The sequence below is a fragment of the Hyalella azteca genome, unplaced genomic scaffold (genome assembly GCF_000764305.2).
Source record: "Hyalella azteca isolate HAZT.00-mixed unplaced genomic scaffold, Hazt_2.0.2 contig17851, whole genome shotgun sequence".
Taxonomy (NCBI): domain Eukaryota; kingdom Metazoa; phylum Arthropoda; class Malacostraca; order Amphipoda; family Hyalellidae; genus Hyalella; species Hyalella azteca.
In genome coordinates, this window is record NW_025947620.1 from 132,661 (window position 1) to 193,608 (window position 60,948).

General features: G+C 37.1%; 5 protein-coding genes across 9 annotated transcripts; 4 read left to right on the forward strand and 1 right to left on the reverse strand.

Annotated features, from left to right (window-relative positions):
- Positions 1-5,331: 5,331 nt before the first annotated feature.
- On the forward strand, positions 5,332-9,095 carry LOC108674719 (putative GPI-anchored protein pfl2). The gene is made up of 4 exons (XM_018162686.2): positions 5,332-5,632; positions 6,278-7,636; positions 7,752-7,799; positions 8,059-9,095. Exons 1-4 carry the CDS (start codon positions 5,494-5,496, stop codon positions 8,208-8,210), a joined length of 1,698 nt encoding a protein of 565 aa, XP_018018175.1. The 5' UTR covers positions 5,332-5,493; the 3' UTR covers positions 8,211-9,095.
- Positions 9,096-10,072: 977 nt separating this feature from the next.
- LOC108674708 (COP9 signalosome complex subunit 8) lies at positions 10,073-13,824 on the reverse strand. The gene is made up of 4 exons (XM_018162673.2): positions 13,705-13,824; positions 13,222-13,292; positions 11,837-12,018; positions 10,073-10,796 (listed from the first exon to the last, which is right to left on the reverse strand). Exons 1-4 carry the CDS (start codon positions 13,765-13,767, stop codon positions 10,540-10,542), a joined length of 573 nt encoding a protein of 190 aa, XP_018018162.1. The 5' UTR covers positions 13,768-13,824; the 3' UTR covers positions 10,073-10,539.
- A 4,535-nt stretch (positions 13,825-18,359) lies between these two features.
- LOC108674704 (transmembrane protein 268) lies at positions 18,360-35,498 on the forward strand. Of its 5 annotated transcripts, none has more exons than XM_047885412.1 (13): positions 18,360-18,532; positions 20,227-20,375; positions 21,111-21,214; positions 22,999-23,070; positions 24,139-24,259; positions 25,144-25,259; positions 25,640-25,876; positions 26,532-26,678; positions 27,100-27,216; positions 27,277-27,321; positions 33,592-33,703; positions 34,664-34,777; positions 35,408-35,498. In XM_047885412.1, the coding sequence occupies exons 2-13, from the start codon at positions 20,246-20,248 to the stop codon at positions 35,461-35,463; spliced, it is 1,371 nt and encodes a 456-aa protein (XP_047741368.1). In that variant the 5' UTR covers positions 18,360-18,532; positions 20,227-20,245; the 3' UTR covers positions 35,464-35,498. The 5 variants fall into 5 exon arrangements, with proteins under 5 accessions (XP_047741368.1, XP_047741367.1, XP_047741371.1 ...); XM_047885411.1 differs by lacking the exon at positions 27,277-27,321 and adding an exon at positions 27,337-27,381; XM_047885415.1 differs by lacking the exons at positions 33,592-33,703; positions 34,664-34,777; positions 35,408-35,498 and adding an exon at positions 29,288-31,450.
- An 8,900-nt stretch (positions 35,499-44,398) lies between these two features.
- Positions 44,399-52,020, forward strand: LOC108674711. Its single transcript, XM_018162677.2, has 4 exons — positions 44,399-44,448; positions 44,668-44,910; positions 50,721-50,957; positions 51,380-52,020. Exons 1-4 carry the CDS (start codon positions 44,442-44,444, stop codon positions 51,679-51,681), a joined length of 789 nt encoding a protein of 262 aa, XP_018018166.1. The 5' UTR covers positions 44,399-44,441; the 3' UTR covers positions 51,682-52,020.
- A 1,207-nt stretch (positions 52,021-53,227) lies between these two features.
- Positions 53,228-59,727, forward strand: LOC108674714. Its single transcript, XM_047885417.1, has 5 exons — positions 53,228-53,239; positions 53,493-53,552; positions 57,897-58,008; positions 58,911-59,024; positions 59,581-59,727. Exons 1-5 carry the CDS (start codon positions 53,228-53,230, stop codon positions 59,634-59,636), a joined length of 354 nt encoding a protein of 117 aa, XP_047741373.1. The 3' UTR covers positions 59,637-59,727.
- The last annotated feature ends 1,221 nt before the right edge of the window (positions 59,728-60,948 follow it).

Here is a 60,948-nt window from a genome sequence, read left to right on the forward strand (position 1 = left end):
AAAACATTGTACGAGGTAATTAACTATTCATTTATTTGCAGGCGTCCTCGAGTTTGCCCAAAACGAGCTATTTCAAAATGGTGGACGTGTGGCTCCTGTCAAGCATCCTGATAATCTTCACGATCATCGTCTTCCACACCATCATCGACAGATCAATGGAAAGCGATCCCGTAATCCCTCTATCTCCACCCAAGGAGCAGATCTCCACCATCAAACTTCCTTCCAACTCTGTAAGACCTCTGGATGAGAACCAGACCACAGAGCCCCCCAACTCGTGGACCCCGTCAGACCACACCGTTGGCCCAGACCACATAGAAGTTGCGGAGTTCAACGTCCACAAGAAGATACCGGTCGAAGAATTTGCAGTGAGCGCACATGAACGAACGCTAAGTCAGGCCTTAATCTTAAGTGCGCGCGTCATCATCTTAGTTGTGCTGGTGATCTTCAATTTGATTTATTGGAGTTTCGTCTTGTGGGGGAACTGAACAAATTTAAGTCGCCGCACACGAATTGTCAGCAGATAGGAATGACAACACAAAAAATATTCAGATTTCATTCGTAAAAATATAATAAGAGGAACGAATAGTTTTTTCCACAAAATTCGAGTATTTTGTCAGGAAATTAAAAATCTACTGATATCTAGTTATACGCAGCATATTTTCCTTACGGAAATATAAACGTTGCATAACAAAAGAAAAAAGGATAGAAAATGCTGAAGAATTTAGCTATCAAAAGCAAAATAGAATACATGAAGAATTTGCTGTACATGAATTGCTCGAGGTTCTTGTACTTGAGGGCTAAAATGTATGCAAACATCTTTGCATCTTTAGTTCTGAAACTAAGTGTATTATGTAAATGATACTGAAGGATAGATTGTGCATACTTCCAACACTTTTAAATATAGGAAATTTATGTTTTAGTTTGTGTATGCTTTAGACACTACAATATTGAGACGGCATTTGTACCTTTCTATTTCACCGGTCGTTAGGCCAATCAACTTCTGCATTATTTTAGTAAGATAATTAAGGCACTAAGGACAATGAGCCAAACTCTGCTCCAAGAATTGATAGACGAGCATTGGGTATCTAACCTTTTTGTCATTTTAGTAATTTGTGAAAGCTTCGTTTGCCATACGGTCTTGCTTTAACTCTTACTCATCGTCTATGTCAAACTCATGCTGGTTTGTATATTTTTTTATTTAATTAGATTTGTAGTTAAGTTTCAAGACTATTTTAACTTCCTGAAGGAAAATAGCAGTAATAACTTGAATAATATACGTTTAAAAATTACTTTTTAAAGACAACACTTCTAAAGAATCCAGTGTCTCCAATATTACAGATGTACCATGAATTTATCATTTTATTTTCGAATAATAAAAAAATTAATTTTTCAATTTTTTACATTTATAAAATTTTGTTTCAAAATTATTTATTCTGTCAATTGATTCATGCATTGCCTCCGACTTCATACAAGTGTGCAAAATTTCAGATCAATTTTACAGGTAAAAGTGTGTCAAATATCAGTTATAAGATTTGTAGCTGACAAATTTTTTTTTCAATTTTTTTTAATATTGAAAAAAATTAATTTTTAAAATAATTTATTTTATCATTTGATTCATGCATTGTTTCCAACCTTACGCAAGTGTGCAAATTTTCAGATGACAAACAAGAAGTGATGTTAAAGAGAAGTGTTGTAATAAAAACTGGCATTGAACGCGATCGTGTCCATTTGCAGATGTGAATCAATCAACATAAGCTTAATTGACGTATTTTCTGGTGAAAATTGAATTTTTCTAATGTTTTTACGTCTACTTAATCACATCTTTTCAATTGAAAAAAATTTACATTTGAGGCAAACCTGTTGTTATTAATCCAGAAAATGATATGCCGTTATGTGTTTCGTATATGCAGAATTTGTCACAAATTTTCATAAAACATCGAACGAGTATAAATACATTGACCAAACCATCATTACTGCATTTCTTCTAACAATAATTAATGCTCTGTGAGTCCGACTGAGGAAAGTCTAATTCTCAGCTCGGATTTTTTTTTTGTAGAAGGCCGTAGACTGATTTTCGGATAGATAAAACATAGAATAAATTTTCATCTAAAAGCATTACCTAAATATTGATCGAAAAGAGGGCTAAATAGTTTCCACGTTGATTAAAATGATTGGATGTGCTATACTGATTTTTAAAACGTGTTCTAAATTCATGTAAAGAAAAGAGCACTTTTTGCCCCCATGTGATGGTGCCCTCATTTTGATGGTGACATCGAATCTTAATTCCGCACCAAAGGATGGGCAACTGAGACGTCGTCCACCGCATGTAGATTGGGTCTCTATAAATAAAATTAGCGGAGCCTCAGATACACGACATACATACGATATTCACCAGATGCAAACGATCAATCACATGCAGGCTATATCAATCATACAGGTTATATTTTCGTCACAAGAAAACGATCACTTATTCGCCACATGCGATCAATCACTTGTTCGCCTCATGCAGCCGATCACTTATTCGCCACATTCACACGATTAATGATTCGCCATAAACATACGATTAATTATTCGTCACGGGTAAGCGATCACTTATTCGCCACGTGTGTGCGATCTCCTATTCGCCACATGCACACGATTAATTATTTGCCATACACATACGATCAATGATTCGCCACATGCGAGTGATCACTTATTCGCCACGTGCCCATGATTCGCCATATATATACGATCGACTATTCGCCTCCTGCAAACGATCAATTATTCGACGCAATCGATCAATTATTCGTCAACTATTCGCCAATCAATCAACTATTTCCCTCATACAAACGTTCACGTATAACGATCATTTATCCGTCACTCAGGAACGACCACAAAAATGCACCGGGAAAAACTGGTAACCCAGTCTGCTTTTCTTACAAGTTTAACTTTGATTACACGGGTCTGAAACAAATCTGAAAATTGTTTTTAATTCTGAAAGGGTGACTGTTTTTTTTCACTTATTTCATTTTGGGTCACGATAACTTCAATTAATGCCTAAAAAGGGTAATTATTTGAATTGAACTCTCATTTTACATTTGATTAAATGTCTATAGCACCTCACTTCCCACCACAATATCGATGAACTTTTTATAATTTTTAACGACGTCAATATTTTAAGCTTTCCGTTTCCATGTTATGCGATTTATAAAGCGTGGAAGTACACATCCAGCACTAGTGTTAGTGGGGATGAAAATTTTTTAGAAACACGAAAATAGCTAAATATTTTTAATCATAGTGTTAGGCAATAATTTACTATCGACGTGTCAAGTGTTCATGGAATAAAATGCAGCAGGAAAACAGCGAATAACATCACCATTGCCAGCCTATAATTTGTTAGCGTGAAGTTTTTATGGAAAATTATAGCAGAAGTATTTCCGTTCTTTTGATTTGCCGCTGTTAAAATGCATCTTTTCGAATGACATTGCCAATCATTATTCATTAAAATTGAGTTCCAGCAATCATTAGACGTCGACTCAACGTCATTAAAGACATTACGACGTAATCAACCAGCAATTAATCGACGATGTTACAGCGTTAGTGGCGCGGTGGAGTGGATCTGCCTAACTGGAGCGCTTTTCTTGTACAGACCGAGGAAGAATTTTGTTAAGAAGACATATATCTATATATAATATATATATATATATAATACATTGGGGGTTTCAAATTAACGAATTTAGCAAGGCAACTTTTATACTGGTGACATATTGCTTGCTATTTTTGGTTTAGAATAATAAACTGATAAAATATGAGCCATTAAAATATACCATTAAAAATTAATTTTTTAACTTTTAAAGACAACACTTCTAAAAAAATCCAGTGTCTCCAATGTAAACACGTACAATGAATTTCTAATTTTAATTTCGAATATTAAAAAAATAATTTTTAATTATTTTAGTACATAAAAGAAATTAAATTTTCAAAATTATTTATTCTTTCAATTGATTCATGCATTGTCTCCGATTTTACGCAAGTCTGCAAAATTTCAGATAGATTGGACAGCTAGAAGTGTGTTAAATATTGATTATAAGATTTGTAGCAGACAAAATTATTTTTTCAGTTTTTTTAATATTGAAAAAAAAAATTATTTATAAAATTTTTTATTTTGTCATTTGATTCATGCATTGTCTCCATCTTTACGCAAGTGTGCAATATTTCAGATCGATGGGATAAATAGAAGTGTGCATGTTAAATTTCGATTATAAGATTTGTAGCATACAGACAGACAGACAAACAAGAAGTGAAGTTAAAGAGAAGTGTTGTAAAATGAGGCAGTAGTTAATTAACAATTAATAACAAACAATTTATTTGGTAAATTTTCAAAGAAGATAAATAATACTTCATTTCACTTCGGTCGTCCAGTCCCAAATCATGCATCTCGTCGGACCCGCCAGATACTCTAGCGTCTCTAGCGTGTAAGATATATGAGCAGATGATCGTTGCACTATTTGTGCTCATAGAACGAACTATGAGCCTAAAAATATACAGGTCGATCTATCATTTTTGCTCATGGAACGAACTTTAAGCATGAAAAATCAGAGGTCGTTCAATTGTTTTTGCTCATTGAACGAACTATGAGCCTGAAACTTCAGCGGTCGTTCCTTCATTTTTGCTCATAGAACAAACTATGAGCCTGAAAATTCATCTATCTATCTATTTTTAATGCTCACAGAGCGTCATGAGTTGATAATCATGATCATCTTTCGCCATGCGAGCTACGTGAAAATTGCCAGTTTTCGGTGCTGATTATTAAAAGTTTCCAAACGTTAAAAGTGTTTGTTTGAGTGGTTTTTCCTTAATTCAAATTAAAGCTTGAGGATTGACGACGAATAAGAATGTTTAAAAAATGGGACATGTTTTCAGTAGTTGCTGATACACAAATAATTTTTTACATTTCGCATTTAATTCGGTTATATCATAATTTAATTCTGAATTTTCGTGTTTTTTTTTGTCTTTTCTTGGGGATAATTACGTTTCTGCCCAATATTCATTACAGTTCTTTGATAAAGTGAAAATCTCCATTTCAATTTGGATGCTTTATTTTGATAAGATGTCACTTTAAGTTCATGTCGCCTTCAGGACAATAGAACCATTCAACATTGGCAGGTTTTCCATAGTGTAAATATGGTTGTATAGGACGTCCTATTTCTATAGGATTAATTCCTACAAAATCGTAGTCATTGAATGTTCATCTACGCATAAAATTGCATATTTGCGCTATTCGCACGAGAAGTACAATTCATCCCAACCTGTTAACTCTGAATCGTGAAGCAGCTCGTCGTTCGCAAAACTTCCGCAGCCCTTTGACATCTGTAATTCTCTCGTGAAGGAGTTTGTCGGTGCAGCTACTTTAATGATCTAATTAACTGGTCCATCCATCAAGCACGAACGATATGACGTGTGCATGTGCTACAATAAACTGTGGTCTCCAAATAGGCGCGTTGGTCTGATAAGATGGACATTACTACTGCAACTTGGTCGGCTTCGAGATTTTATTCTATTCGCAAGTGGAAGACGACCTCGCTTGGACACCAGCTTCCTTTGTCTCTTCTGTTGCTGGTAGCGCTCGGCTCATTTGTCCACGCAGTATCAGGCAAGCAATTGGTCTTCTGTTAGAATAAGTTGTTAAAACTTTTCTCGAACTAACGTTAGTATTCAAAATTTCTTCCTGAATTTCTTGTTCTATCGTCCTAACCGTTTGAAATCAAATTAGTTTCCTAAATCGAACTAATTTTGGAACGTAGAATGTATATCGTTGATTATATGAAACCAAATTGGCAAGATGAATTTCGATAGGGAAACCTAGGGGCGCAGTTTTTATTTTTTGAATTGTATAAGAAATGTTCGGCAATTTAAATGTCTTGTAAATCATGCTCAACAGCTTCGTTGACAGCGATGCCGTTTGGGTACTTGCTTTTGTATTAAACAGTATTTATCGAATAGCAGGAACTTCGTGATCATTCTTTAAGTAAAAGACTGGAGTAACGAACGTGTTACGTAACGTAATAGACGGTAATCATTATACCGAACTAGTTATTATCTTGTGCACCTTCACTTATTTATAAAATGTTGATCTCGCTACTTGGATCATAACAATTGCGATAACGTAAGAATGTGCTGGGATCTCCAATTGTGGCGTTGAGTTATTCTGTTGGCGGACCGTTTAGGTTAGTACGATTGAAGCATACCAGAGTTAATACCAAGCGTGCTTGGAATTTATGATCTCCATTATCCTCAGGTTCATCTGTCATCTCCCCTAAAATTGAAATATCAGAGCACCTGGGATCACCAGTAAATTTCGTAGTTGATCTAGAAAGAGCGAGTGAAGGCGACCGGCATAACTTGAATGGTCGCTGGGAGGAGAGCCATACGATTCCAAGGAAAAGATCAATTACGCTAAACCATTTGAACAAGAATCATCCACTGCTAGCAAACGCGTTTCATAAAGATTCATTCGGCCGCAAGGTGAAGCTCATTGAAAGTCGTACTCCAGAAGAAGTGAAGATTTTGTCGTTTCGGTCGCAAGCAAGATCTTCACAAGACGATCGGTCGTGGCGGTCTGCCGATAGAAACATACCGAAGTCTCAAATACCAGAGAAAAATCTTGCTTTTATTAAGGAGAGCAAGAGTTATACGAAATTTTCATTCGAAAATTTTCTTAGGACTACACCCATTACAACCACCACTGTCGGTACCACATCAAATTCTATAACACCGGTTGATCGACTTGGAATTTATCATAATTCTGGTCAGATCGAAGGCAATAAAAATATTTCTGGTAACTCTGAAGATTCAAATGGAGTGCTTGATACAATACGTCGTTACAAAGAATATACGTTTTCCCCCGACCCAGCTCACTTGAGTTCAAATTTACTCCGTAATGTTCTTCCAAATCAGCGAAAACTGGTTACTCCAGCAGGCGTTCAGTTACCAACTCCAGTACCTTTCGTTAATGTCAGAGTGGCGTCCTTACCGAACAACACTTTTAGCGTACCACCGGTAGCGGGTTTCACATTTAGGCCTTCAGATGCTCGACCAGGTTCTAGTCTGACAGACGACAGTGAAGCTTCACTTTCCCCCGGCGAAACTTTTTTGAATACTGAATCTCCGGCTCTGAGGATTAATAAGTCAGATGTTGAACGAGCTGGTTCTGCGCAAATAACGACGAATAAACCTTCCGCGAATTCCACCACGCCTACCACCCCGGCTACCTTCCCGACTACCCATTCCACCACGCCTACCACCACGACTACCCATTCCACCACGCCTACCACCACGACTACCCATTCCACCACGCCTACCACCACGACTACCCATTCCACCACGCCTACCACCCCGACTACCCATTCCACCACGCCTACCACCCCGACTACCGGTACCCATTCCACCACGCCTACCACCCCGACTACCCATTCCACCACGCCTACCACCCCGACTACCCATTCCACTACTGCCACTTCCAATTCTACAACTCCCGTCACTTCCATCGTGAAGTCTACAGAGGCGGTAACAGGATTGCCATCATCCGTTGTCACTACTCAGCAATTCCTGACCAGAACTTCACAAGCTGTCGTAAGCTCCGAACCCTCGACAGGAGGTAACACAATTGAAAGCATATATTGTAATTTATGTACTTGGAATTATACGATCGTTCAATGTTCATAAGCAATAATGATTTCTTTGGTCCTGTTACTATTATTTCTTATTTTCAGGCCCATCGGTGACGGAGCAAATTAAAGTTGAACCTATTGTTACGGCAGGTAAGATTTTCTGGTCAAAGCACGTTTCGAAAATAGCATGAAATGCAATTATTTTTTTCGGAATTAACTGTCGAAATTAACTCGAAACATAAATTATTGTTATGTCACCACTCACCAGCAATTCAAAGAAATTTATCATGCCTTGATTATGATTGCCTTTTAATCTAGGTTGCGAGGCGCTAAAATATTTTCTTTCCGCATTGCTGAAAATTATCCTACTCTTCATATTAATATTAAAATACATTTTCTCTCTCCTTAGGAGCTGGCGACCCTACGGCAGCGTTTGTTTTTCTAAGTCTAGGACTAGTTACTATCCTCATCGGCATCTTTTTCATATTCAAAATTTGCAAGGAGCGAGTCCAAAACGAAAACGTTCGTCCTTACTTATCGCGTAGCGTCTCTGATGCCTAAGAATCTTCAATCATGCAAGCTTGTGGCAATCCTAATTGTGAAGACTGGTGTGAAAATTGTGTGCAATGTTGCGAAGATGTGAGTTGTGTTGTTTGTTCAACGGCCCACAACAGAGTAGTTGGTGAAAGGAAACAAGCGCCGCCGCAAGACAAAGTGGGGGAGGCGCAAGGTACGACGCCAGATCCAGAATCTGCAAATGGAGGGCCGAAGCAAAAAAGTTTCATGAGATGGGTTATAGCATTCCTGGTTTACTCCGGGGTGGCTTTTTGGTTGTACATCGTGAAGCTGTTGACTGCTTTGTGTCAGGCATGTCTTACGGTTTTGCTTCTCATTGGGTATGGTTTCGTTATCAGCGTCGAGTCGGGTGTCGTTTTGGCCAGTAAAATAATTGTAGCTATCGAGGCGATCTCGACAAATACGAAGTTTTTTCTTTTTGAATACCAAGGGTCTATCGTTTCGTCGCTATTTAGGTATTTGCCAGCTACGTACTCGGTATGTCCCAACTGTAAGGTTGAACATCCCGCACAACTCCCGGCAACTACCGAGGGACTTCTAGAGCACGTGGTTGTCAGTTTCGCGAATGGTATAAAATGGTGCCTCCGTTGGGTTTCCGGCGTTCTCCTTTGGGTCGCCAACATAACAGTGCCTATTGAGCTGACGCTTATATATTATTCCTTGTTGACGAGTCTTCTGAAAATAATGGAAAGTCCTTTGAAATTCTGTGAAGTTTTTGTGACACGTGTTCTGAAGTGGGTCACTGAGAATGACGGCACTGACGATGGCCACGCTACAAATGATCCTTTTAGGCAAGTTTCCAATGCTTGGTGCGCTCTGGTGCGAAATATAAAAGTCCAAGTATTAGGCTTCATTCTGCTAAATGTTCGTCTTGCCATTATATTTCTTCGGCAGTTTCATGTTGTTCCTGAACATCTAGACACGTTAGACACGAATGCGATTTTTTACGCTAGTTCCAATTTTGGTAGTCAGGTCTGGTCTGCGAATAGAGATGGACCGTAGTTCACGAATTGGAGCCGTATTTTATTGATTGAAATAATTCACAAACGTAATATATTTTGTACAGATCATTGTTCAATAAAACCTAAATTTGAGAATTTTTTTGTGATGAAGCCTTTTGTAGAGGGAAGAGTAAGAAAAATGTAATGACACTGGAGCATTTCAGGAGCCTACTAGGCGTAAACCTTCGTAAACTGTAGTGCTGCGTCCAATAGCTACTTTGAACGTCCTGTGAGTTGTGGCTACAATAAGCGTACATCGCAAAGCGTGATGTAAGGCTACATACACCCGTTTCATTCAGCTCCGAATTAGTTCCACCACTTGGATAAAAGAAGTATCATTCTTGAATAGGTCATTTCTTACGTCATAAAATCCAGATTTCGCAGAATTCACGTTTCATCGAACCAGCAACTGGCTACTATCTTGGTTCTTAAGGGTACGGTACGCACACAGTGAAAGCAGGTTTGCCCGCGCGGGCAACCTGCTCCAACCTGCCACAAGAATGAACATAGGATAATGATGTTAGTGTTCACAGTGAAAACCTGTACGAATAGGCTTCTGTATTCTATGGTTTCAGGCGCCATCCTGAGCAGGTAACCAGCACGCTGGCAACCTGCCTTCCTGTGTGCGTACCCTTACACTGTAATCACTGGGCAACATTCATTTCGCCGAACAATCTCGATAGATGGACTGCAATGAAGTTGATGCCAGTTCTTGCTATGATTCAAGAACTTCAATTCGATATCAAATCTATTTGCAGTGCGCATTCTTCCAGATATAATTCTGAACGTGATGTCACGAAGTAGCAATTTTTTACAAGTAAACGGGAAGGACGAATAATTCATAGGTTTGATCTGCTTGCTTTTATTTGCCGCCAATGAATTGACTGGACGCAGGCCGTTTCGATGATCATTAAATTGTTCAACGATATGGAAATATGCATGCAGGCTAAGAAACTTGTATAGTTTCACTACCATGGGTCGACTAAGAAGTTTATGCAAGGAATAGGAAGAGTATGCGATTGAAGAACGAGCAGAAACAAGATGCAGGGCGTTGCTAAAAATACTCAACAAAATACGTGCACGGAGGATAATCATTCCGGGTCTTCAAATATGTGGAGGGAAAAGTTGAGGAATTTAAAACGTTAAACTATCGGATCGTTCATATTTGATCAACAGTAATAGCACGAACACGAGGGTGACGAGAACGTAAGGAGACGAGTTGTAAACTAGGCCGTAACAGGCGACTTTCCTGGTGTCAGAAAACAATCTTAACCTTCTACTAACCAAAAAATAATATAAAAAAATTATACACGCTAGAGACCTTTCTCCAAAAATGATATATACTCAGTAAGTCTTTCTAATTGTTTTTCTGAAGGCATATGATGTACTTTTTCTTTAGGGAACGCTTTAGGCATAACCATCTGAGTGGCGGCGTCTAAATCCCAGCCCAAAGCCTGTGTCTTCTGCAGCGCTGCCTCGCGCTCCTGTCCCAGCAGCTTGCTCACGTCGTCCAGGCCTATAGACGTGTAGGCAGACGCGATGAGCTCCAGAGTGCGCTCCCGGTACGACTCTGTTGAGAGTGACCAATATGACTTTGTGGATAGTTATATTGATGGTGATGAATGTGATTATGTGGACAGTTATATTGATGGTAACGAATATGACTATGGAAGTTATATTGATAATGACGAATATGACTCTGTGGACAGTTATATTGATGGTGACGAATATGACTCTATGGACAGTTATATTGATGGTGACGAATATGAATATGTGGACAGTTATATTGATGGTGATGAATATGACTAAGTGGACAGTTACGTATATTGATGGTGATGAATATAACTATGTGGACAGTTACATTGATGGTGACGAATTTGACTCTATGGACAGTTATATTGACAGTGAACATGAATATGTGGACAGTTACATTGATGGTGCTGAATATGACTATGGACAGTTATATTGATGGTGACGAATATGAATATGTGGACAGTTATATTGATGGTGATGAATATGACTATGGACAGTTATATTGATGGTGATGAATATGACTATGGACAGTTATATTGATGGTGATGAATATGACTATGTTGACAGTTATATTGACGTATACAACTATACTGATAGCAAGGGAGAGGACTATGGATAGTACCATAAATGACTAAGGATAGTAATGTATTAAACAATTGATAATTACATGACTTATTAATAGTATGAGCATGACTATTGATAGAAATGTACATAAATTGCGTTACCTTATTCTGACTTGAAATAAAAATATGGCTGACTCACCGAGTGGGTTCAACAATTCAGGGGATAATCATGACAACAATTATTTACGTCAGTATTACAATTACTAGTATTTGCATCACGGTCTAATATCTTCAATAGGTACTGAATAATAATTTTCAGTTTATATTGGTGATAAACACAGAAACATACTTGTGTATTTACACTAAACAGAATCAAGTCCCGTTTTCCTTAACCTTGAGGAGCTTCACAATTCAGCATCAACGGTCACTTTAAAAATAAAAGAAAACTTATCAAGTATTACCAGGTAAAATTCCAATAAAATCCCCAAAATTACAATAAATAGAAGATGCGTACCAATAAGAGCAGCCATAATAGGGGCAACATTAGGGCCCCACTGTGTCGAGTTGAGAACCACGAAGACCGCGGCGCGGTCGCGAGTGAACAGCACGCGCCCTACGCCCCATAATCGCTCCAGCTCCGGACATCGCTGCTTCACGGATGCAGGGATGCGCTTCCATAGGAACTTGGCTGACATCCTGTATAGTTAGCATGATAGGGAATTGGCTGATATCATGTGTGGTTAGTATGATAGGGAATTGGCTGACATCCTGTATACCTAGTTAGCATGATAGGATCTTGGCTGTCATCCTGTATAGTTAGCATGATAGGGAATTGGCTGACATCCTGTGTGGTTAGTATGATAGGAAATTGGCTGACATCCTGTATAGTTAGCATGATAGGATTATGGCTGACATATTGTATGGTTAGTATGATAGGAAATTGGCTGACATCCTGTATAGTTAGCATGATAGGATATTGGCTGACATCTGTATAGTTAGCATGATAGGAACTTGGCTGACATCCTGTATGGTTAGCATGATAGGAAATTGGCTGACATCCTGTGTGTTAGTATGATAGGAAATTGGCTGACATCCTGTGTGGTTAGTATGATAGGAAATTGGCTGACATCCTGTGAGGTTAGTATGATAGGAAATTGGCTGACATATTGTATAGTTAGTTTGATAGGAACTAGGCTGACATATTGTATGGTTAGTTTGATAGGAACTAGGCTGACATATTGTATGGTTAGTATGATAGGAACTTGGCTGACATCCTTATGGTCATGGTTAGTTTGATAGGAAATTGGCTGACATTTTGCATGGTTGGCATGAGGAGATGTTGCTTAGACTTGTGCAATGTTTGTATTGTAAATGTTGAATTCAAATGAATTCTTGAGATATCAGGGAGTAAGGATCAGAAGTTTATAGCTTGCATCAGTCAAAAAACTTAAAGAGTTTTTTATATTGAACTTTTATAATAATAGAAGCTAATGTATACTGCAATGATTAACAAAACAATTATAAATATTCATAAGAACATTGAGAAATTATGTCCAAGTTAGAGCCTAAAATTTGTGCAATAAATATTTAAGTTAAAAATGCAGTTTCACTCGCATTTTTCTCACTTGGCAGTTCACTTCAAACAAAGAAATTTAGTATCACTTCTACAAATTCCTGACATAATGATATAACTATTCAAATAATAATCATTTTTAGCTCTAATAAAAATATACCTATGCATATAGAATTAATAATAGTTATAGATAAAGAATAGGACAAGTTTAAATACAAAATTGATTATAGTTTATGAAAAAGAATGACAGTTTAATCAAGAACTAATAATAGAATTTAAAATGTAATAGCAAACAACACTTGGAGACGAGGACTTGTTTTACTCACACATCGTTTTGAAGGAGGTATATGGCTAAGAGTTTCTCGTACACGGCATCAGGAGGCACGCCATTAGGTGCCTGCAAATAACATGACTATGACTGATCACTGATGATATCAATTGGTCCATTTTAGTAAAAACTGTACACTCAAGTTGAAAGTAATCTCATGAAACTAAAATAAATATCAAAGTAATCAGAATAAGAAATATGATAGAATAAAATTGTCATGGATGTTTTTTCAAGCCCATTGATTTGCTCAAAAATGTTAATAAAAATATATCAATTGTAGAAGAAATTGATATTATATTATATTTTACACTAAATAAAAAGCTGGCAGTCTACTTATGAAATGTGAAATCAGTGTATTGCATGGTAACAAATTCAAGACAGATTTTTTCAGGTCACAAAGATGTTTGAGTGACAATTTAGTTGTTACACAACAATACATCAAAATTGCTCTAGTACATCAAAAAGCAGTAGGATAACTTACGTCGAGCTCTTGGCTTTCAAGTGTTGCTGCTAGTTCATTGTATTCTGCCAAAGAGAGAGCCATCTTGTACTTTAATATGAAAATCCTGCAATATGAAGAAGAGACAAATGAGAAGTGAACCATTAAAAATAAGATTCAACAAGGAGTTGAAATGTATAGAAATAAATTGAGTTGATAATATTTTAAGGGGACCGTCTAACCTAAAATTTTCAATTTAGGCGTTTTCCACTTTTTGGGCTCATCTTAAAGCTCACTTTTCAACGCATTCAACGGTACCATTTTACGTTTGAATGTGAAGTTTCATGATGATCGGATAATAACTTTAGGAGTTATAGGCTATCTCCAATTTAGGTTAGACCGTCCCCTTAAGTCACAACCATCATCCCAAAACTGTAACACAACATGGTCTGAATACTTCAGACCCATGTGATAAAATCTATAGTTTAGAACAAACCAGAGTCATGAGATGTCATGAATCTTAAGTCATCTAAATTAACTTTTTGGATTCAAAATTCATATTATAATCAATTCAACACTTTGACTCCGATTGCTTCATCTTGTGCTATTATTTCATTTTTTGTACTGTTTTTAAACAGGGTTGCCAGACGGTCATTTTTTCCAGACAAACTTTGTGATTAAGTTTTTCGCAATTGCATTGGCCAGCTAAAATTGATGATAGGGATACTTCCAAATTAAATTTTAAGTACTGCAAAAAGAAAATAAATGGAATTTTTATGGCGGAACCTACAAATAAACTAGTACCATCAAACGGGGTAAAAAGGGACAGGCGGGGTAAATAGGGACGTGCGTCCCACATTTTGTAGAAATGTTGTAGCAGCTAAACTAATCAAAATATTGCATAACTAAAAATAGTGGCGTAAACTTCAACATTTTTACTATCTATTATGTATAAAGCTTGTCAAGAAATCAAACATTTACTATCTCTAAAAAATTGCATACTTTGACCGGCGGGGTAACTTTGACCACTTTCCGTTTTTTTAACAAAAACCCCCAAAACTCAAAAACGATTTGACATAGAAAAATTTTGTCAATGGCCATCAAAGGCCTAATACTGAGGCTATGTAACACAATAGAAAGATTTAAAAAGTTTGCATATCTAATAGGTTAAAAAATTAAAAATGTGACCCACGAAAAAGAGCTATTATTCAAAGCCTGTCGGAGTACCCCCTCCAATTTTCTTATTTTTTGGTAAAATAACTCCAGGTTTTGATGCATTGTAGTAGAACTCTTCTAGTTACATATGCAAAAGACAAATTTTAGGAAAGTGTCATAGTTTGCAAATGGGGGGCGCCACCTCCCAATGGGGTTACTTTGACCACCTAATGGCAGCCGTGACGGGGTAACATTGACCGGCTTGGAAATTAAAATTACCATAGGTACCAATATAACATATTTTATGCTTGATACACCTATTAATGTTTTTTTCTTTATGTTTCAGACTCTACAGAGTCTTATATATGGTAATTTTAACTTAATTTCCAAACCGGCCAATGTTACCCCGTCATGGCTGCCATTAGATGGTCACATTTCGCCCATTTGGGGGCGGCGCCCCCCATTTGCAAACTCTGACACTTTCCTAAAATTTGTCTTTTGCATATGTAACTAGAAGAGTTCTACTACGATGCACCACAACCTGGAGTTATTTGGAGTTATTTTACCAAAAAATAAAATTAATTTTACCACCCAGTCATAGAAACCCCAAGAGCTGGGGTAACAAAGACCATCACTTTTTTTGAAATTACATCAAAACTATGAGAGGCAGGAGCCAGCAATTTATGGTGAGTAAAGCTAGACTATAGACCTGTATTTTGCATGTTTCAATTTAAGTTCAACTTATCTAGTAAAAAAATGGCATCATTTTGAAAAGTGGTCAAAGTTACCCCATTTTACAGTAATTGACCTAAACTATGATTTATTTCTTCAAAACATATGATGTTGTTACTAAAACATTATTTTTTGTTTCAGGTATGTTTTTCATGATCTTTTTTGTTATAATGAAATCACTAGACTCAATTAAAATTGTGCGAAATTACAAACCATCTTGTAAGCTTACAGATACAGAAGAAATGCTACATGGCTGCTGATATGAAGCTTGCAGTGGACAAGGTCGTTGTCAATGCTCAATGGCATGTCCAAGTCCATGGATATAGTTATATCACATTATTAATACGGTAATTAATTATTATGGTAATATCATATCAATAAAGGAAAAACAAGTAAAAATCACAGAAAATGTCATTTATTTTACATCTACATCATCTACAATGAAAGAGGAAGACTTCAGAGTACTGTTAGTAATAGATGAGTACACTCTGCATGCTTCAAATGTTTGAAATTGAGTTTTATTTCAAGTGTCCCTTTTTACCCCATTTCAAGATTAATTCAGGAGCCCTTTATATTGCGTCTAGCGCTTTACAAATAGCATATGGAATTTTTTTGAAGATGCCATTCGATAGCCCTCGCAAAGAGCTATAAAATGAGCCTAAATTTGTTTCTGAAATGTTTCATGGTAAGAAGTTAACAAAAAATGCTCAAAACCGTCCCTTTTTACCCCGTTTGACCATATATATTGAGTTATCGGCCTTTTTTGTTTTCGGATTTGGCCGATTTTAGGCAACCTGAATTATGTACCTGGAGAAATACATTTCATGGTACACATATGTACCACTTTGGAGTCAATGTGTTAAGCTGCAAACTCATTTTCCAAGCCCTGGCTTTTACATTAATTTTTATTTTACTCTAAAAATGCTGCAAAATATATTTTTTGCAGCTCCCTCTAGATACAAGTTGGGACATTAAAACACATTTGATTCATTTTTCAAAGTTACTGAGTACCGTACCGGTAGATTCAGTGCTGTGGGCAAGTTGTCACATTTTACTGAGAATACAAGAGTAACAAAATAATAATAATAATAATAATTCATGGCAATGGGAATTTTGTTAGGAACAAGGTACCAAACCATGAGCTTTTTGACTGAATCAAAATATTTGCTGCTGAGCTGAACTATTGACTTTAATTGGCAAATAAATAGATAATTCCTCAAGCAAAAATCTCATAGCCATACGTATGTTAGAAAAATTCAATTTGCAGCTAAGATAAAAAAATACCATTGTCCATTTGAACATCCAGCTCCAAAGTCACTTATTTTATACAATGTTAAGTTTAAAATCCTACAAATTGATTGTAATGTTAAATTAATTGTGATGTGTATATAAAATATGTCTAGACATAGCTGTCATTAGAAATTCCCAATGTGATGATATGGCAACATTGTCTCTACAGACTTGTATGTAACACTGATACATCATTGTGTGTCATCAATGTCATGTGATGTGTACCCTTGAAATTGAAACCATTTGCATTTTATTAATGTTTGTTTTTTGTCTATATAATTAACCTTTAGAGTTGCAAAAATGAGAACTGATAATTGAACAAAAACTTTTGGTGCCTGTATTTTTTTATTCAATGGGTTTATGCGGCGCAAACCCATTTTACCGGCCTGCCGGCCTAGCAGATGTCGGGCACAGAACATATTTTGGACATTGACATACGGGTCTGTACTATTTGCCAAAAACAGTCTTTCATTAGAAGGCACCGATCTCAAGCAATGTTGATTGTTGCCTTCTATTCTTCAGTTTTGTAATTCATGTCTAACCAAATTGAGATCTATGAATAATGAATAAATATTCATAACTGTGCCGACTCTTAGAACCTGGGTTAGTACAAATGTACAATAGAATTCTAGTCAACTTGATGCAGATATATGTTTGTGTGTGATGGCATGGTGCCAGCATAGTCCATACTCCATAGTGGCAAAGCAGAGAGTTTTTTTAGACTCTCACTCAAGTTCATTTTTAAGTCTTATAAGTAGACCAGTAAGAGTAAAGTATCATGGATACCAGTATTATCACACTTAAGAAATTGGCTTAAATCTTGAGTACATGAGGAAATTAAAAATGAAATGATTCTAATTTCTAAACACTCTGTGCTCTAATTTGCACTTTGCAGTTTGCAGTAATAAATATTCAAAGAGAAAAAAATTTATCTCATTGGAATTAAAATAAAAAATTGAAGAGAAGAACAAATTGTGATTTTGCTAATATTTTAATGCAGCTTAATCTACCGATCTACGCAAGGCGGCAAGCGCAAGGGCTAGCCTGCTTAGCCCATAGTCCTGATAGGCGCTGCATATAACATATTCATATCTTCACAACGGATGATATAAAATCATAAAATGTAAAATTATACGCATATTATAAATGAAGACTTTAAAATATTCAGAATAGGCCATCATGAAAATCGTTATTTATTCTTAATTTCGACACTCCGGCAAATGCGGCAATAACAACAGCGCTCACTCTGACTCAAACATGCGCTGGTTGTAAATAGGTTTTCGATTCTATATCGCTTGATTCTCTATGTTCGATCATTACATACGATCTAACACTTTATTTCAAAGCCATTTGAGAATTGTGCGAGGAAAAATGCATAAAAAGCTAAATTTCGTTTACTGTATATTTTAAAAGTTTTATATTCTTGTAAGAAAATGTCAATAATTTTCGAAATAAATAAAATGTCCAACTTTTGGGAAGTTATTATTTTGGAAAGTCTATACTGTTACCTGTAATTCCAGTGATTGCAGGGCAGGTGTTCCTGTGTGTGCAACTGAGCGTCCATGCTCAATTTATGTTCTTTATTTTTTTTTGCTTTAATCTGACCAGATTTTAGTAGTTTATATTGAGATAAGTTCTTTTTATCAATGAAGAATTTGCTACTGCATTCTTAAATGCTTTATGTGATTGGCAGGTGAGTAATGATCTTTAAAAATAACTACGGTAGCTTCCAAGTTTCAACCAACGGCTTCCAAGTTTCAACCAACGCGATACTGGACGGGTAAGGCACCGAAACTGACCTTGAGTTTTGTTATTAATATAATATTCAGACTCACAGAAATATGCTCAGACAGAGATAATTAAATGAAATTCTCAATGAAATTGTCGTCAACATTTCATTGTAGATCCTGTTGACTTTCGTCGTGGTACCGTAGCTAATAACCTTCGTTACTTTATTGAATGATTCAAGCTATTCAATATGTCAAAAAATCCAACTAAAGTTCCAGGTTTTCATACTTTTGGAAGAGATAACTTACTTCTTATTTTGAGGACTGCAATATTTCAATGCGTCTTTAATTAAGCGCACATTCCGTCTCTGCTTTCCAAAACCATCATCAGGGAAATAAAATTGAAAACGAAAATAATTTATTCAAGATTTAAATTACTAAACGCTGATAATTATAATATGATTAGCCAGACGGATGCATATTCTCTTTTATATCGATTAACATGTCTGATGATACAAGACACGTATTTTGTTACGACTTAAATGACATTGTTTTGTCCGTACGACATTGTCCGTACTCTTCAATTTGTACTACGGTAAATATCACGTGAACAATTTCTATGAGAGAGCACAAAGTTGAGATTAATTTCATAGGTTATCGATCTGAAAGATAATTTAGTGTGACGCTGAAACTGATTTGCAATGAAGAGCAGAATAATTTTAGCAATTATGAATACTAAACTATAGGTAATTAACCAGGTGATGTAACTTAGTTCGTAGAAAAATTTTACAATGAATACTATTTCTCATGATTGATTATGTCTTTTAAAGAGAAGATGAAGGTTTATAATAGTAATTTAAACTTGATGATAAAGGGATGAATTAACAATACGGAAGGAGCGAAAACCTTAGAAAAATATCAGATTATCTGGGGTGGTAAAGAATTGTTTAGAGTATACGTATAGGAGTATGTTTAGAGACACATATTGTATGGCGTAAATAAATAAATTAATAAATCCCCAATAAATTGCAAATTTTCTCTTTAAAAACGAAAAAAAAAAACACTTTGATGATACTTTGTTGCCTTTTTATTTCTTCTGAAATATATTTTAATTAAAGAAAACTTACTCTGAATTATTTAAATAATTTCTTGTCACTCTCTATTAGCGCTGCACAATGGCGACCGTGAGTCAATAGCTTTCCTGTGACCGTTTCCTGGCCGTCATGGCTAGAGTCAGCCCTAGATAGCTGCTAGAGTAAACAAACCTTATAGTGCAACTTGTCGGCTGCGTTCGTGCGCGGGTATAATAACTAGTGGGATACGCTTACTCGCTGTACCCTTCTTGTTTTTCTTGACGTGAAAGAACAATGCACATGGTTTGGTTTAGTGATACTCCAGCAATGTATGAGTTATTTTAACATAAACCTCGATAAACATGAAATTTTTTTAATTTTTGTCACAAGATACTAAATATTTTTTGCGAACACTCACGTGAAGGTGATGTGTGAATCCTGAAAACCGAACTCAAGCTGCATTTTTAATGATAATTTATACATTGACATTGAGATGTGACCTCAGCCACTAATGATCATCGAACGTTACTGCTGCCTCGCTCATTTGAAAGCAGATCATATAACTTAACTGCCATGTTTTCTTCCAGTTTGTACTGTTGATCTGAAATGAGCCAGTCTACCGGTCCAGGGGGACCTCACCCCCTCACCCCCGCCACCTCTGACACCACCCCGTCCCCCCCTCAGTCGTGGGTACAGTTCGATAACGACGAGCGGCCTCAGCAGGAGCTCCCCACAGGTACTGCACTTCGCGCTCCTAAATTACAGTTTAAAATGTTAGAAAAAGTTCGAAACTATCTTTAAGTTTCGTTCCATTTGTGCTGCGAATTTAAAAGTTGAAAATTCTAGTAACAGGTGCATTAGTTGTACTTATTTTGAAGTTTTGAAGAAGAAAGTTAATTTAATCGCTCTTTTCTAATAATAATTGCAAAGGAGATAAAATATTTTACCTGAAATTTGTCCCGAAAAAATTGAGTTGCATAGCCATATTGAATTTGATAGCTACCGAATTTTTTTAACTTCAAAGATATTATACGTTTGTGACTTATTATATTGTAATTAGCTGAAGATGGCGGGATGTATTTGGGCCGGATGTATATATAGGTCAGGATTGTGCGAGGAACAAGTATGTTAGTTAGCATAATTCTGTATAAATTCCGGCGGTGCGTTCACTTACTTGACTTCCATGACCTTTGCTACACATGTATGTTGTTGACATAATCATAGTAACGTTGAAAGCGAAGAGAACGCCAAGCTAGTTCATCATACTCTTTTCTCTAATGAAAATACTCTCATTTAAGATATAATGAGCGTTTTCTTCCCATTTTAAATTCCTGGTGAATCGGCGATTCAAACATACTAATGAAGGTAGCAGACTAATATGTACTAATATAATCAGTTATCATGTTATTAGTTGTACTATTAAGGTAATTGTTATAATTTTATCGTGTTAATAATTGATATGCTTGCACAGCCCCCAGTTCCCCCAGTGGGGTAGCAGCCCTCCCCCCGCCCCCCACCAAAGCGGCCGCCACCGCCACCGCTGCTGCCGCCGTCATCGACGCGCACGCCGTGCAGGTGTGGATTGTTGATATAACCTCGCTTTAGTTTAAGGCAGGGGTCACCAAACTACGGTCCGCGGGCCGAATCCGGCCCGCGACGTCAGTTCATCAGGCCCGTCTTCGGTACTTTAATTTGCTTGATGCTTTTGCTTTTCTTGAAGAAATTGATTCTGATTTCTGTGACTTGCCTTATTACACAGCAGTGAGATGGCTCAGCTGTGGTAAAGTCCTATTTCCGTTTTACAAGCTCCGAAACGAAATAGATGTTTTTCTCACTGAAAAAGATTGAGCCGATCCACAGCTGTTCTGGCTGTCAAAGTTATCTTTTTTGGTCATCATCACATCCCACATGAATAAACTGAACTTGAAATTACAGGGAAAGGATAACCTAATCTGTGATCTCTACAGAATCATCCAAGGATTTCGGAGAAAGCTGTCATTGTTTGAAGCATAACTGGAAAGAGAAAACTTCTCTCATTTTCACTGTTTCAGAGAGTTTTGCGCTTCAATTGCTGAAGATGTCAAGCTCAATTTTCTAAAAAAGATTATTCGTGACTTGAAGCTTTTTTTGGAGAAATTTTCAAATCTCGACAGAACTGAGAGTGACATTATTCTGTTACAGAATCCGTTTGATTGTAACCTTGATGATGTGCCAGTTGAACTACAGTTGGAGCTCATTGATTTGCAAGCAAATGACTTGTTGAAAGAGAAGCACAGAGAAGGAAAACTTGTCGAATTTTACCGCTGCTTACCTGATCCTGAGTTTCCGAAATTGAAGAAATTTGCCGCTGGTATGGCATCAGTGTTTGGAACTTATGTCAGTGAGCAAACATTTAAAAAAATGAAGTATGTGAAGTCAACACGTCGAACGAGATTGCCTGATGAACATTTGAAAGCTATATATTCTCTTGATTGGATACAGCAATTCTAAACAAAATATTGATGATATTTTGAAAGCCAAACGTCAGTTTCACAAATCTCACTAACCTTTTTTGCTGTTTAGTTTGTGAGATTCGGATATGCGCACACTATAGGTTTGATGTAACTATCTTTTTGCTTACGTCGCCTTCTTTGAAAACTTTTCAGTAAATAAAATGTTGGTTGTCTTTGTTTTTTGATTAACATGGAATGCTGAACTTAGTTTTTCGTCTTTTTTCCCAGAGCTTTCGTTCCGGCTTGCAAGTATTGAACAGAATGATTATGCGGCCGTGCTCGTCATTCTTTCAGTTATCCGGCCCACTGTGAAAAAAGTTTGGTGACTCCTGGTTTAGGGCATTGAACATATCATTACTCATATTACTCATATGATTACTCAGTTAGGGATATCATGCATATCATTACTCACATCATTACTCAGTTTGGGATATTTAAAATATTATTACCCATATTGACGCTATAATTTCAACGTTCATGCCATGAAACGTGAGATGTAATTCTGAGCAGAAGAAATGTGATCAGCAGGCCTCTTTCTGCAAGTCCTTGGGCTATTACTGTGTTACTATTATTAACTCCTATGTCTTGTTACATCTCTCTACCAGCAACTTGTTACACCTCTTTACCTGTAACTTGTTACACCTCTTTACCTGTAATGGTAAAGAGGTGTACAGAGCATACAGAGCAGCTCTGTATGGTCAGTATGAGCTCTGTATATGCTCTGTATGAGCTATTTGTGCAATGTATGAGCGTGCTTGTGGTGGGCGTATTATGAGTTCTGTTGTGTGCTGTGTACGAGTAGTATAAGCCATGTATTAGCTACGTATTCTCTGTATAGTCTGTGTATGAGCTGTGTGTGACGAGCAGGTGTCGCTGGGGACAGGACGGGCGGCCTCCAGGACCGTGTCCGAGCCTCACGCCAGCAACGGCAGCGCGCAGGTATACGCTATCTTCACCTCCACTACTTCATTATAACTATAAATATAACCTAGTAGCCATAATTATTATTCGCATTGTGATCTCCTGCGTAATAATTCTTTTATTATACCATGAACGTAGAGATGAATAGTTGAGAATAAATAAATGAATAGCATGAATGTATACCATTTATTTAGCAAACTATGCGAATAGTTTGCTAAAACTTTAAATTCGGTATGTACAATTTGTACAAGTTGCGGACTGGAAAGTTCAATACTTGGATAGTTGAATCGTAGCCTTTGTTAAGCCAAAAGTTCTAAACAGTATAATTCCCGCCTTGAAGGTACGAGTCAGTTTACACCAGCCAAAAAGTGAAGCTCATATTGCGGTCTAAATTAGACAGTCAATTGTTTGGCAATCGAATCGTAGCATATTTATCCCACTGTGAACTGTGAGTGTACTGAACACCACGGCACGTTGCTTGCTGCGACATACGCAGTAGTCTATAATCATATAATATTTAATACAAATTCGTACCACGCAATAGTTGTCTTCAATAGTGAGATTGGTCATAGACCCGGAACTCGGTTTATAGCACATGAAATGGTTCAAAAATATTTTATATATACATATTTTTTGAAGCCCCGGGAAAAATTATGAATAATTTCTCTGGAAAACCTCGGGTGATATATTATAGAGTCTATTAAAAGTTGATTCACTGAGATGTGATCAACTATATTTGATTATTTGATGACGTGCTTCATAGATGTAATCCTCGAGGTTTAAGAGACTCTATGGCATTGTTCGTAAATATCCATATGCGAATATTGTGTGTAGAGAAATCATCCCGCGTCTGTAAGTATCATGAATATATTCTGCACTGGTACTATTACTTATCAAACCCCATGATAATGTAAATTCTTTCGTAACCAATACAATCAGGTGCTTTTATAACAACACAAATGTGCTTTGCACTTCGCTTATGAAAAATGTAATCGATATTAGCTTATTTGATTCACGCTTTCTGAGAACCTAACCCATATTGCAAATAAAATTCTCTGCTTGACACCACGTATGCGTCATGAGCAGCCCATATCAAGTGCGCTGAGAAGTCCCTCGTCAGCAGTGGGCACCCTGCACACTGTCCAACTGTCCGAGGCCCCCATCACCCCACCTACACCCATCACCTCCCCCATCAGACAAGGCTTTGGTCAGTGTTATTTTTATTAGTTATTTCTGTCCTGGAACTGAGATAATCTATTATAATATACCAATATTGTATGGAGATATAATTGTTAATTAATAATCAATAATATTATGTATTATTATACTGGATATACTAACATTTTAATACTGATCAATATTTACATGAACGATTTATTAAACTGGAATTAAATAAGCATTAAAAATATGATAGTCACGATTATTATAATCGAAATTATAATAACGTATTAGAATAATCGAGATGTAGTTGAAACAGCTTATGCTAAATCAAGCCTTGGGTTATGAATGCGATCTTGGAAAAGAAATTTATTAATAACTGTCAGAAAAAAATCTTGTCTCTCATGTTAATGCATCTCAATGTTATACAAAACCTTTAAGGTTTCCTTATCATTAACAATAATAAGAATTAATATTATCGAGCAGCCATCATGTTCCCAAGAAATGGCTAAAAATTTTCCATTTATTGGGTGTAATTATATAAAACCAGTTTCCATCCACTTATCTAGCGACTGCGCATTTCCTTGCTTTATTCATAAATTAGTATTCACGGGAGTTTATAACCATTTCTTCCATCTCAATAAGTAAATTTCTTACATAATTTTAGTCATAGGTATGCTTAACATTTTTTATCTGATTAGACCGTGACGCAAGATCTTACATTTTTATTCACTATTTGTGCAGCTAACGGTGACATGATCGTGACGTAAGATCATACAGTTTTGTTCATTAATTTTCTCTTGTTAACTGCGACGTGATCGTGTCACAAAATCATATCTTTTTCTTCATTCATTTTCCGTAGCCAACGGCGACGTGATCCTATAGTTAACTGCGACGTTCGACTTTATTTATTTTTATTCACTATTTATTTAGCTAACGGTGACGTGATCGTGACGCTGCTGCCGCAGAACACGCACATGGCGTGGATCACTCCCGCCACCTTCAGGCCGGAGCTCGTGCCTGAGGAGCTCATGGCACAAGGGCTCACGGTCAGCGATAATTATAATTTATTGTTTATTAATTTAATAAATTTATTTATTGATTGATTTATTCATCTGCAGTATAATTTATTTAAAAATGTTAGATTAAATCATTTATCTGGGGGAATGGATCGAATGATAATTTATTGTCACTGCTACTGTTCGATATAATTAATATGATTGTCGCCGTCGAACTATTAAAACTACGACAATGAAAACTTTCTTAAGTAGACGATTTCTCGTCTATGATTGGTTGGTTTAGCTTGAAAAGCCGTCAGTGATTGGCTGACGGAGCTACAAACCTATGTATAACTATTTTCATTGATTGGTTCGGCTTCTGTATCATCAACGTAAATACGCTAAATTTTCCGACTAATTGCTGACCGCAGCTGACGGTGGAGGACTACGTGCACGTGATGACACAACTCGTGAACGACGAGCGCTTCAAGCTGTTCAACATCTGCTACAAGAGGATCGTCATCGCCTGGATCATCCTGGGCTTCTTCATCCTGCTCTGCATCTTGTTCTTCTCGGGGGGCAAGCAGCTCGAGCTCTTCGGTGCTGGCATCGCCTGGCTCCTTCTTAACGCCGCCGCCATATTCCTATGCATGTGGATCAAGATCAGGGTGAGTGGGGGGGAGTAGGGGGAGATAAGGGTGAGTGGGGTGAGCTAAGGGTGAGATAAGGGTGAGTGGGGCAGTGGGGGAGCTAAGGGTGATTGGGTGAGCTAAGGTTGATTGGGGTGGGCTATGGGTGAGTGGGGTGATGAGGGTGAGTGGGGGTGAGCTCAAGTTGAGTGGGGTAGGCTAAGGGCGAGTGGGGTGAGCTATGGTTGAGTGGGGGCTTGTGATGAGAGTGGGGTGAGGTTAGACGAGTGGGGACTTATAGGTCGAGGTGAGTGGGGTGATGTGGAGGTGAGTGGAGTAAGGTAGGGGTGAATTGGATACTTGAAGTTAGGTAGTGAGGCCATCTCTGAGGTATACTTGCAGGCTGAGGGTGATACTTAGTGTGATGCTTTCATAGTGAGGGCCTCGTGCGCTTGCTGCCGCACGCCGCTCTATAATTACAGTAAAATTCTCATTCTCAATGCTATTTCATACTATATTGAATAGAAGAATAAAAAATCAGAGTATATTTCGAGGCACTAATAATAATTTGTGTTATCATTATATTTCGAGGCGGTAATAATAGCTTTTATTATTTATATACGTGGAATGGTCTGTATATTTTTTCTCTATATTCCCGTATACCTGTGTATAATAACAGTTTATAATATGTCAGCTGAACCGTGGACTAGAGCGCTGCATGGCCGGCATTAACCTGCAGCTCATGAAGCACAAGATCTTGCTCGGTCTGGACGACCGCGGTAAGCTCAGCTGCCATAAAGTCAACCTCTGCTTCATCTACTTCGACACCACCGACTGTCTCGTGAGAACCCTACAGTGCTAAATATTATTATTAACTAATGTTTAACGTGAGAACACATAACAATTTTAATATCATCATTAGAAATCAATGTTTGCCTTGTGGGAACCTGTGGGAGCGTAGCACTAATAGATATTACTAATAATAATAAATATTATAATGTGTGCTGCAGGCTTCTTAAAGCATCGTAATTATTGAGAGATAGAATGAATTATGTTTGTGGCTTTAGATTAAACCATTTATTTTATTTAATTTATTTGCTTAATCATTTATACTTACTACAGATAGAGATTAGGTTGGCATAAGCTCTCGTGTTCTGAGTGATCAAATTAAGGAATGTATTGTTATGTATAATTGTTTAGTTTAATATTTAATTCTTAAGAAAACATCACAGTCTGACTGCAGCAGCTGAGAATGTTTGCAGACGAAACTACAGCAGCTGATCGACGACGACACGCGCAGCTCAGCTGCAGCTGCTGCATCAGGCGCAGCAGGCGAGCGGCCGTCCCTGCAGAGTCGCCTGGACATCGATGACCCCGACATCATCATCTCGGGGGCCACCATCACCCGCATCTCCCGTGACCAGGTAACTTCCCGTGACATCATCATCTCAGGCGCCACCATCACCCGCATCTCCCGTGACCAGGTAACTTCCCGTGACATCATCATCTCGGGGGCCACCATCACCCGCATCTCCCGTGACCAGGTAACTTCCCGTGACAACATCATCTCGGGGACCACCATCCCGTGACATCATCCTCACGGGACGACCAGGTAACGTAAGAGGCACCCTGCAGTTGGGTTTTGTTTTTGACGAGTTTCTCGCGTAAAGTCGTTGCTCTGAATGATCTATGGCTGTTCAAAGCGAGTTATGTTCATCTACTTTTTTGTTTGCACGGTGTAAGCACTTCAAATCCTGATTTAATATTTCTCTGAACTTTTAATTATGGTCAATTTTACTCTCATTAATATGAACTGCTTCATTATTGTTATTGGTTTTTATCTGTGTTATTACCATTACATGCATTACTTCTTACTTCACATGTTGTTACCCTGTCGACAATTCGTCCATTCGTACTTGTCTTATTTTTAGGGTAAATTGACGGAACATTTTCAAATAATTCCATAAATAACTAATACATGAACGCTTCAATATGTTCCGAATAAGTCACCATAGTTGCTAACTTTTAATTTTGTCTATCAATAAATTAAGCAATTGTACAACAAATTATGTACGAGAATTTCTACATGCTTCTGGCAGTGAATATCGTACAACTTTTATTGTTCAATGTCAATGTTGAAGCCGTTTTCGTTGTCCAATGTCAATGTTGAAGCCGTTTTCGTTGTCCAATGTCAATGTTGTAGCCATTTTCACCTCAACATTTCCCACACATCGCACTGTAGAGTCTCGCGTATCACAGCTTGGGACCGCTGCGTTAGATCGCTTCGGCACTCGTTGGATTAGCTCACTAGAAGACAAGTGTTAGGAGTACAATCAACAAGCTGTACTAATATTCACCTCAATTCAATCTTAGTTATTCCATTGTTCATACACATTAACAATGGCTTATAGTAACCAACAAAGCGCATCTACGAGTAAGCACATTTGTTTTTGCAAAAGTCTATGTGGCGCATGCCGAGCTGTAGTGCGCATGCAATGCATATAATTAGGAGCTTTCTGTGACCGGTATGATTTTGCTGTCTATTGTAACTGTGTTCGTGTTGCTTGTGTAAATTGTTGGATTGCCATCAGTGGAAAATGACTACTGCTGATTTTCTGTTGCCCAAATCGTGAGTGTTGTTCAAAGGAGTTTTTTCTCAACTGAGCGTCTTGTGATAACTTTAGGTTTATGTCATAGAACGCACTTGCTTAGTGCAATACAATTTTGTTTAGTAGCTGGCGTCTTGAAGTGTTCAGGAAACACGGTGCACCAAAAATCAACTTGAAATGCAAAGGCCAGCGCACGCATGTGACGACAAACATAAACCTCATCGCATTCGTTAAACTAACATAAATTAAAGTCAAGAGAGCCTTTACCATTGAATGAATATATTAAGATAAGAAACATTATTTAAATTAACAATTAGGAAAACATTCAACAAAATAAATGCATTGGTAGTCGTTACGTCTACTACGTAGTTCAAGGTAAACTGAACCAATCTACGTAATTTTATGCAGAACTCGGGCCGAGTGATTAAAATTATAGCAGACGGGGAGCAGCGAGTTCAGGGTTCAAACCCGCGACTGGTTGTGACAAATAATGGGGAAAATCGGCAAGGTGGCCGGAGCGCTAAGAATCGGCCGCCTGTCAACATGACCTAATCTAAGCTAGATCTAATCTACCGAATCTACCATTATACACTCAGAGAAAAGAGTGAGAAATTGTCCAAATAGCGGTGCTCTTTTACCCATGTTTAGGTCATTTTGCAGCAGTTTGGTATGCCAAAAGGGCGTATCGGCTACGTCCACTTTTTTAGTTTGTTAAGAATGCCTGTCAGTCAATATTTGGACACTCTGACCCATTCATTTTTCTAAGCGTATATAAGAACATTTATTATAAGAGTTTGTAAGGAAAGGACAAAGATGTGAGACGCCACGCCTTTCCCCCTAGGACCGCTCGCTGCTGCTGCTCGCTCGGTACAGTCAGCGCTGGGCCAAGAACTACCTCAGGAAGAGGCTTGACTGGGCCTTCGATGCCCTCGCCCGGGTAGAGGGTCTGGCGCCCCCAACGCCCCCCCGTCACCTCAGCACTGCACGCTGCCTCTGCCAGTACATCGAGAGCCACCTCGGCCTCAAAGACTTGCTCAAACAAAAGGAACTTGCCTCGAAAAATTCCGGGTGCTGTGGCACCATCCGCAGCTTCTTCAGGGAGGTCGAAGCCCTCTGAAAACATTGTAAAGCAGAACGTATGCTGAACATAAATATTCCATTTAAAGGTGAAACTTGCCATTGCATTCCAAAACAAATAAAAAGAAAGGTTTATATTGAGGATTGTCTTGATTTGTTTCAATGTATTACCGAGGCGAACTATACAGTCCAACAAAGTCAGACTTTGTCTGACTTATCGCCTGATGTCAATTTATTACTGTAAAACCATTCAATATTATTACATATAACTAAATAATAATTATTAAAACCGGTACAATAATTTAGGAAGACCATTCATAGACAAATTAATGTATTGTGTGCTGGAAGTTAAGTCTTGATCTTCTATTTAGTGAAGCTGCAAATCTAACAAACGAAGTATGTGAATGTGTTTGGCATGGCTTACCTAGCGTATTACACAGGGCCAAGCCTGTACCTGTGCCTTAGCTCGACGGATCTGATCTTGATCTGATATAACATGAGAAAGATCTGATATGGCGATCAATGCTCGGTCAAATTAGATAGATTTGAATTTGTTCTAACCGATTATTAAAAAAACACATCGGCTCTGCGATGCAAGTCCAGCATATCGGTGGTGGAGAGCCCAGATCATGTCGATGTATCCAGATATATTGTGCGTTGTTAAAAAGCCTTGTTAATAGGCTCGTCATTTACCAGGCTACCCCGACCTCTTCTTGATAATCAGCGAGCGTCAATTTTATGCGTAATGATTTAAAGGTAATGGAGGTCGTGAATAGCTTTATCTTTTTGTTTTGCTAGCTAAAAATTGCTTCAATTGTTTAAATGAAATATGGAAGTATGTAATGGATGCTTTTATGTAAATTATTCTGCTATATGTAGAGTAAGTAATTATTTTAAATAGTCACACTTCAGCTTTACTTGCCAGAATATCTGACCATGCAAATGTAAACAAACCATTAAGTTGTATTATCAGTATGGCCAACAATAAGCATGTTTTTAAAATACAAATAAAATAAAATAACTTTCACAAGATTAGGGTTACAAAGTCTAATTAATTAGGAACAAATCAATATCTTGAACAAATTGCTGCTGTTCACACGCTGTATAAATAGAGGCAACACAATTTAAGACAATGTAAACAATTGATCATGTGTACATCTTTCATTGATAAACTGAATGGCTAAATTAGAACAAAAATTTACTGCACTTTCCGGAGACAATATTTTGCACGGAATGCCAATTAACGATAACCATGCTGTTAGGGTAAGGAGGAATAAATATGTAGCAGTGATTGTCAACAATAAACATGCTGTTAGAATAAGAAGGAATAAATATGTAGCAGTGATTGTCAACAATAAACATGCTGTTGAAAAACGATGGAATGTATATGCGTTTGCAATTTGCATAAAACACGATGTTGAGAACATGAGCAATAAACAAGCGTGAGTTCTACGCGAATCTTAGTTTTACATGTAATGTAGTCCGTCCATTCATATGCCTTATAAATTAAGTATTAGCGTTAGTGAATAAGTCTAGGTTACGTGTTATAAGTTACGGCCGCTCGTCTGAAAAGCAATCGTCAATCTTAGTCTAATATTTTATTGTAGAGAAGTTTCTGTATTATAAAATATTGTCTACTTATACTTGGGTTGAATTTGAATAAGTCTAAGAGACTTAGATTCCGAAGGAGTCGTCACATGCACGTTTATTTAAGAGATAAGGATGAAGTGAACTTGTTAAATGCAAGCTGCCTTAAACTAAACCTATGTGAGTAATCATGTAAAGAGTTCGCTGGACAGAATTTGCTGCACCAAGGATATTTACGAATGGGATTTGCGAATTGTCGGGTGCCAAGTTGTTCGTTAAATGAAGTGTAAGAGGATATTGTTAACTGAACGAGACAGAAAAAGCTAGGTTTTAGAGCTTAGTACTTTATTTTGAAAATTTCTTCTCTTTAATTAAAATGTTTAAAATTATTGAAATAATTTACACTGTTAGAAAAATGACCGTTAACGGTATTACCGTCGTTTCAGTGGCCGGTCGGACACCGTAAAAGAAACACCGTGTCACCGTTTTTATTCCAATTTAACATTAGAAATCCGTAAAACATCTGATAAAAACGGCGAAACAGTTTATTTTCACGGAGTTACCGGCCACTAGAAAGCCAGTGGGACCGTTTTTTCACCGTTTTTTTTCTGATGGTGTATAATATCCATTCTCTTACATTTCCAATTTTATTTCCGTCTTCCCCTGTGTAGTGCAATAGTATTTAATTATTCTTTATTAACGGTTTGTGACGTTCAATGAAATATTATCTATTTACTATTATTGTTGAGCATAATGCGTATTTGAAAATACTGTGTGATTTGCTACTGACACTTGCCAGCAAAGAGTTTAACGAGCTGGTATAGGCGCTCTCGTCAGAGGTTCTCGGGCTATCATCTTATACAATATATCCTAATTAGTGAAAACTACAGGGTAAACCTATTTAAAGGTCGAATTGAGTTCAGTTTAATTTTTTTGCTCATGAAAAAAAGGGTCAAATTTTTATTGGTTCGAGCCGAGTTTAATTTTATTTATGGCTTTGAGTCACATGGATACATTTTTTTTAAGATTAGACTTTTTAATTTTACTTCTGTGCTCTGTGGCACCTAAGTCAAAATTTTCATAGTTCATAGCAATTGTGGTTACATTGATTTCGACGTGTCAATCCAGGCAATATCAATAGTTTTCGATGTTTTATTGATATTTTCTCTATGCTCTTCCATTTAATTATTGCAATCAGACAATCCCATTAATTATTGCTATTTTAAGGCAAACCAATTCTGTATATAATTGGTTTAAAGGTGTCAGAGCATCATAATTTTACTGAACATATCAGCAATTAGAATCTAATTCAATGGAGGTAATAGTCTGAAACTTGAACCTTTTGTCCACGGCAGTTTTATTTCAATTGTTGAGAATTGATTGATAAATTATGATAGCAAAGCTTTGTGTTGTGGTCTTCAGTTGAGGCAAGCAATAAACAATTGACGTTACCTCACTTGTTTAATTCGTGAATAACTCGAAACCTACCACATACAAATATCTAATGGGGATAAATTATAGTGGCAATAACGGCCCACTTGTACTCGCTTAATTCATGAATCACTCATTAGAAACTTTACTACACATTGCAAATAGAGATAAGTTATAGTGCACAATACAGCCCCAACTGCAGTGCTGTGTCGGGCACGCAGTCGCACGTATGTATTCACAGGATGTCCAGGTGAGAATATCATTAATGTTTGGCTTAATGATTGTGATTTGGTTGGGAGGGCGGAGAGGTGACGTAACTATGATATCTGTAGTGCCAAAATTATTATCAGTCAGGCTGTCCTGTGCGAACTATTCTGTCATACCAAAGTCGCTCAAACAACTGGGGCATGACATCGCAATTTCACTCGCATCACAAAACGCTAGCGACTTCAGTCAGTTTTCGTAGTTAAGGCTGAGAATTTAAATTTTGTTTAAATTAAATGGTACTCAAAATATCCAAAATTTAAGATCTTCCAACGAAGACCTCCTTTGTATCAGATTTAAATCTTTTATTTTTGAACATTAACGTTCGTTATTGAATTTTGGATTATCATTCTTCATTTCGGGGTTTTCTCCTCGTTACCATACTAGTAGCAGAACTAAAAGGTAAATCCGTTTTTAACTCGGGGTAAATGAATCACAGGAGCGTCAAGTGTTGGCAGAATTTCTCCACAAAACTGAAATTTTCACGTCTCAATATTTGACTGAATTTAAGAGCTAAACGAGACGATTACTTGCACAACAAACGCAAAGACCACCTCAGATTTTTATCGACTAAGGCTGATATTCGGTTGAACTTTCCTTTATCTTCGTATCTTTTGTTTGGTCTAAAACATTTACAGAAGTCAGTACAATCCAAATTTAACCACAACGTGTGCATCACCGCTTCCTTTTATCAGCGTGATTATTGTTTGGTTTGAACAATTCGCTCAGATCATTTCAGTTCTAAACAATTCTAAAACATCGCTCACAACACGGTTCTCTCGGCAGGACTTGAAATGCCGGCTGCTGGCGCGGTACTCCCAGCGCTGGGTCAAGTCGGTCTGCCAGAACCGCCTGCGTCTGTCCGGTGACCCAGCAGGCAACCCGACACGCTCAGCTGGTTAGTGGTTAATTGATCCCTACAATCAGAGAAATGAATGGGACTTTGTCCATACAGCGATGCATTTTTTGCCCTTGTGCCCAGTTTGGTCCGACAAAAGGGCCTCTCGGTCATACGTTTACTCTCAGTTCGTGCTGTGGGTAAGACAGTGTGTCACTTTACACTAATATGAAAACGCTTGAAAACGTTAACTAATATTTGACACGTCGCCCTGTGGAAAAAGATGAATCGTTCTCTACTTAAAATTAGATGCAAGTATGATTACGTTAAGGTGAACGTGTTAGACCCATGGTTCTCGACACAAGTAAAATACTGAATGAGAAGTTATCAATAATATTAATCAGCAGAGTAGGAACAAAGCTTAAAGTTACTAAAGTACTAGTTAATCAGTTAACTGTCTCAGAAAGCGAATCAAAAGCATAGTCAGGTAATAGAGGCCAACGGGCACAAAGCAAAGAGATTAATTAATTAACCAAGACTCAAGAACTAAAAACTCAATACCTAAAGAGTAACTTAAGTCTATCCTAGGAAGTCCTTAGAAATTCGGCAATTGGTTGCCAGATCTTCGTAAGTATCCTGAGGACGGTGCGTCGCTCGGAAGAAGAGAAATAACATTAGCCTTTCTAATGTAAATATACGAAAGTAGAGATGGCTCGCAGATTAAGAATATTGGCCAGTTGATGCATTATATTGCACAACATTACATTGAATATAATTTTCTGAATGTCTTGCAGTATAAAGGAAATGTGTAGCTTATGAGTTATTAATTTATATTGAAGGCTTCGCTGTGACATCGCTCTGTACAGTCAGAGAACAAATGCTTGTTGTGCAGTTAACTCAAACGACCAGCACATTCCTTGCAACGTTCTCAGCTCTTACGATGATCGCAATCACTGGGAAATGTCCTTATCAAAGGATATTTTAAACTGCCATATCAAAATATTTATTTTAACATGGCAGTTGTGGGCATGATTGCTGCCCCGCCGCCCCTCGTGAGGACGTCGCCCAGGCACTGTGCCGCCCTGCAGTGCCTCTGTCAGTTCATCGAGGAGCATCTCGAGTACAAGCCTCAGGGTCAGTGACACTTTGAAGTAAATGATAAGTTGTGTTATATTATTTTTTGTAGTTTGTTGACCCTTATTTTAATACATTTATACTTGTTATTTATGGCTTTATTATAAATTATTTTAGCTTAGTTATAAAATTGTCACTGTGAACATTAGATTAAGATAAAAGATGGTATTTTTTACTTCTCTTTTGAAGATAAATTAATTTAATTAATTTTTTATTGATCAGTACTAAGCCAAATTATGGACAAGTAAATCGAGGACGAGCTGATCAAATCGAGCTGATCGCGTCGAGCATGCCAGAGTATTTTAGGCCCTTAGCTAAAGAATTACAGATTTTCGCAATAAGTTTTATATGATTTATTACAATCTGCCCAATGGCACATAACTATTCACGTCTACATCAGAAAAGTAATATAATTATTTTAATGCGCTTTATGATTTCGGAGCTTCCCTTCAGCTGCTCCATGACCTGCTCAGCGTCCATAAGATTTTAACAACAACCGAGAGACGAGCATAAATTGTTATGACTCAATTCATTCTTTTCATTCCCAAAAAACTAGGCTGTAGCTTTGAAAACATAACTTTATACAATATATTTTTTTCTGATGACTGAAAAAGTCATGTGTATTCTCAGGTAAATGTCTCTTCTGCATCGACATGGCGCAGTCAATGCACGGGGGAGTGCTTTGATTCTACCCAAAGTTGGACCATCACGACAGTTCCTGGCTGACGTCGTGCTGCTCTTCCTTGTGCCTCCTCGAGTCATTGTCGGGCCGATCGCCTTGATTATTTATATAATAAACTAATAATAAACTATCATTTCTATGATAAACGGTCTTCCGCGAAAGCCAGAGCTTCCAAATCGCAATATTCCAACTCCGATTTTGTTTATACTTAAGTGCACGAAAATTATTTGGATTATTTGAATTAATTTTAGTAACTCAAGTATTATAAATTTTCAAATGATTCCGTCCGTGTGAAGTGTATTAATTCATAAGTTAATGAATAAGTGTGGTTGAAATAGTGAATCTCAAGTGCGAATAATCGGCTCACCACATCCAGCATGATCGTGTAAACTGTATCGCAACCAACTGGTAGTAGATATTTTTCGTAGATTCTACCCAATATTTTTCTGACTGAGTTTCGGTAATTTCTCAGCATTTGGTTGCACTGAATCTGAGAAATGTGCGTGCAGTTTCCTTCAATTTGAAACGCATGAATGACTGTTTATTTTGTTTCTTATATTGTTATGTAGTAGGCCAAAATTATAACATTTGTTATATTGTAGGCCAATACCAACCAAATCAGAGGACTAATGTTGAATTACAGGGCTATGTATATTTAGCGGGTATAGCAAATGTTGCCTTCGTGTTTGACGCGTAGAGAATTATTTCTGTTAATCCAGCTTATACGAGAGTGTAATTCTTTTGCGAACAAGTGTGTTCTCAGTTCGCAAAACTGTTCTCACGAACACTGGGACCGTCTGATGAGAGCGAGCGTCTGGTAGCTGATTGAGAACATCTCTATGCTGGTAGTTGAAAATTAGCACATTTAACAAGCAATTATCAGAGGACGAACGCTCAGAGGACGAACGCTACCAGAGGACGAACGCTACCTAATAAAATCTCTCTTGTTCACGACAACCGGAAAAATTTCGATCATTTTCCAAGAGAAAAATATATTTTTCAAATATTCGTCAGTTTTTTCTGTCCCTTCGAATTTCTAATCTGTAAATACAATGCAAATTAACATCGTCTGGCCTGGGTCGCAGAGCGATATATTGAAGCATCCGCCGAGGCTCGCGATGGCGACGACACCTGTATTATGCTTTATCTGTATCCATTGCGGATCATGGTGTTAGAAAGGGTGATGAAGCAATGCGTTCAGTCAACGTTATTAAATGTATAACTTTATGTCTAGATAGACGCATGGGGCGGATTTTAATTGATTATATTATAAGTTGAATGAATTGATTCTACGTTACAGCTAAAAAGGTAATAAGAATAAGGTTGGTACGGTCACTAAAAATGCAACGCGTATTATAAACTAAGAATTTCAACATTGAGTTGCAAGTGAACCGTATCTATGGTAATGTTTCTACTTTATTTAATTGAGGGCAGAATTTATAGGAACTTAAAATGCATAAACGATTACGAATTTTTTTCGACATACTGTATTATGTCCGTATTCCCACCAAAATATTTGACCAGATTTTAGTTTTTTAACCAAAATAAGCCAAATAATTTTGTTATTTTGATCAACGTAACTTAACAGCTTTTTTGTTGCAGATCTGTGTATGTGAGTGAATGTATAATTTAAATACAGAGATCAATATTTTTTATTGTGTCCGAAAACAATTTTGAAACTTATCTATTAATTTAATGACTTTTGTGCTTTGTGACCACCAATCACTATATTTTACGAACGCTGAACTATACTCCTCACGCGCCATTCTGGAACAAATTATACTATCGTATACATAAGTTTCAAGGGTAAATGTCTCACGATACCTTTACATTCTCAAATGTAAATGGATTTATGGATCATGCAAATGTGTGATATCTCCAACGTTCTTAACTGAACTGAGTTGCGTATTATGAAACTTTTGTTACAAGAAATGAGAAATGCGGCTCAAGATTAAGGATGTTTATGCAATGATTGATCACCATGTTTATTACAATTTTAATTGCAACATAAGGTAAGTAAAACATTGTTGACTTATGTTTTCCAAAATATATGCCAACAGTATTAGAAATTCTCAACAACGTTAGTTGTATTTAATTGTATATTTTGGCAACCTGTTGTAAACCGTGTACGGTTATATAAAAATATGTTTTTGACAGTATTCATTATCCGATTATTGACATGGAGGAAATTTTTATAAATTCTTTGTAACTATTCTATTTTACAACACTTCTCTTTCGCTTCACTTATTGTTGTTTGTTTGTTTGTTTGCCTCTCTGATACAAATCTTATAATCGATATTTAACACACCTGTCCAATAAATCTGAAATTTTGCACACTGGCGTAAAGTCAGAGACATTGAATGATTCAATTGACAGCATAAATCATTTGAAAAGATAATTTTTTTATTATTAAAAAATTTAGTTTAAAAATTTGAAACTAAAATAAGAGATTCATTGTACATGTGTAACATCGGAGACCCCGGCCTCTTTAGAAATGTGGTCTTTAAAAAGTACTTTATTAATGCATACTATTATTGATCGACTAAAGTTCATAGTGGTCTCCTTAATGTCACAGAAATGGACCGAAATGATGAATACATAGTTTTGACTAACGAAATATTTTTCTGTAAAAAGTTTCCCATATGCGATCTGCAATTTTTTGCGCTCCATAGAGTCCTGATATGTACCACTGGTCATTTATGGCTTGATGCAATAGCATTATTATGCCTTGATGTAATTTATGCAGAATGCGATAGGGTTCAACAACTCCTGAGAGATAGTGAGTAATGTAATTAGCTTATGAGAAAATCTTCTTGTGCAATCATTGATAAAGTTACGAAATAAATGTAGCCTTTGTCCCCCTCGTACATTGTATCAACAATACACAAGAGTCTGTATGAGATAGACAAGCAAGCTCGTGATTGATGTCGCCGTTATCTTTGCAAGTGTTCAAGACACGAGGCGCTCACGATGGCTAACTCGAGTGGGCCGGGGCTTGATAAGCTAACCCTCATATCGAAAATTCGGTGGGAATTTTTCCTAATTGTTGCAGATGTATTTAACGTAGGTGAAGAATTAAGATTTCTTGTGTAAGCAGCCTTTCTGTACGAGTCAGTGAAATTTTCATAATTTGTGTCTCTGTACTAATTCAGAATAGTTAGCTGCAGAGATAAAACCAATAAAATTATCTCTATAATCTGATCTATAGTGTCAATGGGCATGAAATGACAGGGGCGATGAAGTGAAAGGCGATGTTCTCTCACAGATAAAATTTCTTGGTTTAGTAAGATTTCTGGATTTGAATATTTTGGGCGGTTGGGAACGCTCCAATAGGAGGCTGTTGTGTGTTTTGAAATCTTCAGTCTAGTAAAATCAGGCAGGCGAAGTTTAGAACAGCTAACAGTGAAGAAATATTAGATGTATTCGAGGATACTGCTTCTTTATTCTAGAAGTTATGTGTTCAAATATTACCATGAGTAAATAAAGTTCTAAGTTTGTTACGAATCAAAGCTTTTTATTTGATTAATAATTTATCAGGTTTAATACGAGTATTCAAACGGAACATTACTTTTTTTATTTTAGTTGAAAATTTAACACTCATAACAAAATGTTAATGTATTCTGCATTCTAATGTAATGTAAAATGTGTAATTTTATTCTAACTTCACCTCCTGTGCAATTTCAGCTCTATAAATTGAGCAATGAAATCGATCATTTCATTTATAAACAAGTGTTTTTCTCACTTTCAGTGGAATCCGCTTTCCATGTGATCCCTCCTGACGTTCAAAATAATGAATGAATAAATATATCATTGAATAATGATATATGAAGTTTTCGCTTAACTTTTTTTCCAAACTCCCGCTCCAAGTTGGAGAAATTGTTCGTAAAAAACTTTGCTTTTTATAATTCTTAAGAAGGTCAAGGGATACGTCCGCCACGAAATTTGCAGTGGTTTAAACCTTTTTTTCGTGGAAACAGAAATTGTGTTTAGTACTTAAAGAGAGTTTATAAATAAACTTGCTTGTAAGGCTCAGGTTAGCTCGTTAAGAAGAAAGGAAAATACACGTGCAGCTAAAGTAGATCTATGCTATAACTATTTATTGTCCTATTTTTTTCTTTCATGATGTTATTCTATTGTATTAGTGAAAAACTCTTCGATAAAGATGACATAGCTCGAGTGCACAGATAGCAGAGCTTGTACATCGTCCGGTCGTCGAAGCACTGTCAGTTGCTGTCTCGTGCTCTATCATTGACGTCGTTGGCTGAAGCTTCAACAAATACATCAACGCTTATAAGGCACAATTCATTGAAGGTAATATATTGGTTATTGGATATTTGGCCATAAAATGAGCTATCCTTGCCCCTCGGTACAGGTCAATAAAGATATGAATAAAAACTTACAAGAATAAGTGCATGATAGACTTTATATAAATAAATTATATTATTAGTAGCTATTTTAAAATGGAGTTTTACATTTTTTTGCAGATGCACAAAATTTATTTCTTTGCAACATTTATACGCTAAAATGTTCAACAAATTAACAGGGCAGGAATGCTTCAATTTATTTCTTTACCTTGATATTAACCACATTTAGTCACTACTACTTCATTACTACTATGTGTATTAATTATTTTCATTATAAATTTACATAAATTTTCAAATAGATTCCTGATTTATTTTGACTACATTCAATTCGAATATGACGCATGAATGCCCCAATTTGACGCATGAATGCCCCCACTTGAATATTTTGTAATTCATTCATTTATCTCACAGACAATAACGCTCATCAAAGTTCAACCATATAACAACTCCAGAGTTTTTCGCATTTCGCTGCCTTGCCTACTCGCCAATATATCTCCCACAAAATTGCAACAGAAATAAATGATAAAACGAAGATTTTTCGTTTCTAAACAAATTTAATAACAGCAGCTCGAGTCTGCATGATGCGTTGACAACTTTGTTCAGCAAAAATATCTCTTTTGCTTACAATATGGACAATGATTTTTCTACATATTCATTTTGGAAAAGATGGTATACCGCATTTCATTTACTCAAACTGTTTTATTACTTCGCTTGAAAATTATAAGCGAATAATTTCACATCGTTTTCCCGTTTCGTAGCATTCAAATATCGATTTCAGGAAAAATTCTTATTCGAGGTCGAAATTAGGATAACTTCATATCTCCCGTATATAAATATCTGCATCATAGATTTGTTGACTGAATCATGCATAATAATAGAAACAAAACACTCAAGTTCTGAGTTCATAATGCAAGGTTCATGCAATCGTTCTAGTACTGATTGCGCATGGGTCACTTGTGCAAATAGAACACGGCAACACGGATAACATCAGAGATAACAAAATTCAACTCGCACGTGGCTGGCGTTGAAGCTTTGCGAACATATGATAACTATTACGAACATATGATTATATAAAATATATAAAATAAATATATTATGTATGATTATATAAAATACATAAAATATATTTACGAACATATGATTATATAAAAACCATATAACATTAATGCACGCGCGAGTATCACACATATAAAAAAACTGGTTATTATTCATTGTTACCAATGAAATAACTTTGTAAAGTCATTGCACAAGTTTTGTTGTAAAGTAAAATTTGAGTCTCTATCTATCTACAAACTTCAACTAACACAAGTGCACTCTCATAGCAAAGATATTTCATGCCTTTATACGAACGCTGTTTTGATGATTACTTTGCTATAAGATGTCTAAGAATGTAATAATTCGTTAACGGTTGCCTTATACTGATTTGCTGTTTTCATTTTCCGTACACGGTGTTGGAAATTTTTTGTTTCATTCTTCACTTTAATTTCATTGTCATAAAAATAAAATTTTAGACAACTTGAAGTTAAAAAATAAAATTCTAGACAACCTATCTTTGTACGCGATAGATAATCCCTATTCTTGATAATCCCATTTACCTCAATGCCTGATTACTCTTGGATTACCCTTAACTACCCTGAGAATATTTCTTTTACTTCCGTTCCCGGTTCTTCCAATCTAATTAGAACTAATTCCAATGATAATAATCAACGAAGATAATTGTAAACAAATCAAAACTCAGTAAAAGCTCCCACTTAGAATGAATTTCTTTCTACCTAACTTCCGTTTTGAAGCTTTAAGGCAATTTTTTCTTTTATGGTCCATGATTTCCCTAACAAAATACAAATCGAATAAAATTTCCACAAATAATATTTAGCTTCTATACAAAATTTAATTTAAAAATCGTAAAAAAATAAATTTCCTTCTAAATTTGGAACTGGATTTAAAATAGAATTTTAAATGCAGTTGGAATAATAATTTGAATTTTTGAAATTGAAAAGGAAATTGTATTATTTTGTTACATGTGTGTTCGAACGGATCTTTCTCATATTATTATTTTAGTTCGAAAATTAGCAAATATGTATCTGAATATGGGATTGCAAATGAAAGTTTTGCTCTAACGGAATTCCCCAAGATTGAGAATTTTTTTCGAGGGCAATTCCGGGGTCAAGCTGGCACTAAAGACACTAAAAAGATATTTGACACTAAAAAGATGTTCATTAAAATTAGTCATGTTCTATACTTCAAATGACGAAATCTCTTGTTTTCTTTTCTTTTCAAATTTACCTGTATTTAATATTGTAATTACATTGAAATACATTGTCGAGCAGAATCGATTGGAAAAGCGCAGGCAGCATCAAGTTCAGGATGATGTGGCACACCACGCTGGGCTCTATTCTGCTGCTGGCAGCCACATGTATTATGGCTGGAAGAGCTGGTGAGTGATGGGTACCTAGAATGCTAGTAGTAAGAACTGGAATGCTTTCTGTTATGCAACTGCAGGAGTAAATTGTGCGTTATCAGGCTGCATGCATGGCTCTGAGACTGTTGTAGATGATGTAGAGGTGCTGTTAATGCGGCTGCCGGGTATTAAAATTATACAATGTATGATTTGCAGGCGCTAGAGATGAGTAGTGCGGTGTGTCTTGCTGCTGCTGTTACTTGGGGGTAGCTTTCTTATTACATAGTTAGTTACTGGTGCACTTGTGCCATCAGAATTTGAGTGAAGATAATGAGTGGTGTCGTGTACTCAGTACTATTGCTGCAGCCGATGGTGAGTGGTGTCGTGTGCTCAGTGCTGTTGTTGCAGCCGATGGTGAATGGTGTAGTGTGCTCAGTGCTGTTGTTGCAGCCGACGGTGAATGCATGGTGTCGTGTGCTCAGTGCTGTTGTTGCAGCCGACGGTGAATGGTTACGTGTGCTCAGTGCTGTTGTTGCAGCCGATGGTGAATGGTGTCGTGTGCTCAGTGCTGTTGTTGCAGCCGATGGTGAATGGTGTCGTGTCCTCAGTGCTGTTGTTGCAGCCGATGGTGAATGGTGTCGTATGCTCAGTGCTGTTGTTGCAGCTCTAAGGTGAGTGCATGGTGTGGCACGTCGAGTGCTGTTGCTGCAGTAGATGGTGAGTGGTGCGGTTAGTTTAAGGGAGTGACGTTGATTGTACAGATGTGATACCTTGAGTGCTGATTTCTATTATTGAGAGTTATGCATTTTATTTATTAAGTAATAACGTTCAAGTATTTATTATAATGCCCTCAAATAACAGTGCAACGCTCGGTACATTCAATCCTTTTGTACCTTTCATTGGAATTAATGGTGGCGTTGTCCGATTATCTTCGTTACCAGGAAACTTTTCAAATAAGACCAAGAATTTATGTCATTGAGTATATTAGAAGTTTGGCATTTGAAAATTAGAATGGGTTACACCATTCAAGAAAAAAAAAATAAAAATTTGTTTATCAATGAAAAGGAAAATCTTATTCAAAACCAGCATCAAGTTTAATAGTGCGTTAACAATTAAATAGTGAAAACATTTACCCTGATTCTCCGCATTTTGAAGTGTAGCTCACAATGTCGTACACAGTCACCGTTGAGAATTTTGTCATCACGAAGATGGATTGGACATACGATGGAACGACAACCACGAGTGTAGTGTGTAGAGAGAAAGATTTTCTGGACGTGGAGAGCTTCATTCTTGAGGTATCACCAACACCGTCAGGTGATCAAATATGTAAGTAGCCAGTGCATTCATTCTAATTTCCAGTGTAGGATTTGGGATTATGCGATTGAGATGCTACTGTAGGGGCGTTCAGAGTGCCCAAAAATAAAATTAGATATGAGAAGAGTGCTTGAAACAAACTGAAACACGTATCGAAACATATGAGAGTGATGGTAAAAAAATGCATGAACACTTAACATTGGCATTTATTATCTTGCCCTAATTATTGGGTACTGAAATAATATGCATTGCGTAAATTATCGGTCATTGCATTTATTACCGTCAATCTTAAGATTGATAAAGAACTTTACTTAAATGCCTATACTATCATTGCCGTCAATTTATATTACATATACGCATATTAAGCTGCATTGCAGTTCATTTAGAAATAGCAGTTATCAAAACCACTTGTGAAGCTAATAAAGAAATTTCAAAATTCATTGGAACATTAATGAATTCAAATTGTGGCCAATCAGAGGCTTAAATCTGGTTACGAATTCCAACTACACAAATATTTATCTGTTCAATTAACTTTCAACAGTGTCATGAAATCCAGGTTTTCAGTTTACAGTGTATAGCTCTCAAATGATGATAAGAATGTAAACAAATTAAAAAAACATTTTTTTGTATCAAATAATAAAGTTTTCCTCAATCGGCTTAGCAAAACCATTATTGAGTTAAGTTAAGACTTAGTTGATTGATTTATTTGATCCTTACTATAAGTTTGCCTTCGTACTAAGGCTGATTGTCGTTTCTTCAGCATACCCTGGTACGGTGGACACTGATACAAAGTGTGCAGTATTTACCTGGACTGAGGATTTCCTGCCTTCCTCGACTGTAAGAACATATAAGCTCTTTTTTGTGACGAATACCGGAGCGACAGAGAGAGGAGTAGTAACTTATTCGATGACCTGTAAGTTATTGAAATTTGAAACATGTCAACACATAATATGCACTGCGAGTAAAGAAACTTTTCTTAGTTGAGGAGGCGCTTATTTTTATAGTTTTTCATTCGTGCATGTACTAGATTGTAATTTTATTAAAAGTTAGCTTAAACTATTGCTCATATTTTATATTTTCCTGAAACCTCAAGTCATCTTCATATTTCCACTTTATTTAATACTAATTTCAGACACCGTCTCTCAACTGAGCTGCTATGGAATCGAGTACGTGCGACTCAGTTTGGATACTGGTCATCTGACGGTTGTCACCTGCCCCGCCTCAAGCCCTTCTAACGACCCGACGTCGCCCTCCATTTGTTATGCGCCAAAAGATACAGACACTGTGTGTGCAGATCAACTGGACACTAACTCACTCAATACTATTGTCTGCGTGCCAATACCGACACCGGTCACTGTTGCTCAACCGACAACAGGTATGTTCAATCATAATCTCGTTGTCAAATGTAAGAAAATTTCATAATGCATTACAAAATTAAAATTACCTTGAAAAGCGGTTGCTTATCGCAGCCAAAGTGATGCTCAGATCAATGAAAGAAGGTAAGTTCTTATACCTACATATCTTCATGTATATTCAAGATAAATGAAGTTAATTCAGGTTATAAATGCCGTATTAATTCAATCAACGCCAAAGCTTGCGAGAACTAATAACGGCATTTAATGTAATCTAACTATTTAATGAAGCAAGTAATTATTTTGCTGGCTCCTGACGGTAATTAATGTCTCCACATTAGTGATCAGAAATAGACGGTTGGATTGAAAAACAAAATTAAAAAGCAGCATTAAATGCACTGATTCTAATTTTCCTATTATTAATCATATCTCATCACCCTCGGCACGAGCAAAGGACAGCAGTAACGGTGGAATCATCTTACTCAATCTGGTGAACATTACATACTCCGTCAGTGTTTTTCTATAGATCACTTTGATGTATGGTAAAGTGAGTCTTTAGTTAACTTCGCGGCCGGAGCGTACGTGTACTTTCCACTCATACGCCACTTAATTAATAACCGACTTAACTCATAAATGTCACATTCACAACATCAACCTCGAAAAGATTACTCTTCATGGAAGATATTCGTTATCATCAGAAATCGATGGCAAGTCAACTAATTTTGAATAAATTATTCCTCTGCGAAATAAGTAAAGCAGTCGCTTATGTGTTCAAATTTAATGCTTGCATTGTCTCTTTCCATTCGCTGTCATTGATGGGCAGTCAGTATCGTTCAACAGTGGCTTAAAAATTTCAGAATCATTCAATAATGACTAAAATAAAATTTCCATTTCTATAGTATGAAAGGCATTAATTATATCCGTAGAAACATTTCTCTGTTAGTGTGTACCATTAGAAGAGTGTTTAGAGATTAGAGTGTTGAGATTCATCGCCTCTGTACACTGCTTGCACTTGCAGCGATATAATTAAAATTACTCCATTATACGTATGAGAAAATTTTGCTTTGATGCAACATTTTATGCACAGCTTCCTATTGGTTGTGTTTTCTTCTGCCTATCTCTCGTACCTACTCCTACTATTTTTTGATTATCTATGGCATGGTTTTAGCCGAGCGTCTAACATTTTGAGTTTCACTTAAATCCTTCACTGTAATTAGTCCGAACTATGAAACTATTCCCGTTTCCATTCCTACTTCCCCTGCGTACACTTCGTAACATACCTTGTTACGTAGTGCAGCATAAATATATATAAATATAATATAAATAACTAAATATATATATTTATAATTATATAAATAAATATAATATAAAATATAAATATATGTAACATTATATCTAGAATACCTTGCTAGTTACCATCTCACGATACGTAAGTAGGAAGTTACGTCGACTAAACTGTTTTTCATGGGTCTGAAACTATCACGGGCCTTTGGCGCAATTTCAGAATTAAATCCTTTCATGTTAATTTTATTTCTTCGAAAATAACCATATTTTGTATAAATTCCAACTAGCTTCTGTAGTAAACCTGATCATACAACGCAATAAAGTAAACAATAAAGGAAAACGAGTAACTAAGTAACTTACTAATTAGCTTTGCATCCTTACTATACCATGTTAAAATTAACGGGGTTATGACAAATGATCTAGTGTCAATTTAAACCCAACCACGAAACGCCAATTGACTGTAGAATTCTAATTATTTCATGAATTCTTTCGCCAATCGAATTCTAAATTTTCGTTTCCACAAATCTATCCTTCTGTCATGATGTATTAAAAATTAGAACCCCGAGCTCAAGAACACAAGCAGACAATTGGCAGCTTGTGGAAACTATTACCTAAGTCGAGAATTTTTTCCACTGTTAAAACTATCAGAAGTTCAATTGAGTTTTTTTTTAAAACCATAGTTTGATAATGGAATTGGGATGAGAGTTGCCCGCCAGTCAGCCCTCTTTTAATATATTAATAAATTATATATTAATAAGCTTGCCAACCGGCAGCCATTTATTGAAAAAAATCGCTTCTCCTTATTGGAAATCTAATTATTTTTAATTAAAAAGACGTTCACTGCGATAACATAAATCCAAATAAAAAATGGACCTACATCCTAAAAACGGGAGCAAAAGTACAGACACTCGGGATAATTAATATATATTGTCATCTTGTTTTCCTTTTACACCTTTGTTCTCAACATCTTAATCCATTCTAAGCCTTCACGCATTCGCCACATATCTCTTAACACTTTCAAACAGAGCCACAGTTGCCACTCAGACAAATCCACAATGGTTCAAAATCTACTGCTCACTTGTTCTCTAGCACCCCAATCTATTACTCTGCCTCCCCTCCTCCCACAGAATCACTGTTTCTCACACGCCTCACATTCCACCATAAGGTGCCTCATAGTCTGTTCCTCATCCCAATTGCAAATGAAACATCATCTCCTATGTCATTCCTTCTGTACGTACGTACGTTCAAATAGCAACCCCTGCTATTTGTGGCACATTGTTCTCATTGAAATAAACGGCGTAGTATGAAGTTTGCAAAAGCAAATAATACAGTATGTACTATGTAGGGACAGTAGAGCTAGAGGTCATTTCAACTTCATTGTACATTGCGTTGAATTACAGCGAGTGGTGTTAGTATAGTTCTTATGCATAATACTGTAGAATGAATGTTGTTACTTTAGAAGAGAATGATTTTGAAAGCTTACGCATCCCGAGTCCAAATAATATATTCTAATTTTCAGGGAAGCTTGGATCCTTAGATCTGATGGCCCAGAGCAGCTTGCTGTATTGGACATTCATACTCGCTTGAAGAATTGGTAATGATGTTCCAGTTGCGTTTCTTGCTGGGTTCAGAGCATCGTGACTCTTATCCGCAAAACGTAACCATTCGTACAGTTGACGATTCATATAGTGCAGAAATAGCTGGTTACCAGCTGCCTCGCGGTTGCTGTCAAGAAACCAAATGAAAGACCAAATTTGCTGGCAATGTTACGGGAGAGCGGGTAACTACTAATAATTACGACAGAGCTGCCTAAGCGCTCATTGTCCCCGGGCAGGAGACGCTACTGGTACGAGGGAGGACGCATACAATAAAACCTACTAAGGCACAAGAATAAAATTCAACCCGAATTTTTATTCAATTTAGACCAGAAACAGACAAATATAAATACCAGCTACCTACTTCTTTGGCTCCTTGAAGCTAAAAAACATTTATTCAAATAGTCGACCCGCGACATTTCTAAAACCTGTTGACCTTTACACAAAACGGAACACGAGACGCGCCAACTTCACGAGAGCCGCGTATCTCTTTCAGGGGAAGCCCTAATACATTAACGGGCGACCCCAAGCGGCACAGACTTCGGGCATGGAACACGATGGTTAGACTAGTTAAACTCTTCATTAGGCGCTCCAATAGGGTGCGACGATAGACGCCCAACGCGGCTCGGCTACGCAGAGCACACGGGAAACCAAGGGGTAGACAGGTCAAGTCGGCTCCCACGTCAGGTAAACACTGGAGGCAGTCGGCTTCTTCCAACGGTGCACGTTCACGGTACACACCTTTGAACAATCGCCTGAGAGGATCTCAGAAGCTGACGCCACACCAGAAAAGGTCCCTCCCACCTGGGAAGCAGAATATCCCGTTAAATTTCCCAGGCAAAAATAGGAAAGAACCCCACTTCACAGTCCAATAAACTTCATATAAATTCTGAACCGGCAATATTAACAGCGTCTGTGTAAGACTCCTACACATAAGCCGAGCCTAACCGGCAATCACAACAGGACACTAACACCTCCTCACCTCATCCACGGAAGCCAACGAACCAAATGGCCAGCCTAAAAGCGCTCAGCCCGCTCGTGACCTCGCGGCAGATTCGTTCAGAGAACACCTGCGTGTCAAACCTCTACAGCAAGTCGGTACTGTTGAGCTCGGTCTCTTGCCGAGTTATTATTCCTCCAATTGATATAAGATGAGCAAGCGGTCGAGCTTGAAATATGAAACTTTCCGCTTCTTTGATAGCGACTTCGGTGCAGTGCGCGACTTAGGACAAAAAAGATCTGTGGAAGTTCTCGCCTATCAAGACTATGACGGAAGGAGACTCTGAATTAGTAGGTAACGCACCTCGAAGATGCATATCGGCTGCATTATAATGGGAAATCTGCTCGGAGGAGCCGCTAACTTCTTGATAAATTTTCAGAGGAAAATATAGAGGTGATATTCGGCAGTATCACCGTATCGATCGTGAGCGGGGCTTCAATCTGAACCATGGTCATTGGGCGATAGCCAAGACTGAAATTCGCGTTTGAACTGGAAATGTATATTGTTAAAATTCTTTATTCTATAAATTACCAGTCAATTGAACTTTATCTTTCGTTTGATGGTTCCATTATGTGGGTTCATATTGCGAATTTTAGTCCCAGCACCCTAAAAGATCACCTAAAAAACATTAGTCTCTCATGCAATAATATATACTCAGCACTCGTAACGCCATTATAAACTGTTCAGTGTGAACCTCTTATGGTAAGGGCCGCCGGCAGAAGCCAGAAGGTATATATAAATGCAACGCAGCGCTCCCCGCTACAACACGCGCGTCTCGCCATGACCTCATGCCAGCATCTGAGGTCAGGCTGCCTCATGTACCTGAGACCTCATGCAGTGTGTATGGGGCAGCCAGCTTGCCGCTTATTTCGGGTATCTGCCGACTGTTATATTTTTTAGCCAAGAAAAACACCAAAATGACTTTTATTTAGCTGCTGTTTTGTTAGGAAGCTGCTACACACCTTATTTAATACCAAGCAGGCTGTGGCAAGCTACCTCAGCTCGAAAAAAGACACGCAAATGGAACGCAACATGTTATACGGAGGAAATTCATATTTCCTTCGTTCCCACGGAATCGTAATTGTTCTATTTCGCTCGAAAATGGGTTCATTTGATACGATTCTATTCAGACTGATCAAATGTTTGCTATCTCATGGTCCCTATTTTATAACTATTTTTACCTGCCCTTGTTTCATGATATTCTCGCTTGTACCTAGATATCTATACAATCATGTTTGCATCACAAGCAACAATTAATCCCATAACATCATATTTGCTTTATACTTACCTGGTATATTCAATGCCTCCATTTACAAAATGCATGCAATGCATTTGTTCCTATCGCAATAGTCTTACTCCTAATTCTGAGTATGAACCTATCTAATTATATGTACAGTGAAACCTTGAATGGTTACATCTGCATTTGAAGAATAAAAGGAAGTGTAATTAAATAAAATAACCGACTTCCTCCTGATGATTAATCCTAATGTAATTCATGCAATTACGTGCAATACTAAATAGATAATTCAACGTTCGATGACAATAACTCAAGTAGCATAAAATGAATATGACGGTATTAAAATAAACAGTGAGGCATGGGTGCAGATATCAAGTCCTTGGGCAAGGGATGACGGGAGAATGCGTGATTTCATAAATACTGAAAATTTTTAAGATTACGTGGAGAATACTTTAAAATTTCTTCAAATTCTGGGTAGAATTGGAAAAGTGATTATAATGATCTTGATATAGCTACTTATTTCCTTAGACCGGATGGATATCTTTCTTTCCTGCTCATTGCCCAAGTCATTTATTCTCCTGCATTTCTTCCATTCTAAATGGCCACGAAATCAAGAAAATTTTTGATGAAACAGGAAAATAGTACCTAATATTGCGTTTTTTCTATTAATTTACAACGTAATAAATGACTCAGAAGTAACCAGATTTGTTTCAACAGGTACAGTAAAAGCTCTAAGCTACACAAACAAACGGCTAACGGCCACCGATGATACAGTCTCTGAGATGCTGATACGCAAACATGCAGCTACTCCTACTGATTTCACTTTGGAATTCTGTATGAATGCAGTGTGCCCCGTGCCTGACTCATTCACTGTGGGTGTAGATAAATATGAACTTTGCTTCGTCAACTCTGACGGAAACGGCATCACTGGAGTAGCAGAAGATGAATTTCAAGGTAAGAACACAAGATAAGAAAATGAGATCATTTTGAACAAACAGGTCGAAGCACGCTCAAAGAACTCGTCTAATAACGTTTTTGATTACGTTGAACGTCATGTTCAATTTATAAGAATTTCTTATTGATCAATAATAGTGATCAGTAGCATTATTATTGATCAATAATAATATCAATAACGAAGATCAATTTTGTAATGAAATGAAAGGAATTTTTAACGTATGTAGTCTGGATAAGGCACAGTTTCATTCTGATAATAATAAAAACAATGGTACATACCTCATGAAAACAAGGCACTAAAATTAACTAAGATATGAATCAATACCTAACCCATCAGATGTTTGCCAGATGAATCTCTGTTCAAGCATTAAAATAACTTATTGATGATCCTGTTACTCACGTGCTCCGCCTTCTCTGTGTAGATTTGTCACTTTCGGTCCTGGCCTCCGCCACTTCCGTCGATTTGCTCTTCGTTAACTTTGGCCCAGAAAGGAAGTACTTGATATACTCAACCGACATGCCAGACGCCGTAGATATCACAAACCAAACTCCCATCATTTTGGATTGCTCCAACCTCCCTGCGGATACTTATTGCTATGGATTTTACGAGCCAGCGAATGGGATGCCAATGCCTAAGTTCATGGCCATCTCATACACCGATGGAAGCAATACGATAATTTCTCTAGATGCGACGGCTACAGCACAGGTGGAGCAGAAATCATAGTCTGATGCCGTAAATATGAAGACAATATTAATGAAAAGATTGAAAGTGTAGGTGAAGTTAATTTCGGGGAAACAGTCCAAAAGGAGGTAAAAATTAGTATGATATTAGTAAAAAGATCTAGCTTTCACTTTTTAAAACCATAATGCACTCCTGAATTCATAGCTCAAATATACAAGCAAATTTCCAGTCTTCCCATCTATTATTCACTCTAAACTTCCACTTTCTTGCATGAAATTTAATCCATTTTATTTTCAATCAGTTGTAAATAACCAGACTTGAATACCAATGAGTTATAAAACACAAGTATCAATAAATTCAAACTGTGCTAAGTGTGCTGGTCTTAAAAAAACTATAATTAATCCCGTCGTTTCCATTTCTTTAACTGATTCTTACTTTGCATGTTGAGGAGTAAAAAATCCATTGAATGTTCGTGTTTTTCCTGTTAAGGAAATTCTGCTTAAAAACCCAATAAGTTGTTTTGGCTGCACGGACATACAGTCACGGTCACGGCAATCAAGGTGACTACCGCAGGTTATGGTTATGGTTAACTGGTTATGACTGCTCCAGCGCTCGCACCTGCGCAGCATCAGTGGTAGCACACGTAGTCAATGTAGCGTCACTTCATGCGTCACTAATTTTTGTACCTCGATTTTCCTTGTCATATTTTTCGATCATTCAAACAGTTATTTATTATATTTATTCTGTTAAATTTGTACTCATTTTTTTTGTTAGTACTTTATCTTTCTGTTTTACTAGCATTTTCATCTAAAGAAACATCCTGCTGTTCGGGACAATTCGATTTCTAATTCGCGTCACTTTCTAATCTCTCAGTCGTGAAGCACCTTACGCTTCACTAGTCGTGTTACTTATATGACTGGTGTTCTTTATGATATTCATACATTATTGGGAGATTTGTGAATTGTAATTATTTTTGTTAGGTATAACTAGGATTAAGTAGTATTGCCGAATCTTGTTAAGTTTATTATATTTGCTTACAGAATATTATTAGTTTACTAATACGAATTCGCTGGGTTCGTTTTTTTTTGTTCTTGCTTCTATATTTACTCAGAATCATCAGTATCCATCAGTGCCTTCGTAATCAATAAAGTGTCAAAAATAAGAAGTTCACTTCCCTGCACTGTTAAAGTTCTGTTGTCTGGCTGGCGCTAAAGTAAGAGCGTTCGGACGCCACCGTCGCGCTTATTGCGAGACAGGCATCTCCAAATTACCGCAACATTTACGCCGTATTTCTCGACCCTAGCAGCGCCTGTACCAGACTGCCCTGGCTCGATATGTAATTGGAGGGCTGATAGACCTGCTGCAAACCACTAGCACGCGAGCGCGAGCGCGTTTAGTATTCATATTATAGTAAATTAGTGTCTGCGTTCAAGAGTAGGTTTAGTATGGCAAATTCTTGTCCTTTACATGACTTTTTCGCTGGAGAAAAAAAACTGGTCCTTTGACCAGGTGTTATCAAAACTGACGTTGAATTGAGTAGTTATTGGATTTTTACCAGGCCCGCGCATTGGGTGATATTAGGCACTTCATGGCTGAACATGTACAGCTGCATAACTTTATCTAGCCTGTTATTGAACGAGTTCATTGCATTTTGAAGCGTCAAATCGTGATGTAATGTGAAATCAAACACCTGTGACCAGGAAACCTCCCAGTGACAACATCATCTCGGGAGCCACTATCACCCGCATCTTCCGTGACCAGAAAACTTCCCCGTGACATCATCATCTCGGGGGCCACCATCACCCGCATCACCCGTGACCAGGTAACACATCACCCGCATCTCCCGTGACCAGGTAACTCCCCGTGACATCATCATCTCGGGGGCCACCATCACCCGCATCTCCCGTGACCAGGTAACCTCCCGTGACATCGTCATCTCAGGGACCACCATCCCGTTACATCATCTTCACGGGGACGACCAGGTACCTTAAGAGACACCCTGCCGTTGGATTATCTTTTTTGACGAGTTTTTCGTGTTAAGTCGTTGCTCTGAATGATCTATGGCTGTTCAAAGCGAGTTATGTTCATGTGTTTGTTGTTAGCACGGTGTAAGCACTTCAAGTTCTGATTTAATATTTCTTTGAACTTTTTAGTTATGGTCAATTTTGCTCAAATAAATATGAATTGATTCATTATTGTTGTTGCTTTTATCTGTGTTATTACAATTAAATGCATTACATCACATGTCGCTTCCTAGTCAACAACTCGGTACTCTGCCAGTACATCGAGAGCCACCTCGGCCTCAAAGACTTGCTCAAACAAAAGGAACTTGCCTCGAAAAATTCAGGGTGCTGTGTTGAGGTTTGCCTTGATGTCTTTCAATGTATTACCGAGGTGAACCACAGTCCAACAAAGTTCGACTTAAACTCTTAGCGCCTGATGTCAATTTATTACTGTAAAACCATTCAATATTATTACCTATAACTAAATAATAATTATTGAAATAGGTACAATAATTTAGGCAGACCATTCATAGACAAATTAATGTATAGTGTGCTGGAAGTTGAGTCTTGGTCTTCTATTTAGTGAAGTTGCAACTCTAACAAACGAAGTGCGTCGATGTGTGAAGCGTTTGGCTTACCTAGTGTACCATAGAGCAGAGCCTGTACCTAGCTGTGCCTTAGCTCGACGTATCTGATCATCTTGATCTGATGTAACTTGAGAAAGATCTGATAAGGCGATCAACGCTCAGTCTAATAGATTTGAATTTCTTTTAACCAATTATTAAAAAAAACACGCTTATTGACTCTGCGATATAAGTCCAGCTTACCGATGGTGGAGAGCCCAGATCATGTCGAAGTATCCAGATATTTTATGCGTTGTTAAGAAGCCTTGTTAATAGGCTCGTCATATACCAGGCTACCCCGACCTCTTCTTGATAGCCAGTTAGCGTCAATTTTATGCGGAATGATTGAAAGTAATGGAGGTCGTGAATAGCTTTATCTTTTTGTTTTGTTAGTTATAAATTGTTTCAATTGTTTAAATGAATCAAGGAAGGATGTACGGGATGCTTTTATGTAAATCATTCTGCTATATCTAAAGTATGTTTTTTATTTTAAATATTCACATTTAAGCTTTACTTGCCAGAATATTTGATCATGCAGATGTAAGCAAATCATAAAGTTGTATTATTAGTATTGCCAGCAATAAGCATGTTTCTAAAATGAAAATTAAATAAAAGATACTACAAAAGGATTAGGGATACAAAGGCTGATTAATTAAGAAAAAAAAATATCTTGAAAAAGTCGCTGTTGTACACACGCTGCCTAAATTAAGACAACACAATTAAGACAACGTAAACAATTTATGATGTGTTTATCTTTCATTGATAAACTGCATGCTTAAATCAGAACTAAAATTTACTGCACGTTTCCGGAGACAATATGTTGCACCGATTGCCAACGAGAAACATGCTGTTAGAATAAGAAGGAATAAATATGTTGCAGTGATTGCCATCAATCAACATGCTGTTGAGAAAGTTGGAATGCATATGCGATTGTAATTTACATAAAATATGATGTTGAGAACTTGAGCAATAAACAAGCGTGAGTTCTACAGGAACTTCGTAGTTTCACATATGTAATGTAGTCCGTCCATTCATATGCCTTATAAATTAAGTATTAGCGTTAGTGAATAAGTCTAGGTTACGTGTTATAAGTTACGGAAGCTCGTCTGAGAAGCAATCGTCGATCTGAGTAATATTTTCTTGTAGAGAAGTTTCTGTGTGATAAAATATTGTCTACTTATACTTGGGTTGAATTTGAATAAGTTTAAGAGAGACAGATTCTGAAGAAGTCGTCTCATGCAAGTTTATTTAAGAGATTAGGATGAAGTGAACTTCTTAAATGCTGGCTTCTTAGTGAACTTCTTAAACTAAACCTATGTAAGTATTAATTATGTAAAGAGTTCGGTGGACAGTATTTGCTGTACCAAGGATTTTTACGAATTGCCGGGTGCCAAGTTGTTCGTTAAATGACGTGTACGAGAACATCGTTAACTGAACGCGATAGAAATAGATAAGTTTTAGAGCTTAGTATTTTCTTTTGAAAATTTCTTCTTTATTGAAAATTATTGAAATAGTTTATAATATTCATTCTTTGAAACTTCCAATTGGATTTCCGTCTTGCCCTTGTGGTGCAATAAAATTTAATTATTCTATATTATTGGTTTGTGACGTTCAAAGAAATATTATCGAGTTACTATTATTGTTGAGCAGTATGCGGATTTGAAAATATAGTGTGATCGGCTACTAACACGTGCCAGCAAGGGTGGCCCAGTGGTTAAAGTTCAGAGTATCAAGACTGCAGCAGATAGGCGCGGGTTCGATCCCAGCTCTGTGCGCCAGTTTCTGGTCAGAATCGGCGAGGAGGCCGGGCAGTTAAGCACAGCAGAATTGTAGCAGTGTGTTGTTTGTTCGAGACCGCAACAAGCTGTGAATGTTCTGCGATTAAAAATCGGCGCAGGCCTACGACCTAATGAACGCTGAAGCCGCTATTATTATTAAAGAGTTTAACGCGCTGGTAGGCGCTCTTGTCAGAGATTCTCATAAGGCTATCATTTAATATTTCCTAATTAATGAAAACTAAAGGGTATATTTATTTAAAGGTCGAATTAAGTTCAATTTTATTTTTTTCATTGAATCAATTTAATGGTTCGAGGTGAGTTTAATTATTTTTATGGCTTTGAGTCACTAGGGTAAAACTTTTTGAGATTTGGCTGCTTAATTTTACTTTTGTGCCCTGTGGCACCTAAGTCAAAATTTTCATTGTTCAGATCAATTGTGGTTACATTGATTTTGGCTTGTCAATCAAGACCAAATCAATAGCTTTCGATGTTTTATCGTTATCCTCTCTATGCTCTTCCATGTAATGTTTGCAACAAGACAATCCCATTAATTATTTCTATTTAAAGTCAAAGCAATTTTTTCATATAATTGATTTGAAGACTTATAGTGTTAGAGCCGCTTTATTTTACTGAACATATTACCGATTAGAATCTAATTCAATGGAAGTAATAGTCTGAAACTTGAACCTTTGGATACGGCAGGTATATTCCAATTCTTGAGAATTGATTGATAATTAATTTATGACATCAAAGCTCTGTGTTGTGGTCTTCAGTTGAGGCAAGAAATAAACAATTGACGTTACCTCACTTGTTTAATTCGTAAATAACTATAAACCTACCACATACAAATATATTACGGGGTTAAATTTTGTGGCAATAACGGCCCACTTGTACTCGCTTAATTCATGAATCACTCATTAGATACTTTACTACACGTACATTGCAAATAGAGATAAGTTATAGTGCACACTACAGCCCCAACTACAGTGCTGTGTCTGGCACGCAGTCGCACGTATGTATGCACAGGATGCCCAGGTGAGAATATATCATTTAAGCTTGGCTTAATGATTGTGATATGGTTGGGAGGGCAGAGAGGTGACGTGGCGATGGTGTCTGTAATGCCAAAATTATTATCAGTTAGGCTATCCTTTGCGAACTATTCTGTCATACCAAAGTCTTTCAAACAACGGGGCCATGGCGGCTCAATTCCACTCCGATCACAAAATGCAAGCGACTTCAGTCAATATTTTCGTAATTTAGGCTGAGTATTCAAATTTGGTTTAAATTAAATGGTACTCAAAATACTCAAAATTTAAGATCTTCCAACGAAGACCTCCATTGTATCAAATTTATATTTTTTTATTTTTGAACATTAACGTTCGTAATGAAATTTTAGATTATCATTAATCATTTCGGGTATAATAACGAGTATTCTCCTCGTTATTATATTAGTAACAGAACTAAAAGGTTAATCCGTTCTTAACTAAGGTTAAATGGTTTACAGGAACGGCAAGTTGGCAGGATTTCTCCACAAAACTGAGAACTCCACATCTCTCTGGTTTTGACCGAATTTAACAGACAAACGAGACGATTACTTGCACAACAAACGTAAAGACCACAACAGACTGTTATCGACTGAGGCTGATATTCGGTTGAACTTTTCTTCATATCTGTATTATTTTTTTTTCAAAACATTTGCTGAGATCAGTACTATTCAAAACATTTCTACTACAGCGTTTACAGCACCGCTTCCTTTTATCAGCGTGATTACTGTTTGGTTTGAACAATACGCTCATGTCATTTCGGTTCTAAACAATTCTAAAACATCGCTCACAACACGGTTTTCTCGGCAGGACCTGAAATGCCGGCTGCTGGCGCGGTACTCCCAGCGCTGGGTCAAGTCGGTCTGCCAGAACCGCCTGCGTCTGTCCGGTGACCCAGCAGTCAACCCACCACGCTCAGCTGGTTAGTTACCACCTACAGTCCCTACAATCAGATAAATGAATGATACTTTGTTCATATGGCGATGCATTTTTTTGCCCTGTGTGGGTTATCCTGAACCAGTTCGGTCCGACAATATGTAGGGCCTATCGGTCATACGTTTACTCTCAGTTCGTGCTGTGTATATGACAGTGTCACTTAATGTTACGCTAATATCTGACACGTCTCTAGCTCCGTGGAAAAAGATGAATCGTTTTCGATTTGCAATTAGATGCAAGTACGATTACGTTAAGGTGAACGTGTTAGAGCTATGGTTCTCGACACAAGTAAAATACTCAATGAGAATTTATAAATAATATAATCAGCATAGTAGGAGAAAAGCTCAACGTTACTAAAGTATTAGTTAATCAACTAAGTATCTCAGAAAGAGAATCAAAATCATAATCATCTAATAGAGGCCAACGGGCACAAATAAAACTGATAAATTAATTAAATAAGACTCAAGAACTAAAAACTCAATACCTAAAGAGTAACTTAAAGTCTATCCTAGGAAGTCCTTAGAAATTTGGCTCTTGGTTGCCAGATCTTCGTAAGTATCCTGAGGACACAGTGCGTCGCGCGGAAGAAGAACAGTAACATTAGTCATTCTTATATTAACATAAGAAAGTAGAAATGGCCCGCAGATAAAGAATATTGGCCAGTTTGTGCATTATATTGTATGACTTTGGCTTAAAAATTATTCCTGAATGTCTTGCAGTACAAAAGAAATGTGGAGTTCATGAGTTACCAGTTTGTATTGAAGGCTTCGCTGTGGCATCGCTCTGTACAGTCAGAGGACAAATGATTGTTCTACAGTTAACTAAACCGATCAGCACATTTCTTACAACGTTACGTATCCTATCAAAATATGTATTTTAATATGGCAGTTGTGGGCATGATTGCTGCCCCGCCGCCCCTCGTGAGGACGTCACCCAGGCACTGTGCCGCCCTGCAGTGCCTCTGTCAGTTCATCGAGGAGCATCTCGAGTACAAGCCTCAGGGTCAGTGACACTTTTGAACTAAAAGATAAGTTGTGTTCTATTATTGCTCGCAGTTTTTTGCCCCTTATTTTCATACTCTTTACATGTTATTTATTTATTTAGTAGAAATTATTGTAATTTAGATATAAAATATTCGCTGCGAGCATTAGATTAACATAATAGATGATATTTTTAAATTTTCTTTTGAAGATTCGAGCTTATCACTTCGAGCTTGCCAGAGTATTTTAGTGTCTTTGCTATAGAATTACATACTTTCGCAATAAGTTTTATATGACCTATAACAATCTACCAAATGGCACATAACTATCCACGTCTACGTCAGAAAAGTAATATAACTATTTTAATGCGCTTTATGATTTCGGTGCTTCCCTTCAACTGTCCCATATCAGTTACAGCTGCTCAACGTCCATAAGATTTCAGCAGCAAATGAGAGACGAGCATAAATTTTTATGATGCAATTCATTCCTTACATTCCCAAAAACAAGGCTGATGCTCTGCAAACATAACTTCATGCAATATATTCGCTAATGACTGAAAAAGTCATGTATATTCTCAGGTAAATGTCTCTTCTGCATCGACATGGCGCAGTCAATGCACGGGGGAGTGCTTTGATTCTACCCAAAGTTGGACCATCACGACAGTTCCTGGCTGACGCTGTGCTGCTCTTCCTTGGGCCTCCTGGAGTCATTGTCGGGCCGATCGCCTTGTTTATTTATATAATAAACTAATAATAAACTATCCTTTCTATGATAAACGGTCTTCCGCGAAAGCCAGTTCTTCCAAATCGCAATATTCCAAGCACCGACTTTGTTTATTCGTAAGTGAACGAAAATTATATGAATTATTTGAATTAATTTTAGTAACTCAAGTATTATAAATTTTCAAATGATTCCGTCCGTGTGAAGTGTATTAATTTATAAGTTAATGAAGAAGTGTGGTTGAAATAGTGAATCTCAAATGTCAATAATCGACTCACCGCATCCAGCATGATCGTGTAAACAGGATCACATCCAGCTGGTAGTAAATATTTTCCAAGATTATACCCAGTATTTTTCTGCCTGAGTTTCGGTAATTTCTCATCATTTGGTTGTACTGAATCTAAGAAATGTGCGTGCAGTTTCCTTCAATTTGAAACACATGAATGACAGTTTCTTTTTTTTCTTAAATTGTTATATAGTAGGCCAATATTATAACATTTGTTATATTGTAGGCCAATACCAACCAAATCAGAAGAGTAATGTTGAGTTACAGGGCTATGTATATTTAGCGGGTATAGCACATGTTGCCTTCGTGTTTGATGCGCGGAGAATTATTTCTGTTATTGCAACTTATACGAGATTGCAATTCTTTTGCGAACAAGTGCGCTCTCAGTTCGCAAAAGTGTTCTCACGAACACTGGGACCGTCTGATGAAAGCGTTCGTCTGGTAGCTGATTGAGAACATCTCTATAAGCTGGTCGTTGAAGACTAGCACATTCAACAAGAAATTCTCAGAGGACGAACGCTCTCGCTACCTAATAAAATCTCACTTGTTCAAGACAACCGGAAAAATTTTGATAATTTTCCAAGAGAAAAATATACATTTCAAATAATTGTCGGTGTTTTTCTGTCCCTTCAATCTTTGGATAAAACTTTCAATCTTGTACCTACAAAGCAAGTTAACATCGACTAGCAGGGCTCGCATAGCGATATATTGGAGCATCCGTCGAGGCTCACGATGATGACACCTGTATTACGCTTTATCTTTATCCATTGCGGTTCATGTTGTTAGGAAGGGTGTTGAAGTAATGCGTTCAGTTGACGTAAGTTAATGTATAACTTTATGATGTCTGGATTATTGCATGGTACATATTATAATTGATTATATTATAACTTAACGAATTGATTCAACGTTACAGCAAAAAAAAGTAATAAGAGAAAAGTTG

Excerpts from the sequence above, each read along its gene's own strand:
- LOC108674711 (XM_018162677.2), top strand. Across the intron at positions 44,911-50,720 it reads TGTTGCTCAACCGACAACAG|GTACAGTAAAAGCTCTAAGC; the intron begins GTATGTTCAATC and ends TTGTTTCAACAG. Across the intron at positions 50,958-51,379 it reads AGCAGAAGATGAATTTCAAG|ATTTGTCACTTTCGGTCCTG; the intron begins GTAAGAACACAA and ends TTCTCTGTGTAG.
- LOC108674719 (XM_018162686.2), top strand. The coding sequence starts at position 5,494 with ATGGACATTACTACTGCAACTTGGTCGGCTTCGAGATTTTATTCTATT. Across the intron at positions 7,637-7,751 it reads CTCCGAACCCTCGACAGGAG|GCCCATCGGTGACGGAGCAA; the intron begins GTAACACAATTG and ends TCTTATTTTCAG. Across the intron at positions 7,800-8,058 it reads TGAACCTATTGTTACGGCAG|GAGCTGGCGACCCTACGGCA; the intron begins GTAAGATTTTCT and ends CTCTCTCCTTAG.
- LOC108674714 (XM_047885417.1), top strand. Across the intron at positions 58,009-58,910 it reads CAACCCACCACGCTCAGCTG|TTGTGGGCATGATTGCTGCC; the intron begins GTTAGTTACCAC and ends TTAATATGGCAG. Across the intron at positions 59,025-59,580 it reads TCTCGAGTACAAGCCTCAGG|GTAAATGTCTCTTCTGCATC; the intron begins GTCAGTGACACT and ends GTATATTCTCAG.
- LOC108674704 (XM_047885412.1), top strand. The coding sequence starts at position 20,246 with ATGAGCCAGTCTACCGGTCCAGGGGGACCTCACCCCCTCACCCCCGCC. Across the intron at positions 24,260-25,143 it reads CCCCATCAGACAAGGCTTTG|CTAACGGTGACGTGATCGTG; the intron begins GTCAGTGTTATT and ends CTATTTATTTAG. Across the intron at positions 26,679-27,099 it reads TCGACACCACCGACTGTCTC|ACGAAACTACAGCAGCTGAT; the intron begins GTGAGAACCCTA and ends GAATGTTTGCAG.
- LOC108674708 (XM_018162673.2), bottom strand. The coding sequence starts at position 13,767 with ATGGCTCTCTCTTTGGCAGAATACAATGAACTAGCAGCAACACTTGAA. Across the intron at positions 12,019-13,221 it reads TACCTCCTTCAAAACGATGT|GATGTCAGCCAAGTTCCTAT; the intron begins GTGAGTAAAACA and ends CTAACTATACAG. Across the intron at positions 10,797-11,836 it reads TATTATGGCTGCTCTTATTG|AGTCGTACCGGGAGCGCACT; the intron begins GTACGCATCTTC and ends CACTCTCAACAG.